A 65,514-nucleotide genomic window follows, 5' to 3' on the forward strand; every position below is an offset into this window, starting at 1 on the left:
TGCTGTCTGTAATTCAAACCCTAATGCCATCTACAACCCTTACCCTAATGCTGTCTGTAACTTTAACCCTAATGCTCTCTGTATCACTTACCCTAATTCTGTCAGGAACCCTAACCCTGATGTTCTCTGTAACCCTAACCCTTATGTTCTCTGTAACCCTAACCCTGATGTTCTCTGTAACACTAACCCTAATGCTGTATGTAAACCTAATCCTAATGCTGTCTTAAACTTTAACCCTAATGCTGTCTTAAACTTTAACCCTAATGGTGTTTGTAACCCTAACCCTAATGTTGTCTATGACCCTAACCCTAATGTTCTCTGTAACCCTTACCCTTCTGATGTCTGTAACCCTTACCCTTCTGCTGTTTGTAACCCTAACCCTTCTGCTGTCTGTGACCCTTACTGTTATGCTGTAACCCTTTCCCTAATGAAGTACATAACCCTAACCATAATGAATCTAAAATCCTAATGATGTCTTTAACACTAACCCTAATGAGGTCTGTTACGCTCACCCTAAAGATGTCTGTCACTTATGTTTTCTATAACCCTAACCCTAATGCTGTCTGTAACCCTAACCCTAATGCTGTCTATAACCCTAACCCTTCTGCTGTCTGTAACCCTAACCATTATGCTGTTTGTAACCCTAATCATAATGTTCTTTGCAACCCTAATCATAATGTTCACTTTAACCCTAACCCTAATGTTCTTTAATGATGTGGGTATACCTATCCCTTATGCTGTCTATAACCCTAAGCAAAATGCTGTCTGTAACCCTTACCCTAATGATGTATGTAACTCTAATGATGTCAATAAACTGTCTGTATCACTAACCCTTATGCTGTCTGTAACCCTAAGGATAATGCTCTCTTGTAACCCTATCCATAATTCTGTAAGTAACCCTAACCCTAATGTTCTCTGTAACACTAACCATTATGTTCTCTGTGACCCTAACCCTTATCTTCCCTGTAACCCTAACCCTAATGCATTATGTAACCCTTACCATAATGCTGTCTATAACCCTTATGCTGTCTGTAAACCTAATAATTATGCTGTTTGTAAACCTAACCCTTATGTTCTTTGTAACCCTAATCATAATGTTCTCTCTAACCCTAACCCTAATGATCTCTGTTACCCTAACCCTAATGTTCTCTGTAATTCTTGCCCTAATAATGTGTGTATACATATCCCTTATGCTGTCTATAGCCCTAACCATAATGCTGTCTGTAACCCTAATGATGTATGTAACTCTAACCATAATGATGTCTATAAACCTAACCATAATGATATGATTAACCCTAACCATAATGATATGATTAACCCTAACCCTAATAATGTTTGTAAACCTAACCCTTATGCTGTTTGTTAACCTAACCCTTAAGCTGTCTGTAATCCTAACCCTTATGAAGTATATAACTCTATCCCTTATTCTGTCTTTAACCCTAACCCTAATGCTGTCTGTAATTCAAACCCTAATGCCTTCTACAACCCTTACCCTAATGCTGTCTGTAACTTTAACCCTAATGCTCTCTGTATCACTAACCCTAATTCTGTCAGGAACCCTAACCCTGATGTTCTCTGTAACCCTAACCCTTATGTTCTCTGTAACCCTAACACTGATGTTCTCTGTAACACTAACCCTAATGCTGTATGTAAACCTAACCCTAATGCTGTCTTAAACTTTAACCCTAATGCTGTCTTAAACTTTAACCCTAATGGTGTTTGTTACCCTAACCCTAATGTTGTCTATGACCCTAACCCTAATGTTCTCTGTAACCCTTACCCTTCTGATGTCTGTAACCCTTACCCTTCTGCTGTCTGTAACCCTTACCCTTCTGCTGTCTGTAACCCTTACCGTTATGCTGTAACCATTCCCCTAATGAAGTACATAACCCTAACCATAATGAATCCAAAATTCTAATGATGTATTTAACACTAACCCTAATGAGGTCTGTTACGCTCATCCTAAAGATGTCTGTCACTTATGTTTTCTATAACCATAACCCTAATGCTGTCTGTAACCCTAACCCTAATGCTGTCTATAACCCTAACCCTTCTGCTGTCTGTAACCCTAACCATTATGCTGTTTGTAACCCTAATCATAATGTTCTTTGCAACCCTAATCATAATGTTCACTTTAACCCTAACCCAAAAGATGTCTGTAACCCTAACCCTAATGTTCTTTAATGATGTGGGTATACCTATCCTTTATGCTGTCTTTAACCCTAAGCAAAATGCTGTCTGTAACCCTTACCCTAATGATGTATGTAACTCTAATGATGTCAATAAACTGTCTGTATCACTAACCCTTATGCTGTCTGTAACCCTAAGGATAATGCTCTCTGTAACCCTATCCATAATTCTGTAAGTAACCCTAACCCTAATGTTCTCTGTAACACTAACCATAATGCTGTCTGTAACCCTTACCCTAATGCTGTCTTTAACTTTAACCCCAACGCTGTCTGTAACCGTAGCCCTAATGTTGTCTGTTACCCTCGCCCTACAGATTTATGTCACCCTAACCCTTATGTTTTCTGTAACCCTAACCATAATGCTCTCTGTAATCCTATCCATAATTCTGTCAGTAACCCTAACCCTGGTGTTCTCTGTAACCCTAACCCTAATGTTCTCTGTAACCCTTACCCTAATGATGTCTGTAACTCTTACCCTAATGCTGTCTATAACCCTAACCATTATGCTGTCTGTAACCCTTCCCCTAATGATGTCTGTAACTTTAACCCTAATGCTCTCTGTATCACTAACCCTAATTCTGTCAGGAACCCTAACCCTGATGTTCTCTGTAACCCTAACCCTTATGTTCTCTGTAACCCTTACCCTGATGTTCTCTGTAACACTAACCCTAATGCTGTATGTAAACCTAACCCTAATGCTGTCTTAAACTTTAACCCTAATGCTGTCTTAAACTTTAACCCTAATGGTGTTTGTAACCCTAACCCTAATGTTGTCTATGACCCTAACCCTAATGTTCTCTGTAACCCTTACCCTTCTGATGTCTGTAACCCTTACCATTCTGCTGTCTGTAACCCTTACCCTTCTGCTGTCTGTAACCCTTACCGTTATGCTGTAACCATTCCCCTAATGAAGTACATAACCCTAACCATAATGAATCCAAAATTCTAATGATGTATTTAACACTAACCCTAATGAGGTCTGTTACGCTCATCCTAAAGATGTCTGTCACTTATGTTTTCTATAACCCTAACCCTAATGCTGTCTGTAACCCTAACCCTAATGCTGTCTATAACCCTAACCCTTCTGCTGTCTGTAACCCTAACCATTATGCTGTTTGTAACCCTAATCATAATGTTCTTTGCAACCCTAATCATAATGTTCACTTTAACCCTAACCCAAAAGATGTCTGTAACCCTAACCCTAATGTTCTTTAATGATGTGGGTATACCTATCCTTTATGCTGTCTATAACCCTAAGCAAAATGCTGTCTGTAACCCTTACCCTTATGATGTATGTAACTCTAATGATGTCAATAAACTGTCTGTATCACTAACCCTTATGCTGTCTGTAACCCTAAGGATAATGCTCTCTGTAACCCTATCCATAATTCTGTAAGTAACCCTAACCCTAATGTTCTCTGTAACACTAACCATAATGCTGTCTGTAACCCTTACCCTAATGCTGTCTTTAACTTTAACCCCAACGCTGTCTGTAACCGTAGCCCTAATGTTGTCTGTTACCCTCGCCCTACAGATTTATGTCACCCTAACCCTTATGTTTTCTGTAACCCTAACCATAATGCTCTCTGCAACCCTATCCATAATTCTGTCAGTAACCTTAACCCTGGTGTTCTCTGTAACCCTAACCCTAATGTTCTCTGTAACCCTTACCCTAATGATGTCTGTAACTCTTACCCTAATGCTGTCTATAACCCTAACCATTATGCTGTCTGTAACCCTTCCCCTAATGAAGTCCATAACCCTAACCACAATGAATCTAAAATCCTAATGATGTCTTTAACTCTAACCCTAATGCTGTCTACAACCCTAACCTTAATGATGCATGTTACCCCCACCCTAATGATATCTGTTACCCTATCCCATATGTTGTCTATAACATTGACCCTAATGCTGTCTGTAACCCTAACCCTAATGATGTATGTAACCCTAACCATAATGCTGTCTGTCTATAAACCTAACCCTAATGCTGTATGTTAACTTATCTCTAATGATGTCTGTTACACTAACCCTAATGATGTATGTAACCCTAAACCTAATGCTGTATGTAACTTTAACCATAATACAGTCTATAACTCTATCCCGTATTCTGTCTATTACCCTAACTCTAATGCTATCTGTAATCCTAACCCTAATGCTGTCTATAATCCTACCACTTATGCTGTCTGTAATTTTAACCCTAATGCTGTCTGTATCACTCACCCTAATGCTGTCTGTAACCCTAACCCTAATGCTCTCTGTAACCCTATCCATAGTTCTGTCAGTAAACCTAAACCCCGATGTTCACTGTAACACTTACCCTTATGCTGTTTGTAACACTTACCCTAATGTTGTCTGTAACCCTAACCCTAATGTTGTCTATTAGCCTTACACTAATGTTCTCTGTAACCCTTACCCTAATGCTGTCTATAACCCTAACCATAATGCTGTCTGTAACCCTTCCCCTAAACCCTTTCCATAATGAATCTAAAATCCTATTGATGTCTTTAACACTAACCATAATGATGTCTTTTACCCTCACCCTAATGATGATTGTAACCCTATCCCTTTTGTTGTCTATTACTCTAACCCTATAACCCTAATGCTGTCTATAACCCTAACCCTTATAATGTATATTACCCTCGCCCTAATGATGTTTGTAACCCTACCCCTTATGCTGTCGATAACACTAACCATAATGCTGTTTGTAACCCTAACCCTAAAGATGTATGTAACCCTAACACAAATGTTGTATGAAACCCTAACCCTAATGTTCTCTGTAACCGTTACCATCATGCTGTCTTTTATTCTTACCCTAATGTTCTCTACAACCCCAACAGAAATGTTCTCTGTAACCCCTAACCCTTATTTTGTATGTTACCCTAACCCTAATGCTCTCTGTAACCTTCACCTTAATTCTGTCATTTTCCCTAACCCTTATGTTCTCTGTAACCCTAACCCTAATGTTCTCTGTAACCCTAACCCTTATTTCCTCGGGGCTCTAACCCTAATGATGTCTGTTAACCTAACCCTTATGTTCTCTGTACTCATAATCATAATGTTATCTGTAACCCTAACCCTAATGATGTCTATACCCCTAACCCTAATGTTATCTGTAAACCTAACACTAATGATGTGCGTATACCTATCCCTTCTGCCGTCTATAAACCTAACCATAATGCTGTCTGTAACCCTTACCCTAATAATGTAAGTAACTCTAACCATAATGATGTATTTAACCCTATCCCTTATTATTATGTAAACTTAACCCTAATGTTCTCTGTAACCCTTACCCTAATGATGTATGTAACCCTTACCCTAATGCTGTTTATAACCCTAACCATAATGCTGTCTGTAACCCTTCCACTAAAGAAGTCCATAACCCTAACCATAATGAATCTAAAATCCTAACCCTAATGATGTCCTTAACCCTAACCCTAATGATGTATGTTACCCTAACCTTAATGATGTATGTTACCCTCACCCTAATTATGTCTGTAACCCTGTCCCTTATGCTGTCTGTAACCCGAACCATAATGCTGTCTGTCTATAAACCTAACCCTAATGCTGTATGTTAACTTATCTCAAATGATGTCTGTTACACTAACCCTAGTAATGTATATAACCCTAAACCTAATGCTGTATGTAACTCTAACCATAATAAAGTCTATAACTCTATCCCGTATTCTGTCTGTAATCCTAACCATAATGCTATCTATAATTCTACCCCTAATGCTGTCAGTAAACCTAAACCCTGATGTTCACTGTAACACTAATATTTATGCTGTCTGTAACCCTAACCCTAATGTTGTCTATTAGCCTAACCCTAATGTTCTCTGTAACCCTTACCCTAATGCTGTCTTTAACTCTAAGCATAATGCTGTCTGTAACCCTTTCCCGAATAAAGTCCTTTACCCTTTCCATAATGAATCTAAAATCCTATTAATGTCTTTAACACTAACCATAATGATGCCTTTTACCCTCACCCTTTTGTTGTCTATTACCCTAACCCTATAACCCTAATGTTGTCATAATGATGTATATTACCCTCACCCTAATGATGTATGTAACCCTACCCCTTATGCTGTCCATAACACTTACCCTAATGCTGTTTGTAACCCTAACCCTAATGATGTATGTAACCCGAACACAAATGTTGTATAAACTCCTAACCCTATTGTTCTCTGTAACCCTAACCCTAATGCTGTCTTTCATCCTAACCCTTATGTTCTCTACAACCCCAACAGAAATGTTCTCTGTAACCCTAACCTTATTTTATATGTAACCCTAACCCTAATACTGTCTGTAAACTTAACTATGATACTGCCTGTTACCCTTATGTTCTCTGTAACCATAACCCTTCTGTTCTCTGTAACCCTTAACATAATGATGCATGTAACTTTAACTCTAATGATGTCTTTGTCACTATCATTAATGCTGTCTGTAACCCTAACCCTAATGATGTCTGTAACCATATCCCAATGTTGTCTATTACCATAACCCTAATGCTGTCTGTAACCCTACCTCTAATGTTTTCTATTACCCTTACCCTAATTTTCTTTGTTATCCTTACACTAATGCTGTCTCTAACCCTAACCCAAATGATGTATGTAACCCTAATCATAATGATGTATATTACCCAAACCATGATGCTGTCTGTGACCCTAACCAAAATGCTGTCTATAACCCTAACCCTATTGCTGTCTGTAACCCTAACCCTAATGCTGTCTATAAAGCTACCTCGAATGTTGTATGTAACCCTATCCCGTATGCTGTCTAAAAACCTAACCGAAATGCTGTCTGTAACCCTAACCCTAATGTTGTATGTAACCATAGCCCTGATGCTATCCGTAACCCTAACCAGAATGATGTGTGTAACCCTAACCCTAATGATGTCTGTAAACCTAACCCAAATGATGTATGTAACCCTAACCATAATGATGTATGTAACCCTAACCCTGATGCTGTCTGTAACCCTAACACTAAGGCTGTCTGTTATCTTAACCAAAATGAAGTCTGTAACCCTCACCCTAATGCTGTCTATAAAGCTAACCTTAATGCTGTCTTTGACCCTAACCCCAATGCTGTCTATAAGGCTAACCCTTATGCTGTCTTTGGCCCTAACCCTTATGTTGACTGTTACCTAAATCCGAATATTGTCTGTAACCTTAACCCTAGTGTTTCTGTTTACCTCACTCTACGGGTGTCTCTAACCCTAAACATAATGCTGTCTGTAACCCTAACCCTAATGATGTATGTAACCCTAGCCCTGATGCTATCCGTAACCCTAACCAGAACGATGTCTGTAAACCTTACCCAAATAATGTATGTAACCCTAACCATAATGATGTATGTAACCCTAACCATAATGATGTATGTAACCCTAACCCTGATGCTGTCTGTTACCCTAACAAAAATGCTGTATATAACCCAAATCCTAATGCTGTCTGTAATCCTAACCAAAATGAAGTCCATAACCCTATTCCTAATGCTATGTGTAACCCTAACTGTATTGCTGTCTGTAACCCTCACCCTAATGCTGTCTATAAAGCTAACCTTAATGCTGTCTTTGACCCTAACCCCAATGCTTTCTATAAGGCTAACCCTTATGCTGTCTTTGGTCCTAACCCTTATGTTGACTGTTACCTTAATCCTAATGTTGTCTGTAACCTCAACCCTAGTGTTTTCTGTTTACCCCACTTTACGGGTGTCTCTAATCCTTAACATAATGCTGTCTGTAACCCTTACCCTAATGAAGTCCATATCTCTAACCCTAATGAATCTTTAACCCTAACCCTAATGATGTCTAAACCCCTAACCCTAATGATGTCTGTTACCCTCACCCTAATGATGTCTATAGCCCTATCCCTTATGCTGTCTATAACCCTAACCCTTATGCTGTCTGTAACCCTAACTTTAATGATGTACGTAATTCTAACCATCATGATATATTTTATCCTAACCATAATAATGCATGTTACTCTAACCCGAATGCTTTCTGTAACCCTATCACTTCCGCTGTCTAAAACCCTAACCTTAATGCTGTCTGTAACTCTAACCCAAATGATGTATGTAACCCTTACCCTAATGCTGTATGTAACCCTAACCCTGATGCTGTCGTAACCCTAACCAAAATGCTGTCTATCACCATATTTCTAATGCTGTCTGTAAACTTAACCATCATGCTGTCTATTATCCTAACCCTAATGCTTTCTGTTACCCTAATCCTAGTGCTGTCTGTAATCCTAACCCGTATGTTCTCTGTAACCTTAAACCTAATGTTCTCTGTAACCCTTAACATAGTGATGCATGTAATCCTTACCCTATTGTTGTCTGTATTCCTAACCCTAATGCTGTGTATAAAGCTAATATCAATGCTACCTGTAACCCTAACCCTAATGCTGTCAATAAACCTAACCCTTATGCTGTCTTTGACCCTAACCGTAATGTTGACTGTTACTTAAATCCTAATGATGTGTGTAACCCTAACCCTAGTGTTCTCTGTAAACCTAACCATAATGCTGTCTGTAACCCTAACCATAATGCTGTCTGTAACCCTTACCATAATGTTGTTTGTAACCCTAACCCTTATGCTGTATGTTACCCTCACCCTAATGCTCTCTGCAACCCTCACCGTAATTCTGTAAGAAAGCCTAACCCTTATGTTCTCTGTACCCCTAACCATAGTGTTCCCTGTAATCCTGACCCTTATGGTTTCAGTAACCCTAACCTTAATGATGTTTGTAAACCTGATCCTAATGGTGTCTATAACGCTTACCCTAATAAAGTCTATACCGTTATCCCTTATTCTGTCTATAACCCTAATCCTAATTATGAATGTAACCTTAACCCTAATGCTGTCTATAACCTTAACCCTAATGCTGTCTGTAACTTTAACCCTAATGCTGTCTGTGTCACTTTCACTAATGCTGTCTGAAATCCTTACCCTATTGCTGTTTGTAACCCTTACCCCAATGTTGTCTATTACCCTAACCCTAATGCTGTCTGTAACCCTAACCCTAATATGCTGTCTGTAACTTTAACCCTAATGCTGTCTGTAACCCTAACACTTCTGTTGTATATTACCCTTATCCTAATGTTCTCTGTAACCGTAACCCTAATGATGTCTGTAATCCTTCCCCTAAAGAAGTCCATAACCCTAACCATAATGAAGCAAAAATCCTAACCCTAATAATGTATTAAACTCTAGCCTTTATGATGTCTGTTATCCTCACCCTAATGATCGATGTCTGTAACCCTAACCCTAATAATGTCGATGACCCTTACCATAATGCTGTCTGCAATCCTAACCCTAATGTATATGTAACCGTAACCCTAATGATGTTTGTAAACCTAACCCTAATGCTGTCTATATCGCTAAACCTAATGAATTCTATAACTCTAACCCTAATTCTGTCTATAATCCTAACTTTAATGCTGTCTGTAACCCTAACCTTAATGCTGTCTAAAACCCTTACCCTAATTAAGTCTATAACTCCTCTATCGGTTATTCTGTCTAAAATACTAACCCTTAATATGTTCTCTGTAACCCTAATTCTTATGTTCTCTGTAACCCTTAACCTAATGATGTAAGTACTCCAAACCCTTTTGTTGTCTGTATTCCTAACCCTAATGCTGTCAATAAACCTAATCCTTATGCTGTCTTTGACCCTTATCGTAATGTTGACTGTTACTTAAACCCTAATGATGTCTGTAACCCTAACCCTAGTGTTCTCTGTAAACCTAAACCTAATGATATCTGTAACTCTAACCATAATGTTGTTTGTAACCCTAACCATAATGTTCTCTTTAACGCTATCCCTTATGTTCTCTGTAACCCTAACCCAAATTATGTATGTAACCATACCCTACTGTTGTCTGTTACCCTAACCATATTGAAGTCTATAACCCTATCCCTTATGCTGTCTTTAACTCTTATCCTTATGCTGTATGTAACCCTAACCATAATGCTGGCTGTAACCCTTACCATAATGATGTTGTAGCACTAACCCTAATGCTGTATGTTACCCTCACCATAATGTTGTCTGTTCCCCTACCATAATTCTGTAAGTTACCCTAAACCTAATGTTCTCTGTAAACCTAACCCTAATGTTAGTGTTTGTTAACATTTAATTTGTTTTGACAAAAGTTATGGGAACTCAAGTTATTGATCTACTCGTATTTTTCTGATATTTTTTCCGACCTATTCACATATTATTAATTTATTTTAATAGAGGTACGCTTTGGTGCGTTGTTAAAAATAGTTTGGTTTGTCTATTTTGTTAATATTTTAATGATTTTGGTGAGTCACAATCTCTCTATACCTTTATTAACAAAAATGTTCTTATGATGGATAGTGTTTAGGCTGACGAGTACTGTTTAATGCATTGTGGGAAATGCCGTTGCGACAACAACAAAGACGCTTTACTGATTTTAAAAGCAATATTTACACAAGAAGAACGATATCTTAATTATTTATCACTGTAAATTGACGTACACAAACATTGCATTCAGATTATCAAAAGAATATTTGAAAAGACCATAGAATTCATTTATAAAGCCCCCATCTATCAAATTATACATAATGGAACAGGTAAAAACTACTGGTAACGATATGGACGATTTTGATGATGCAGAGTTAGAAGAATTGTACAGCTGGATTGACGGTATTCCACTGTCCAGACCAAAAAGAAACATAGCTAGGGACTTTTCTGATGGGGGTAAATATGATATTGAAGTAGTTGAAAGAGAAACACTACAGACAATGAAACTACAAAAATGTACATGTATCAATGTACAATGTGTAATAAAAATAGCAGTTTAATACTTTTGTCACTTCAAGGCCGTAGCGCATGTCCTTTTAAAGTGAGGCATTTCGCCGAGCGTTTTGGGCCCTTTTTTTAGGGGGGATGTATGAAACGGAAGAAGCTTAATTCAGCATTACTATCTATAATAATAAAAAAAAAAATATAACAGAAATGCGGATTTTTTTTTATTAACTATCCTAGTAAGTAACAAAACGAGTTTCAATATTAAAGTTAATCTCTGTTGGTCAACCAAAACTTTACGATTCTCCTGTGATCTGTACTATTAAAAAGCTTCAACACACGGATGAATATACATGTATATTTATCTCCAACAGCAAGTTATAAGCTTCTAAAAGACAAGAATATATTATAAGCATCAATTAGGATACATTTATTATACATAATCATTAACCATAAGAATAGGTACAGAGAAGACTAGACCAACATTGTTTGACGTTCTAATGTCACAAGTGATCACAAGTTATAAATCTGTAAACATGTAAACATTCCGCTGGAAGACATGTCAACCTACCTAGACACATTATTCTACCAATTTTTAAGTCATTGGTCTGACCTACCGTTCGGGGTTCGAACCCACGGCCTACCACAATAGAATCAATGGAACATGCTAGCATACAAAGTGAACCAGACAATGTTAATAATTATAATAAACAAAAAGAAACACGAAAAAAATATTTTCAAATAATACCAAAAATATATTTCATACTTTTATTAAAGATAAATAAAAATCATGAATTGCCTTATACATTAAAGACTTCCATATAAACGGCGCTTCATGGTTTTGTTTAAATCAATTATAAATAATCATTATATTTTTTGGTCAATGAATTATTTTATCGATATGCATTTGCAGCATGTTTGTTGTTCAGTGTGTAAACATTGGTAGATTCAAAAATAAACCAAGAAAGTTATAAGCCAGCATACTTATTGGGGGTGTTTATACTCATGAGTTTCCCTTTTCATCTTTTTTCTCCTTTAAGAACCTGTCTTCAACCAGTTTTGTAACGACATAAATAAGATTTGTTTCAATTTTTGTATTTTGATTTGTAATCGGGACACTTATTTTTTTATTTACCGTCAACGCTATGGTAAAATAATTATATTCAAAATTGCTGCTGCAGATTGGAAACACTGTATGTAGTGTGCCGGTAGATAGTTTGAAACTCGAAACTCGCATATTGATAATGTAAAATACATGAAATTAAAAAAAAATGACACTTCTAAAGTTTGATTGTCATTTCAAAAGTGAGGCATTTGCCTCATTTGCCTCCATTACGCTACGGCCCTGCTGACTTAGTTAAATACCGTACCCAAATGACCTCATATCTGTGTCCATAGCCTTCTGACATCTAGCAACAATTACTTCCCATCGACATTGTGAAGTCAAATTTTTTTTTATTGTGATGTTTAAAAGTTGCCATAACTTGTATGATTTTTTAATAAGTGACTGAAAAATTTGCATACAACTTACAAGTGTAAATAAATCTATAGGAAAGACATTGTATAGTTCATGCAAATCAATGTCTATACCATGAAAGCCTTCCACATTAAAGGATTCATATGCTACATACATTTGTACATTCTTTTTCTGCTTCATTACATACACCTTATCGCTATTTGCCTTATCGGCCGGCTGACCCGGCCACTTAAACTTTTGATGCATACAACAATCACTTTTCCATTGTGGCGTCAGAAATTTTGTTTTATGAAGACAAAATTTTACGGGAACCTGTTTAATATCCAGTAATGGCGGCCAAATAGCGATAAGGTGTATTGACTTGTACATGTACAAATGTACATGTTTAAACAAATTGTATCAAAATTGATGTAAATCGATCCATTGACAAATCAATTTTACATTGTTTATAACATTTCCCAATAAATGCAGTCCTCGAAAATTAGCATAGGATCAATATGTCCTGTTAAAATATATTTGGTCCTGTCGATTTTTGTTCATTTCGTAATACATTGTATTTGTACTTGTACATTGATTCCAAAGAAAAATTTGAAGAATCATCAATTCTGTCCTGTTAAAATGACAAACCCCAATTATTCAAAACTCACAATTATGTAATGTATAACATAACATTATATGATATGGAAGCTTGGTTTTTCACATACATAAAATTGAGAATGGAAATGGGGAATGTGTCAAAGAGACTAAACTCCAAATTGTACACAAGAAACTAAATTAAAAATAATTAAAGACGAACAAAGGCAAGAGGCTCCTGACTAAGGACAGGTGCGAAGATGCGGCAAGGTTAAACATGTTTATGAGATCTAAACCATCCCCCTATACCTCTAGCCAACGTAGAAAAGTAAATGCTGAACAATACGCACATTAAAATTCAGTTAAAAAAAGTCAGAGTCTGATGTCAGAAGATGTACATGTAACCAAAGAAAATAAACAAAATAACAATAAAACATATATAACAACAGACTACTAGCCATGCTAGCAGTTACATTTTTAACTAACATGCCAGCTCCCATGTAGTTTTGAAAAGAAAAGGTGATATACATTTGTACATCATGTACATTAAATGTTAATGTATTTAAGTAAATGAGAGTTGTTAGACCGCTGATGACATATACAATGTAGGAATTCCAGACACTTGAAATCACTATAGTGTACACATAACAGTATATATGTCTCTGCTACAGATAACTTAAACAAGCATATAAACATACACTGCCTGGATTGTTATCCCTAATAATTATGAATTTGTGACATTTTTTTTTTAATACCTTCCTGTAATTCCTCTCTTCAATAATGTTGAGGCAATTTTGTAACCAGCCATCTATGATTTTAATTTTCTTTGAAAAAAGGGACACATACAATGTATATATACATGTATACATGTTTGACATGATTCATCAATTTTGATGAGAAATTTATGAAAAATTTATTCTTAACAGTAGATGTATGACATTGAGTATTTAAAGGGTTTAAGGATCACTTTTAATTATTTAAGTAATTCAGAACAATTTTATGAGCCAAAGTAAATGTACATGTATCTTAAACACAATAATGACATTTATTGTAATAATATATATGGTAATTGGTAATATAAAAGAAATAATTTTTAATTGCTTCTGTATAAATGAATGGTCCATAATTAAAACCAATTTTGTTATATTCAGTTCTGGTAGCAGAGATTGTAAGGCAATATTTTCCACAAATAATTCAAATGCACAACTACTCCCCTGCAAATTCCACACCTCAGAAAAAGGAGAATTGGAACGTGCTAAACAGGTATATCATATTCTGCCGTGAACCCACATCTTCCTCTGGTTTTGTGGCTAGTCAGACTAAACTACAATGCTCGTGTGCTTTATTTAGTTTTTTCACTGAAATTATTTATTTGATTTTGGTTGTTATATATTCAAAATATTAAGACATAGTTCACTTGAAAATCATAAAAAAAAGAACAACTAAGAATAAATTTATTTTTGTCAAATTTTAGAAGTTAGACTGATTATTTAAAATGCTTTATACTGTTTTTACATGTGTAAGTATAATTTATTCAAGTGAACTCTGCTTAAGATTGTTGCAAAAACTATGTTTTAGATCTAAAAATCTATTGATGTTAGTTTACAGATTAAAAAAGGGTTTAAAATGATTATTGCTCATCGGATGTTTGTGCATAACGACACATTTTAAACCTTTTTATGTATCTCTTTTATAGATCATACATGTACACTCAGCAAATCTGACATTCTTTAATTATTTCCTGACCCTGTAACAAAATGATCATAAACTTAAATATGAACAGTCTAACATTGAATATTATTATTTATTATTTTTTACAGTTGATAGTGTACGTAAAGTACATGTAGCTGTAGACTCTCTGTGGTTGAGTGGTCTATGGGTTTACATCTATCATATTGTTCAGTGCTCTATCAGAGATTCTTGAGTTTGTTCAAGTTTTCACATTTTTTTCTCAATTTCGTACAATTTGATAAAAGATCAATACTGCAATTAATAAATCAAGAAATTAATTCAATAATTGACTGTTCATATACCTACATTGTACATACTTGTACAAAATTGTTAATGCACTTGTCTAATACTTATTAATACTGTACTTTATATTTCAGTTTTAAATGTCCTTTATTTTATTTTCTTCTGATAATTTGCACATTTATTTAACCACATATGCACATCAAAGACAGCTGCTTCAGAGAATTAAAAATAAAAATTTATGATATAATGCAGCCATGTTTAAGTAAATTTCTCTTGTTGCACATGTCAAATAACAGTTTTAAGCTGAAGCAACTTTTAGCAATATATAGATGATTTGAATGAACTGCTGGTAATGTGGTAATGGACAGATAACTCTTGTTAACAAAATACCATAGCCAGGGCCCTGAGGTCCTGGCTAATCTTGTCAGTATACCTTGCAACGCGCAGCTAGATTGGGCAGTATCCCAGGCTACAAAATATCATTAACAATGGGGAGACAATTAGATTGTTTTTTTTTAAAAAACCATTTAGCTATGGGGAGATAACTCTTGTGAACTTTCTGATGTTAGGATGCTGAAATGACAATTGACAAAAAAAAAACGCCCAAAAATATTTATATGAAAATACTTTACAGACAGTAGTTATTTATACATATACTCTTATTGTTTAAAATTTTTATTAAATATGTTTATACCAAGGATCCTTGTTAATACTGATGATGTACAAAATGTACCTGCTCATTCAAAAAAGGATAGCTTCAGGCCACTGAAACCCTCCCTTTTAAACTGTCTCAGTCACAAAAAAGATTCTGTCTACAATTAAAATAAATATGGCATGTAAAAATTTTAAATCATAAAATGTATTTCTTTGAATCAGCTGTAATGTGTGCATGTGTCTTCTCAAAGGGAGATAACTTTATCTAAACTGTTCTAACATTTGGTGTGTTCCTCCTCTTCCAGTTTTGGTAGCAGAGTTAGTAAGGCATTGTTGTTCACAAAAAGGTTTGGTTGACCTTCACAACTACACAGGTGCTAACAGCGCAAATAAAAAAGAAGAAAATTGGCGTTTAATGAACAGGTAAAGACAGCACATGATTTTTGTATGGAAAATAAGTCAAAATATATTTATTTTCTATTGTATTGTTCAAACATATTTAATTCAATAAGCAAGTATATTTATAATCAAATTTAAAATAATAAAAATAAAAAATGGAAGCAGTGTTCTCCCCAGATATTTCATGTAGCATTTCAGTAAACAGGGGAAATTGAAATACCAACCTTTTTCTAAAAATTATAGCATCACATCCATAACATCATCTATAAGAAAGCCAATTCAGATAACATTATATTTAAGATTATAGCATCATTTCCATGATGCTAAAAGGCCCTGGGGAGAACACTAGGAAGGGAAATAGAATAAATAAATACTTATACTGGTATATAGTAAAGAAATAATTAATACATGTAACTTTAGGTATTCAAAACTCAAAGTTTGTTAACATTTATAAAATCTTTGACTGAATGGTACTGTGCTGTTATCATTTTGTCGTATAAATCAATCTTTTGACCTATTCATCTATGTAAAATTTTATGTTACCAAAAATATTTGACTTTCATATACACAATCTGTAAAATAAAAATTAAGTAATTGAATTGATTGCATCTGCATTTAGCTGAAAGTCTTTGTGAGTAATATTGGCATCACTCATTTGTCTGTTGTCTATCCTCTTTAGATGAGGTACATAATCAACTATTGTGAAATACATGAGCCAATGTTTTGAGTGATTGCTGTTGAATGGCATTTTAAGCATTCTTTGCTCTGTAGCCAGTTTATAAAGGTAGAGAAAGCTGGAGTATCTCGAGAAAAACTAAAACTGTCAACAAGAAAATATGACAATCAATGAAAAATTAAGAGTTGATCATGAAGGCACTTTTACATGTCGTGTTCAACTAGTATTGGCTTCTCACAACCTCAATTGTTGTCAAAGGTCCTTCCCCCTCTCCTAGGGTGGGGATAACACATGTACTGTAGATTAACCTCTTAGATTAAACATCCACTCAGGCCTTTAAGGCCTTGTTTTGTTTTAAGCTTTTATCTTGAAAATTCTAATGGATACAGTGAAATCAAAATGGCAAAATGATCAGCTAGACAAAAATTTCAAATATGTTGAAATCTTCATCTACATTTGTACTTTAATTATATGAGTGATTTAAAATTTATTTCTCTTCAATAACAAGTTTTATATTTTTTTGCGTTTTTGGGGTATCGTTTTTTTTTAACTTTAGAAGATAGAGAGAAATTCTAAAAACAGCAGACATGCTCCTCAATGAGGTCAACATGGCCAAACAACATCAGTTCACTCCCCATAGTAATGGTCTTTTTATGTCAGTTTTATCCTAGTTATTAGTTTTCTTGTGAAAATTGCAGTAAAAATAAAGAGTAACAAAATATATATTAGCCAGACAAGACCTACAATAAAGTTAAATGACCAAAATGGTCAATTATTAAAAGAAAATATTTTTAAGGTTTTGAAATCTTATAGAACTGCCTGGCCAATGATTTCCTCTCAATATATACATATGTTTTGCAAAATTCGCATGCACCAATAATGGCAATATTTTATTTGATAGATATACTTTTCTGCTACATTACTAGAATTTTGATGTTTAATAGTTGCCGTAGCTCATCTGTTTTACTTTTGTGCTTCAAAAACATTTACTTCATTTTGATACTTGTAGTTACTTGTATTTAGTACATATTTAATTTATAGACTTTTTGATTTTTTTTCAATAATAAAACATTTTTCTATTTCAGCACAGTATTTAATTTTTTAATCTGAAATAATGCTCTTTTTTTTAAATTTTTACCTTGTTACTTATAAGTTTAAAAACTTAACATTGATATTATAAGTTCATGTTCTAATACAAATTCATGAGTTTGATATCTTTACATCTGTATTTATGTACCGGTTTATGAGATACAATCACATTGTCTAATTTCTTTTGTATTTAACCAATACCAGAGAAACTAACACTGGCACTTCAGTATTTTAACAATAAAATTTATGTAGACATGAAATTTGAAAGAATGAAAAACTGAAGAAATTAAATTTCTTAAATGAAAAAATACAATTTATAAATTTACTCTAGATATTTGTTAATTGAAACTTTGATCTAATGTACATTCACTGCTAAATTTATATTAATAGTTTTCAGGTCAAGGTATATTCATATTAACAGCAACTACAAATATCAATTAATTTTGTACTAAAAAAATATGTTCTTGTTCAAAGCTTCTTTACAAAATAATAAGTCAGTCAAGCATATTCATGTATTCTTAAAAAATGTTTTCTGCTGGGCGTGAATTTTTCAAATGACATACAAACAATTTAAAGAACCTTTTGTTTATTAAATAATAAGAAAATCACACTCTATTTACAAAATGTGATCTTGAAATGTATGAATTCTTTTACATTATGGGAAAAACATTTACTTGAATGATTTAGTGTTTAACAAGAATTGTGATTGAAATGTCTAACAGGAGAACACAGAACAAAAGTAAGTAAATTTTAATATAAATATTTTCCAGAAAAGTTTTTACCAAACTGGGTTTTGAACTTGGGGATGATGTTATGCGAGATGTGATAACAGCAAAACCAGGAGTTATAGAAAAAGTCTTAATGATGTTACGCACAAAACTGAATAGAGCAGAATGGGAATTAAAGAAACAAACCCAAACAAAGAGCAAAGGAGGGGGAGGTAGAAAAGAAAGCGATAAACCAGAAGCTGATCAGTACATGGGTAAGAATCAATAAGGATAGTATATATTAAAGTTTTCTGTATCTTTGGTCCACAGTAATTATCATCTTTTTTATCAAGATTTTCTTTTACATCAATATGTACATGTGTCTTAGCAAATAAAATATGTTTAAACTAAACATGTCACTGAAATTTCACTCCTATCACAACATAACCACTCCTGGGGTTCTTATTTCACTCAAGATTGTATGACAAAGAATGATCAGTATAGAGATAATATAGAGATAGAGTATGCATAATAATGTACTGAAGTTTTCATGACATATACTTGTATGAGTATTTTTTGGTTTTTTTTTTTTTAAATTGTGAAATTTATTGCTGGGCTAATTCTTTCAGAATAAATCCTATATATATCTGAAATGTGTGTGACTTGCACATATTTTTCTAGAAAGTTTTTTGTGAAATGAGTTGGTGACCTTCGGTATATTTCAGTTGGATTAAATTATAGGTCACAGGAAATTATTATTCACCTGTTTCAACATAACCAATTTTATAAGTTTTAAAGCTCTGAGTCTTTTATTAGCAATTACAGGTTTAGTGGTGCACTGAGAACAGGGTCTTTAGAACTTTGCCAAAAATCTTACACTTTTTATGACCTTGAAAATGTATGGTAATGTAAAGTTTGTAAAATCTTGTTTTCAATTGTTTTTTAGTGAACATGTTCATACTTGATGATATTCATCTTCTTTCATCAATTCCTATTTTCACTTTCAAAGATGCAGTATTTTGTTAAATTCAATATAATGATCAATATTATGATGACAGTATCACGTTTAAACACAAGATATTGAAATGAAAATGCTATTTTGAGTATGATATATTTTGAATGTGATATATATGAGCAGTATAAAACCATTTGACATACCTGAGCATACCTAAGTATATTTGTTTATGTTTTTCCAGTTGTTAAAGGAAATGACCCATGGGGTTGGGAGTCTGAATTTCTGGATAGAGACTGGACAAGGGGAATTAAAGTTTATGGTAAACACACCTGGCTAGACTAAAGTAGTACTAGTAATAAGATTTGGGTGTTTTTTTCTAATTTAGATGCTAATAACGTATTATACTAAATTTAATTAAGAATAATTGCATGCCTTTATATTTTTAAAAGAATGAATTAACATTTTTATTTTTAAATTTTTGTGTGATAAGATAACTAATTAATTAAATATGATCTGACTATGTTCAATTTTAAATTAACTATATATCTTACTAATTTGCTATGAACCTTACTTTTTGGAAATATGTGATGGAGAAATTACCTTTATTAAAGATAGGTTTTTAATTCTCTCTATATATTTCACAATGTGAACAATGGGAGTTAAATAAATGCTGATTAGTTTTGCTCTTAAAAATTGTTACACTTAATTTACCATTTGTGATTTTGTGATCTTTTGTAAATATATAATTTCATTAACATTAGCAGTTGCACTATATCCCGGTTCTAGGATTAGAGGCTGTATTGCAGTCATATTGTTTGTTGGTCTGTCTGTCTGTCTGTCCATATTTTTTCAGAAATTAATATTTCAATTACAATTTTTTTTATATTTTGAATTTTTAAACATTTCAAATGAAAACAAATATTTTCATCACTTTTTTTTAAAGGAACTACTTAATACAATAAACAAAATGAACTCATATTTGGTAGGTACCGTTACCAACTCAACAGTGATTTGTTGTTACATTTCAGTACTTTTTCCTGTGTATGACTGAGTGAGGGATATAGCACAAAACTGTGTGCCACTTCTTATTTGTTTTATACTGATAGTCTCTATTTTGTTTTATCTGCAATAAATGTTTTGGAAGACAAACACACATTTTGCACAATTTCAGAATTCATGAGTAACATTTCAATTTTATAGTAACCGAGTGCTGTCACAGTTCCAGGTTTTGAATGCTTTTTATACATGTAATGTATGAAACTTTTCTAAATCACTAAATTCTTATGTCATTGTAGGATCACCGAGAGGAAAAGGAATGAAACAAGACACAACTAGAGGGTATGTATATTAATTTAAAAAATCATAAGATTTTTCGTGAAAAATACCTAGTCTAAAAATCGTTTTAAGCCAAACAGACAGACTAATAAAAACACTTGCCTGCTAGAACATTGTCCCAAATAGCTCGATTCATAGTTGGAACCATGATATGCCTTCAAAAGTACATTGATATTGTGTATTGTCTATATACATACATGTACATGTAACCACAATTATCTGGACATAAGCCTAGGATACCCAGAAATTTTATTATATGGGAGAAGCATTTGCGAAATTGAAGACTAATTTCATCCAAATTGCATAAGAACCTTTTATTCATATGAAAAAAGATCGAAAGACCTTCTCCTATAATCACATCAGAGCCACTGCAAGATTCTTTTAAGTTAAAAAATATATATATATATGGAAGTTTTGATTGTAAACACAGAATGTAGAAGGCCTAAAGCTTTGATAGAGAGATATTATGGGTACAACTGATTAATCAAAATACAACAAATTCTAGAAATGGTCATGAAAGGGGGGAAATGCTTAGCTGAGAATATTCAGCATATTCAGTATGTGGCATTGTTTGGTAGAATTAAAAGAGTAGGAGAATATTTGAGAGTGTTCTCTGACTTCAGAGATTTTTTTCCTAAAAGTATACTAGTACTTAGAGCTTACTGCATATTTAGAGTATATACACCAAGTAAGAAAAGGGAAATGTAAGGTACAATCAGATATTCCAAATAATGAAAAGTTTTGCCGTTGATTACAGATACCCCTTTCTTCAGAGAGATCCTCAGCTTGAGTTGATAACTCTGTACAATCTAGACAGGTATAAATAAACACATGCAGGAACGAGGGTCAACACCATGAGATAAATGTTTTGTTTTGCTTTTTACAGTACTCAAAAGGTGATTCAGTTAAATCATGTTGAATCTTGGTGATTACTGGTGATTTTTAGTGATTCACAATCACACCACTTTGATAAATACACCTGTCTGTTAATTTTTTCATCATACAGAGACAGATTGCATACTGAATCAACAAGAATCACCACCATTTCACTCTAAGAATCACCAGCCAAAGTGATTTTTAACTGATTCACCTTTTGTTCACTATATATATAAACGGTTACTTGTTTGGCAAGAGAAGGTGTACTCTTTTGGGTTTTTCTTCATTGCTTGGATCTGGACTGCACTGAAATGAGTCTACACTTGTCTTTTATTTAATTTTCTTTTTTACAGCTACAGGTATAAATTGTGATAATTCAGTATATAGAAGCTTTTATCACTTGTGTTTACACTAACTATAGTCAGGCCTCATATTTTAAACTTTATGTAGAAGTTCTTTTGAATTCTTTCTTTCAGTATAGCCTAGGCATCTTGCAATGGTTAGTCAGTCCACATCTTTTTGGAGGGAATATAGGGACCCATATGTAGCCTATACAATCGGCCTTTAATCTGTATTGAAAAGTTCCTTTATAGTGTGCTTTTAGATTATTTTTGGCACAGTTGTGAGTCTTGTATATATTGGTTAGCCTTTAGATTGAAGAATTTCACTTGAGTGATTTTTCTTTATTATAGTCATTGGTTGAAATATAGTAAAAGTAGCTTTTCTGTATTTTTTCTCTCATCTAAAATATATTTGGTGACATTTTTCACAAAGCTATCGGTTGGTTCAAGTTTCATAATGGCAAACCTATTTCCGTTTTATATCAAATTTTTAATAATATTAAAGAAGATGTAGGGTATAAGACAATGAGACAGTAATCCAACACAAAAAAAAAGACATCTTTATGTCAATATACATGTATGGTCTTCAACAATAGTTTAAAGGCAGAAAAAATGGCATAATCTTGAATTCTCTTATTTGATTATTAAAACACAATACAATATTTTAAGATATTTACAAGACTACAAAAAAGATCGGACTGACGCCAGGTATTTATATATGCTTTTATTTATAAAAATCATTCATGTCCTAAGCCATTATATATATTAATCAATCTATCTGCTAAATTTGTTCTTTGTAGTAGACTATAGTTATCATTTTTCCTCACTTGCAACCCTTTTGTACACAAAGAAATGAATTATTTTGAAACCTTGTATTTGTTATATGCAATATGTATTCACTGACGTTTTAATTTTGCAGAGATTTGCAGGGATGAGAAAATTACATATTTACCATAAACAAGCCTATAAAAAATTTGCCCCAAAACGTGATTTCATTAATTTCCTTGTAACTTTATCAGCACAACCTGTTAATTTGCATGCCTGAATAACTTCCCAGAGTTGAGCATATGAAATCTTGTTTATTAAATTTCTTATTTGGTTTGACTTTTTATCAAGGAATACTAATGGTAAACAGTTATTTTCTTTGTGCTAAACGATTAATATATGTTTAATTTTTTTCAAACAAGAAATTAAAATATTTTGAAAATATGGAAGAAATTAAAATATTTTGAAAATATGAAAAACTGACTCCAATGGAGATTTGGGGGGAAATATTGCAGGTCAAGCACAAGATACTTTTGAGTTATGAATATAAAAACATGAAATTTTCTGAAGAACACATAGAACTCTAGTCAGGTCAAGTCAAAATATTATTGATATACAATGTGCACAACATTAACATAAGCTCTGGAGATGTTTAAATTGACTACATAAAACAATGCAATACATTAAAGACAAACAACATACATACGTTGTACTAAAAAGACAATACACGCATATAAACATAAAATATTATATTCATGTATAATTAAGAGGGAAAAAGCAGAATATCGCAGGAAGCAAAGAAGCATATCAAGTAACATGACATCAAAAGTAAAGCATAAAATAAAAGCAATAAAACTAAAAGAATATATACACTGCATTGGAATGGGGTACCATTCCATGTAGAAATATTTGTTTAGTGATATTTTAGATTTGTCAAGTCTGAAATGCTGTTATCTTTCTCTTCATGTCTCATAATTAGATGCTATAAGCAATGTGTTTATATAGTAATACTTCTACTTCATCATAACAGCTGATGGTGTTTTCCTCTATAGGGTTATGGTATTTTTAAGCTCTAAAATTGACTTCTTTCACTTATTTAATTTATTCATATGTATTCAGCAGTGGAACAGCAGTGAATAATTTTGAAGACTTTTGCATTGTTATTAAAATACAAATGTTTTTGAAAAAATACCAGAGAAGACTAGATATGTAAAACAGAAGGATTTTAATGTTGTAAATGTTAAAGCAGCAAGCCACCAATCAAAAAGTTTTAACATTGTTTTTGGTGTTTTACATATACATTTGTATTTTATATTAGGGAATTGAAATTTTCTTTCCATATTGAAACCATTTACTGCATGTTTTTGTAAATCATGTGCTTTATTTACAAAAGTAATGCAGACATTCAAATACTTTATTTTCAGCAATATGGAGAAAGAAGAATTTTGAATTACATTTTAACTAAAAAAAAAATTATAATTTATTCTTTCACAGGCCAGATTACCCAAGTATCCCAAAACACAAAATTATAAGATCAATAGCTGAAAGTGATGCTGTACCAAGGATTTTATTTGAAGAGAAAGAACAAGAATGTCTAGCTAAAGATGAAACTATAAGGGTAAGCTATTATGAAACTGCATTTTTATGTCAGCAATTAAGTTTTCTATGTTTTAAATCCAGTTGCAGATTTAAGATTTTGATAAGGGGGGCTTTCTTGGTCTTGGTCATGTTAAATGACCATGCAATTACCTTATAAGTAGTTAATTAAGGTGGCTTAGAACACAACCTCACTTCTGAAACAAAACAATGCTGTCTTTCTGCATATTTTTAAAGATTATGCATCTAAATTAAGGAGGCTCGATGGTATAAAAATTTCAGAAAAAAATTAAACATTTGTTTTTCATTACAAATTTTATTTGTTACCTTTTGTAGTTGTTACTTTATCATATGGTACAAAAATCATTCAAATCAATCAATTCGTGTTGGCCCCAGATGACTTTTAAAATGTATACACCATTGAAAAAGTTCCAAATTATCTCCCTTTGGTGGAAAAATGCCATTCTTTGGCTTTAAAATTGAAATATCTTTTTCAACTCATCGGTGACCTATATTTTTTAATATAATTTCCATATAAGCTGTACTTAAACTAAATTATTGTAAAATTTGAGCGATTTCTGTAATAAATTTCTTTTTTTATTTCGATATTAACTTTATTTCTCTTATTACTTCAACAGAAAAAAAAACACTTTTACAAAAATGTATGCTTCTTTCGAAGGCAGATTGTGAGCGCAAATGAACGGTGACCCCATTTTTTTATTTTATTTTTCTATTAACTTTAAGATAAAGTTCATTTATAGAAAAATATAGAGAAATCCTATATAAATGATTTAGACCCGTGAACCCCCTTAGGGTCGCGGGTCTAAATGATTTTTTTTTATTTAATATAGGATTTCGCTATATTTTTCTATAAATGAGCTTTATCTAATACTTAATAGAAAAATGAAATAAAAAAATGGGGTCACCGTTCATTTACGCTCACGATCTGCCTTCAAAAGAAGTATACATTTTTGATAATGTCCTTTATTTCTGTTGATCTAATAGGAGAAATATCGGTAATATCGAAATAAAAAAAGAACTAAATTACAGAAATCGCTTAAATTTTACAATTATTTAGTTTATGTACAGCTTATTTGAAAACAACAATAAAAAATATAGGTCACCGATGATTTAAAAAAGATATTTCAATTTTAATGCCAAAATATGGCATTTTTGCACCAAAGGGAGATAATTTGGAGCTTTTTCAATGATATCTACATTTTAAAAGTCACCAGGGGTCAACACAAGTTGATTTTCTGGAATGATTTTTGTACCATATGATATAGTAACAACTACTAAAGGTAATTAATAAAATTTGTAATGAAAAATAAATGTTTGATTTTTTTTCTAAAAATCTTATACCCGCGATCCTCCTTAAATGTCATTTTTATCATTTTAGGGAAATTTTGGTTCCATACATGTATATATATATAGACATGATAGAAAATATGATCTACTCAAATTAGGGAGAAAATTGGTGATGCTCACATCTTTTTCTAATATAAGATTATAAGCAGTTCAAGAAAGTTAAATGTTTTATTCAAATTTTCCAGATTCTCGAGGCCAAAATTCACAGAATGGAACATTTAATTCATTTAAAAGACGTGAGGATAGATGACTTACAAAACAGACTAGAAACAATGCGTCCAACTGGAGTACGGAGGTAAAAAGATGCTGGTGATAGAAAGTACTGACACCTTCAGGGATGGACTATATATATCATCACTTATACATGTATCTGGTGAAAGAGAATCTAACTCTATATGTATTTATGTCTCCACAGAATAAGATATTCAAGTTTGTACATAATTTGATTACTGTGGATTTATTTATATAAAGCGGATACCAATTTTCATGGATTGAGGTAGACATATTTATTTGTGGATACTGAATTTTGTGGATTTTAGAAAATTATGCATACAATATTATAGAAACTTGTATTGCATTGGAATTTATGGTCCACCTTAATACACTGTGCACACAATCCATGAAAATTGGCAGCCCATGAATAATAATGAATCCACAGTATTGCTTTCCGGGTTACAGTTATAAAGGGATGATTGAAATTTGTAACCAATATTTTTCTAAGTTGCACTCACTTAACTTGCAAAACAAAACAAAAGTGGCTGAGCACTTTAATTAACCTGGACATTTTTATCTATGTAATAACATGTTCACTATGTGTTTGGCTTGCTTTATGGCAGTGTGACAACATGGGTAGATTTTATATTATTATCTGTACAGATTTAGTTATTACAGAGCTAGTTTTTACAGTAATTGGTGTAAAGACGTTTTTTATCTATTTTATGAATTAATGAAACGAAAAATTTATATCATAGATTTTATTGACATTAATTCTTCTTTGAAATGATAATTAATAAATTGTTTCGGTAAAGAGCATTTTTCCTTGTAAAAGCTTGATTTTCTCATGTTTCAAAAGGTTAAATTAAATCATATGAAATAAAATTGAGAATGGAAAGTAAACTTAGAGTGTTGAAATAAACATAAAAATGATTAAAAAAAATATATTTTGCTCTTGATATTTTGTAGGATGTAAAATCTTAAATTGGATTACAACAACTGGGTAAACATGGACATTGTTTGCAATATATATGTTATATTTTTTTTATTCATCAATGTTGACAGTGCACTTGATAAAAAATTATAATGGCATCACAGTTGTTTATTTTTTTTGTTGGTAAAAAGGTAACAGAATGTCATCAGTTTGTTGTTACATCATGTCTATAAATAAACATTCCTTTGACTCATCTAATTCAGAACAGTGTTTTACCTTATGTTTTGTTTTTCACACACTTATTTGTAAAGATATTTTTGTCAGGAAGTTTGTTTTGGAAATACATTGAATATCAGACAAATAATGAACAAATTTTGTCCTTCGCTTGTTTTTAAAAAGTGTTAATTCCACATACATATTTTACAAAGTATGACATAAATATGGGTTTGGTTTACTGAAATATGGAAAGAGAAAGTTAACTTATTGGAAAGTATATTAAAAATCATATTTGCTAAAAAAAACCAAACATTGAATTTACTGTATTTAAAAAAAAACGTGTATCATATATTTTTTGTTTTTACAAAAACCATGTGATGGAATCATTAAATGTCTGTGATATTTTTTGTTTAGTGTTTTATAGTTCTGTATTTTAAATTGCTAAACATCTGGCCTTGCAGTCATAAAACTGTCATTTATAATTATGGTACTTAGACTCAGAAACCAGTACCAATTAAAACACAGGTTTTAGCTTTTCAAGTAAAATGTATGTACTCTGAACACTAAGTAAAGTTTTATGACTGCAAGGCCAGGCTTAAGTAAAGAGTAGGGGTTGATGGGTGTTTGGAGAGTTTTTTTTATTTGCTACCAAAATCGAAAATAACAACTTCTACTAATAAATTCTTCTAAGTAGAGAGTGTGTACTGTTTAACATGAAAATTATGTACCATTAATGTTGAATTTTATTTGCTTATATTTTTAGAAATAAATATTTGAATAGCTTTATCTTTAAGCTGGAAAATGAGGTTTTGATCTATCATACAAAATGTATGATGTTGCAGGATAATATAAAAGGAGTTTTTTTTTAATGTCTTTTTAGGATTATTATTTTGAAAATAATACAGAAAAATATGGAATTCAATCTAGTTATTGATATGGAAACCTATTGATACTGAGATTTGATATTTATATCTAAATCTGTAAAATATTATTTACTGTATATTTCTTAAAATTATGTATATTCCGTCCATTTGTTTATTTCCATTAACAATTAGTTTTTATACATTGTAAATTTTACACCTTTTATTTTGTATTTTCTGTTGCTGTTTCATTGTAAAAGCATTATTTATTTCAAATCTTGAAAAAGAGTCTGTATTCAGGAATAAAGTCTTAAAGAAGAAAGTTGTATTATTTATTTTAAAATATATAAGTATATTGATTACGTTCCTTTTAAACTCACCTTGCCATATATCTTAAAATTATAATAGACAAATAGAAACTTAGCTAGGCAAAAGTGATCAGCAAAGAAAAATCTACAATAAAGACCACATTGAGGAAATGGTCAGACAACTCCTTCTTAAAGTTATTGCCCTTTTAAGACAATTATTGTCGAGCCTTCGACTTTAGTCGAAAAAGCGAGACTAAGCGATCCTACATTCCGTCGTCGTCAGCGGCGTCAACAAATATTCACTCTGTGGTTAAAGTTTTTGAAATTTTAATAACTTTCTTAAACTTTACTGTATTTCTACCAAACTTGGACAGAAGCTTGTTTATGATCATGAGATAGTATCCAGAAGTAAATTTTGTAATTTTACTTTTAAATGGACTTAGTTTTTTCTGCGGGAAAACATTACATTCACTCTGTGGTTAAAGTTTTTAGAATTTTTATAACTTTCTTAAACTATCCTGGGTTTGTACCAAACTTGCACAGAAGCTTATTAATGATTATATGATAGTATCCAGAAGTAAATTTTGTAAAAATAAAATTCCATTTTTCCCGCATTTTACTTGTAAATGGACTCCATTTTTTCTATATTTTACTTTTAAATGGACTTAGATTTTCTTCCAGTTAACAGTACATACAGTCTGCAGTTAAAGTTTTCAAAACATTTATTGGATTCATTAACTATCCTAGATTTTTACCAAACTTGGACAGAAGCTTCTTACAATCATAAGATAGTATCAAGAGGAATACTTTTATTAGTTTTTCCTCATTTTTGTTCAGCCCACGATTTACAGCAAAAGTAGGCGAGACACTGGGTTCCGTGGAACCCTTTAAATACCAATTTTTACATTTATTTTTCCATTTTGCCATAGAGGATAGAAAAAACTAAAATCACAAAAATGTTCAGCAAGTCAAGATGTACTAACAAGTCAACTTTGCCTATATAGTTAAGTAGAATTTCACTCTTTATAGGAGTGATTGGCATTAAGTGAAGATTATTTTGTAGAGCCTGTGACTTCTGTTGCAGAAAGCTTGGCAAAGGAAGGCGGCTTGAGCTAACCATTTAAAAGCTTAATATTTCAGAAGATAGAAAACCTGGATCCTTCATACTTTATATATATATATATGCCTTATGTTATGGAGTTTCCTTCTGTCAACTCATATGCCTGTTGTCCTTGGCCTCATTTTAATGGTTAAGTGACTACTTTGAAAAAAGAATAGAGTTTTATTATTCTTAGTTATGCCCCATTTATGGGCACTATGTTTTCTGGTCTGTGCATCCGTCTGTTTGTTCGTTTGCCTGTTTGTTTGTTTGCCAGTCGGTCCGTTTGTCTGTCCCACTTCAGGTTAAAGTTTTTGGTCGAGGTAGCTTTTTATGAAGTTGAAGTCCAATCAACTTGAAACATAGTACACATGTTCCCTATGATATGATCTTTCTAATTTTAATGCCAAATTAGAGATCCCCCCTCCCATTTTGATGGTTTACTGAACATAGAAAATGAGAGTGAGGATGGGGCATCCGTGTACTGGTGACACATTCTTGTTTTTTCTTATTATGAGTAATAGGATAACTATATTACCTTGCAAGGTCATTATGCCTTTCAGACAGTTTTCACTTGATTCATGGATCAGTGAACAAGGTTTAGTTTTCGTGGTTAAGTCTGTATCTCAGATACTATAAGCACAAGTCTACTATATTTGGTGTATGGAATGATTTTATTAAGGTGTAAATGGCCAACTGCCAGGTGTCATCTGACATTGACCTCATTTTCATGGTTCAGTGGTAATAATTATTTTTTTGTATTTTGGTCAAATTTTTCTAATATGCAATTGGTCTACTATATTTGGTGTAGGGAATGATTCATGTAGGGAAAAAATCCATCTGGCATGTGTCAGCTGACCTTGTCCTCAGAGAGAAATTAATCTGGCTGTATTATCAGCAATACAAGATCAACAAAAATGTTTTTTTTTCAATAATTCTATTCAAATGATACTTTGTTTGAAAGTGTCCTATGTTGAATAAGCACAAGGTGAGAGATACAGGATATATAGAGAGCCCTAGTTATTTTTGGAAAGGATCGTCACGGATGTTTTGCCAGTTGTCTTTTACCACTTTTACCTCACTTTATGGTTCAGTTGCTTTAGTTCTGTGGTACTCCATTTTTCTTTGTTTGACTTTATTTTACTCATGTGATAACGTCAGAAATTCATGCAGTTACCAGATCAGTGCAACATGACGACATCAACTTATGGGTGATACCACCTAAAGATATTGAGCAGCACGAGGGGGTCTAAATAGAAAAGTATGGTAAAAATTATTTAATGAAAACCTATAGGCATTTTATGTATAAATAAATTCTTGAAAATGTGTACATATCAGTTTTTCATTGGACATGTAAATTCAAAGTTGCTTTTATATTCAAATTAGAAAAAATGCTTGTTTTTCGTTTCGGTTCTTTTCACACAATCAGTACATACACAGCAAGGAACAAACACTCAGAGAAAAGGAACATCATTTTTTTTTCTGTTCTACATCACAAAATTTCAGTGAGTACCTCAACATGAAACAAAAAAAAACCATCTGATTTTTGCTTGCCATGATAGGTATTAGGTATCAATAGCCAGGATCAAAAGTGGATCAGGAACTGGTTACCCGTCTGAAGCACCTATGTTTAACCCAGGTTATTGGTCTGGTATTTGCTTCTCATTCTTGAGATTTGCGTGTATGGTCTATCATGGACTGTACTTGTCTTTCCGGTAGAAATGTCTTCTTTGATAGATATGGTTGATGATTGCCCATTTTAGCTCACCTAGCCTCATTGACCAAGTCACATTTTGCTGATAAAGGTAGTAGGTTGTCACTCTTTTTAAAAAATGAGTTATTACCCAACCCCTAAAATAAGGATAATATGTTACCCTTTTTTGTGTGTTTGAGCAAAAACTAAAGAAGATGGAGAGAAACTTAGCCAACTAAATAATCAGCAATACAAGGGTATAGGGTAGACAAAACAAAGATTTTTGTGATGAATCCTATTGTTGTGTACAAATTATAATTTGTATTTTGACTTTGTACAAATTGTAATTTGTACAAAATAAGGCTTAATTTCACTTATATCTTGTACACTGTTTTACATAGAATAAGTTTCAAATTAATTGATAAAAAATAATTTCAGTTTCAATAATGAATCAATATGAAACACACTGATAACTCTATTTACAATACTGTTATTCTTTGAACTAGGTTTCATGTCAATATCTTCTCTAATATCATGTTCATGGGGTTTTCTCATTAATCTAAAGAGATTATTAAAATGGCCGCCTCTTCCGCCAATTTCAGAGTGGGTCCATAGCTTAAAATGTTGTCCGTGACATATACTACTACTATGCCAAATTTCATGCTTTTACCACAATCTGAGCAATTGTGCTAAAAATCTGCACAAATCGACTGTACTATACGTTGTTGTTTTAAGATACATTGTTCACAGTTAGTTGTAAATATGCATATTGCTTCCCGGCTTATAATTTGTGAAACAGTTAAGCTCATTGGTCTTCTGTTTTGTGACCTAAAGTTCTTTATCTTTAAGCGCTCAAATACCCCACGTCCCCAAATTGTCATTGGAGGAATTAAATAAGTGTAAGAAAAAAAAATTGTATAAGAAAGAAAAAATTGAATCATAATGTCCTGTCGATCAATATGCACATCTACATAGTATGTCCTTATTTTCTACAAAGTTTCATGAAATTCTGTTGTGCGGCCATAGTGATGGCAATCTTCTATATGCAATAATGCATAGCATAATTTAATCTGGTTTGCGCTAACCCAGTTTTAATTAGCATGGGGCGCTGTCTTATCGTTCCAGTGTACTAGCACTATAAAGTCCTGCAACTACTGTAGGCTAGCATAAAGCAGTCAAAATTTACATACATCCTTTTTTTATTTATTTCATTTTATTTTGCTACTCCTTTTATTTTTAGTACATACAAAAAATCTCACTAACTATGTTTGCAAAACTCACATACACACATTTTGGCTTATTTCGGTTTATACCAAATATTTGGCATATAAATTCACACACAATTTGGCATACATGTATCAAAATAATCTGCTCTTTACTTGGCTGCTGGTATACCAGGACAACGTTGCTGCCGTCCACTGCTGTTTGTTTAGCCTAGCTTTCCTCCTGTTCCTTCGTCTGGTGGCAATGTGTTTATTGTTATTAATTTTTTATTTTTTAATTTAAAAAAAAAAAAAATTATATTATTTTGTTATATTTATTTTTATATTTTTTCATTTTATTTATTTATTTACTTATTCATAATATTTTTTATTCATTTATTTATTCAAATTTTTGCTCCTTTAAATTTTTATTAAACTTTATTTATCATTCTAAATTATGTCAATTACCACATGGTAAACATTAAGTCCGGACCGACCGTACAAGGGCTGTATAGCCAGTCAAGGTCGTTAAAAACTTCCATTTGTTGTTGTAATTTGATACATCGTCATGAACATGCATGAAATATTTGATCCTGGATGTTAAGCAACCAACAATCAATCAACTCCAGGATTTGGTATACATGCAGAAATTTTTATTTCTTATTATTATTGTACAAGTTATAAGTGAAATTAAGCCTCATTTTGTACAAATTGTAATTTGTACAAGCGCTTTTTGTACAAATTATAATTTGTACAAAGTCAAAATACAAATTACAATTTGAACAATTGTTTTGTACAAAATGATAACTTGTACACAGCATATACAATGATAGAACGTGTCCTTTGTTGAGTATGCATATAGACCAAGGTGACCAACACATGCTCTTTTAGATCCTCTAATTTATATTCTTGTAAGTAAACTGTCAAAGATAAAAATGAAATTTACTTGCTTAACTACTTCTGGGAAAACCCCATCCCCACAACTAATAAAAACATTTAGATAAAACATATTACATTTAACTCACTAACTGAATCAATGCCAATTTTGATATTGTACGCATTAGCTGTAAATAAATAGAGATGTTTGTATATATAACATATGAGACATCAATATAATAAGGATGAACCGAAAGATATGTTGAAATCAAAATATCGTCTTCAACAAAAGGTTGCATAATATGTTAAACCCTTGATTATCTCGGCCACCGAAAAGTTCACAAATTTCACAATATCTGCCAACAGTGCTGCACCCTCCATAGCGAAAAAAACCTTTTAAAAACCCGATAATGATGTATATGTCTTGGGACAGGCACTTGGGAATGCAGTGGTGATAATTGGTTGTGTAAGCCCACAACACTTTCGTATTTATCTCTTTCAAATGATTTGCATGAATTTAATTTTAGCGTTCCGACAAATTTGTGAATGAAGGCAGATTCACAGCCATGGGATGTTTTAATAGTTGATTGATAACTCATTAATCGTTTACAGTTTCCTGTGGACTTACCTGATTGCGCAGTGACAAAATATGTCATGCAAATAAGGAATAAAGTAACTCGTAGAACATTACGGCTTTTTCTACAGAAATTATCATTGGAGGTTATATCTAATGTGAGAAAGTGATTGGAATTAGCATTCAATTTTGTATATTGATCATATTCTTTTATTCAAATTTCTTGAAAAAATGGGTTTGCACTAGCTGTAAAATAATTACGAGTACTCTCAGATCTGTACTTTGCTCAAGTTAATACGCTTTTACTTTATATCGATCTGATAAGTACATCCTTTTTAGCAGATTTTACATAATAGTTTGTCCTATAATATATTGTACTGCAACAACACTGTCCCAGGTTAGGGGAGTGTTGGCGCCTTTAATTTTTTTTTAATACCGCGACAATGTACCTATCCCAAATCAGGTTCCTAGTTAAGTTCAATGGTTGTCGTTGGTTCATGTCTTTCATATTTGTTTTTCATAAATTGCTTTGTTAAAAATTAGGCCGTTAGTTTTCTTAACTTGAAATATTTCATTTTTTTTTTTATATCTGTGCCTTTTATAGCTGACAATACGGATCGGGGTTTTTCATTGTTGTAGGACGGTGGCCATATAGGCCATTAATTCTTACATCCATTCATTTTAACTTGAAGGAATAGTTGTCTCACTGGCAATCATATCAGACACAGCGCCTAATTTTAATATTAATGGACAATAGCTTCTACTTGTATAAGGAGTGAGTTATGATTTCGAGTCACCAGTAGTTTTCAAGTTACACTTTCTACCCGAATTTCCATAAGACTCGCCCGATTCGGACTAAGACCGGGGATAAATTCGTTATCTACGTTCATATCCGTAGATATGGATATTTTAACACCCTTCAGTACCCTATACACCCTTCGGCTACGCCTCATGGTGTACTGGGGTACTTCAGGGGGTTAAAATATCCATATCTACGGATATGAACGTAGGTAACTTAAAGTATGCACCTTTCTGCATTGCAACGAATGACACATGACAAACAGCGACCGAAAACGTCATTTGCCAAGCTGAACTGTTGCGGGAGAATCCGGAATCCGGAATAACAAAATAGGTGTCGCAAATTCGCTCGAAATCATAAACAGATTTGAAAATCGCCCATCGCCTTTTATATTACAAGAGTTACAAAGAGTTGGGATTGTTTCTGGTGGCGTAAAATTTGTCGTCGAAACAGAAAATGATACGAATGTAAAGCCAAGGAGACTGCCTGCAATCATAATTTCTAACGACTCACAAAGAAAAAGCTTCACTGAAAAGTCAAAGTCAAGTACATCAAAAGGTATAGTGGGACGGCAAGATCATTGCATCTATAAAAACAAAATAAGCGAATTTGGGATTTAACTGAACATTGGAATTTTGGAATTAACTGGAAATTGAAATGTGGGAATTGACTGGAGAGAGGAATATGGGAATTAAACGGAGAGAGGAATATGGGAATTAACTGGCTGGTGGAATATGGGAATTAACTGGAGAGCGGAATATGGGAATGAACTGGAAATTAAATTTGGGAATTGACTCTATAAAAAAAAATGTATATGATATATCGTACCAATATGGAAAACGAACTTTAGATAACATTATTTTTCTTCTATTTTAGATATATATGATAATGAGGATAAGGACCTTATGGTCGAAATTCGACGCATGGATGCATTGGCTGATAAAGGTAATTCTAAAATATTCGCAAAATCATTTTAATGTATTCATCATAGTTAATTCAGTGACTTGAAAGATTTATGTCGTCTTTATTAACGTAACTATGTTGTATTGCAGCGGAGTTTTGGAAGCCACATATATTGAAAATCAGATGAAGCATACAAACATATGCTACATGTAATTTCGTTTCTTGTGAAGATTTGTCTCATTGGCAATCATACCACATCTTCTTTTTTATAATTGTTAAATAAATAAAAACACATAACAAAACAACAAACAAACAATACGGAATATACGGAATTGGTACTTTAACTGCTGTTTTGTTCGAATTGGTAATTACGAAGCATTGTCCTCACTTTAAAATGCTTACAGCAGATTTCAGTCATTATGTAGCTAATGGTAATATCTTTGGTTAGCTAGCTTGTTAGCTGAACCGTGAAGTCATTGTTAGGTAAGGCATACTACCTTCCTTTTAAAGTAGCTTAGTCCTACAGAGAGATAGATTTGTTATCGGTTGGGCTAGTCTACTATTAAAGGAGGGTAGTTTACCTAACATAACAATGCCTTCACGGTTCAGCTAACAAGCAAGCTAACCAAAGATATTACAATTAGCTACATACTGACTGAAATCTGCTGTAAAAGATATGGATGAATGGGTATGATTGAGATGGTTATATTCATATTTATATATGATTTATATCAACATTATTGTGTCAACTATAAAAATAGTAAATTACTTTGCTGGGCCCTTTTTGTAATCAAAATATCTTTTCTTATCTTATCGTATGAAGTTATTAATAATTTAATAAATATGTTTTTTTTTTATGTATTCTTCTTTTGTTGTATTTAGGAAAAATGGCAAAAGAATCAGATAAGAGAAGACAGGCAGCCACAGCAAGAAGAGAAGAGCGACACTAAGAAAAGATCCGAAAAACGGAAAACAAACTAAGGAAAGGAGATAAAGTAGAGGGAGTTAACAAAGGAGCTATCCCCCAGTCTGAAAGAGAAAAGAAAAGAAGACCTGTCAGAGAACCAAGACCAATCAAACATGTCGTTTCCGGTTTACCAAATGTATCCGTATAAACTTTACGATGTCAAATAATTTAAAGTTTAACGAAGAAATATTTTTTAATGTGAATACTTATTTAATATAGTATATTCTTTTTTTTTTAACGAATAAACTTATGTTTACTTGCATACTTACATTTTAGTTTATTTTTTAGGAATGGCGTCTGTTTGTTTAATGGTTTGTGCCAACTTGCTATGTGTGTAGCGATGTTTAGTTGTCGGTGTTTATTACTTATAGCGGCCCCAAATAAGCAATACTTGTTCAAGAAATATAAGCTTTTAGATTTCCACATGTATACAATGATTAAATCGAAACTGTTTCCTATAGCACTTCACACATCTTCCTATATCTACTAAACATATCATTTTGGGTATTAGCATGTGAGATAATATGAGGGATGGGGGGAAAGAGAGACTATTTCGTTAACAGCTATCCGATCGCATGGTCACTAAGAGCACCCAAAGTATTTTAATATTAGACAAGTTTTTGAAACGTAGAGCCTTCCTGGTAATGGAAAATAACCATTCGGTCTCAGGCTCTGTAAATAAAAACATGGTATTGTTTAAATCGTCCATATATAATGATAAAAAAAACCTTCTCATAAGGTCAAAAATGGCCACTAACAGTACCGAATCATACGTCATATGACTTTCCCTCAACCTTTCTGGTTATGGTTTCTAGGTCTTCGAAATCATTATGACTACTAGTATGTCCGAGTCAACAGCACACAAGTAAAACATAAGTTATTAGTTATCATTGGTCATTGAAAATTTTGCTTGACGTTGGTGTCAGAACCTTTGTGAATTTTACTTGAACTTTTAGTGTGGGTTTCATACTTAAAAAAGTGTTATAGTATTTAAAAACGTTTTTGTTATAAGTCATACACAGATTTATACATATAAATTAAGCCTTTATCGCTGAGCTTCTGGAATACTCGTTTTATATACATGGAATCAAAATATTCAGCTCCGTGGAATTTTATTGAGTTTTTTTTTTATAATTCAACAAGTGTGGACACAGAGTAGTATGCATCATTGTGTAATCATACGTTTTTTGATTGAGTTAAGTCTGCCAATTGATATTTTATCGTATGTTTTTCTATGTTGTGATGTTATGCTATTGTTTCAGAAAAAGGGAGAAGGTTTGGGCCCATTAAAACGTTTAATCCCGCTGCAAATGTTTGCACCTGTCCTAAGTCAGGAATCTGATGTACAGTAGTTGTCGTTTGTTTTTGTAATATATACGTGTTTCTCGTTTCTCGTTTTGTTTATATAGATTAGACCGTTGGTTTTCCCGTTTGAATGGTTTTACACTAGTTATTTTGGGGCCCTTTATAGCTTGTTGTTCGGTGTGAGCCAAGGCTCCGTGTTGAAGGCCGTACTTTAACCTATAATGGTTTAATTTTTAAATTGTTATTCGGATGGAGAGTTGTCTCATTGGCACTCACACCACATCTTTCTATATCTATCTATAGAATATCTGGATACTTGAAAGTTTTTTCGGAAAAGTTCTATGTCGTGCAGAGTGACAACAACCTTACAAAATACTTAAAATAGCAGATTCTTTTATTCGGTATTGAGTTTTAATGTACATAACTGTCACAGAGGAGACACTACTTTAAATCACTGCCGACCGTTCATAGATTTTATTTAGCTAGACATTGGGATTCAATAAGTAAAAATCTAGTCATTCTATATCAGATGAACGTTTAATCGATTTTTTTTCTAAATTTAAGGAATTTGCAAAGCAAGGATAACCAGATGTTTTTTTAATATGCAAACGACATGGTGCTGACAAGTTCTTTTCAAAGTAAAATGCTTTTAAGTCCGCTTTGAATAATGATGGCTAAACCTGTATAAGTAAAGATCAAAGACATGTTAATTGTGCATATCTTTATTTTTTTCTCTCCATTAATATTTATACTAATGTCATTTTACCTATGACTTATTTTTGACAGAAAAAGGTACAAAAAGTACAATCTTACAGAGTAAACACTGAAAGCTGAAATCTAGGAACTAAAGTAGAAAGAAAAATCTGCTCTCAAAGTCCAGATGATTTTTTTTGCATAATGATATCATAGTAGACACATATAATACACATCTCTCTTGTTCTAAGGGGAAAAATGACTTCGATATTCTGACGTTGAACTTGTATGGTGTTATGCCGTTGTACAGACGAAAAAAAAATGTTTTCAAGTGGACTATATTAATTATTATAAATCATGTACTACTACGAGACTCAAATAAATGTGTATATGAATAGATGAACTATGTCGTCAGAATTTAGTCTTTAAAGAGTAGAAAGACTTGACGAATTTTCTAATACTTGGTATTATTAAAGCGCAAGGAATTATAAGACTGCAGATAAGTTTCACGACTTGTTCTGTTTCTAAAAAATATCGACACAGATATCACGTTTCTCTTTTATTCAGCAGATGTTATTCATTTTCTTTTTATCATCATGGTTGTTGCTTTCGGTGAGTAATTGTAGCCTTTCCAAGCCTTCCAGTTAATATTAATAGTGCTGGCCGAGTCACTCCCTAGGAGATAAAGACCGTTTAAATTGGCAGTGTGACAGCTTCTGTACCACCATCCACCTTTATGCCATTTAGCACAGGATCCTGAATGATCATCATTATCTTGATCCTCAGTACTGAATTTTCTACCATTATGGTGGATCAGAGAGTCACCTTAAAAAGATATTTCAAACAATTGTCAATGAGTACATATTGCAAAACTTATATTCAAGAAAAAATGACAACGTGGCTCGGATATAACTTCTTTAAACTTCGGATATCTCGTTATTTCTAAAAGAGTATTGCATTTGCACATATTGGAGGAATTTTGAAAAAAAGGTGTTTGAATTTCAGTATCATAGTCTTATCCATAATGATATTTATCCGGATAATTATCGACAAATACTTGTGTAAAATTGGTCATTTCAGGCCAGACATTATTTTCTTTTAGAAGTCATAGACAATTTCCTATATTTGATAATCATCACTTATGGACAATAGCACTAAGAAGAAGCAGATTGACAATTCCGAGGACGTAGATTTATATATAGTAGATCTTATGTTGTTGATATACTTCAGGTCAAGTTCTCACCAGCATCTCCCGTATATCTCACACATGTCATCTTAAATTTTGTTTTTTCATCTCGTTTTTTGAAGTTGGTATATTTGGCATATCTGTTTTCATTCTAAAAGTCCTCCATCGTGATGAGCAATTCATAACTTCCTTGGGAAGTTAGATTATGGAGTTGTTCATTACATAAATAAATATTGAATCATATTTAGATTTTACACAGGTTAAATTTTAAAATCTCAGTCTGTTTCTTAAATTAGTTCCAACATAACTTTTGATTTTTGAACCCTGTACAGTATACCACCATTCCCCATGTGATTTTTTTTTCAAATACTTTGAACGACAAAATTTCTTCCTCTGTGACGTTTACATTTCCTGACATCGAACACGCAAAGCGATAAAAAATGTTCCAATCATTTTCAGGACCAGACTAAATTAACAATAAATACAATTATTACATTGGTTGCACTGAATTACATTGATTTCCCAGTTAGATAAAAACCGATAATTTCACATGTGAAATTAAGGTTATTTCACTCTCTGACGTCATACAACAATAGGCGTTGTCAAGACGTCGATAACGTCGAAACAAAACATGCGTAGGAAAAACATAAAGTTCCTTACATTTTGTACATTAATTTCATAAAAAAATGCAATTTGACAATGTAATAAAAAGTATAACTAATCGCCGTATTTGAATATAAAAAATAAGATAACTCACCAAAAAAAAATTTAAAAGGTAGAGCAACTTTAGGACAACTTTAGACCGGTGTAAACTCCCTACAAATCGTTTATGAATAAAACGGAAATTTAATTGGCAATAGATAAATCGTTCGAAAAATGGCAATTAAAAAGTAAAATCCGACGATTGTTTTACGATAGTTACACGTTTTTTGTTCATTTGTATTTCTGTTTATGTTTGTGTTTGTGCTTTTAACCCTCTTGCTGCCGACCGTTTTTCAAGGTTGCATTTCATATGCCGGAAAATACGACAGCTCAACATCTGTGACGTAACATGCCAAACAACGACGTCATTCGATATATGACGTCACGACAAAATGACCACTACATTTGGGACCAATTGGAGAAAAACATGACCCTGTTTATTCTTCTGTATTTTAATTGAAAGAGATACAGCATTGATAAGAAGTTTGCATAAATTTATCCATGGACACATGTGTCCCTCCGGCACTGCCTTTATATATCTGGGTAGGTAAAAATTATATTGACCTCAAAATATATACAGAAGACTCCTCCAGAATCATGAAAATAAAAATTGCTATGTTACAAGAAAAAAAAAGTAGGTCCTATTTTGGCCTCAAATTTCAGGTTCATCTGACAAAAGACTTTGACCACTTTTCAATTTAATTTGAATCAATTAGTTGATTTGAAAGATTTGAACTGATTCAGTCATTAAAAAAGATCCGATTCAAGCTCAAATATAAAAAAAATCATCCAAATATGCCGAAAATGTCACTTTTCGGATGGTTTTTTTTTGTAAAAAATGAAAGTGGCCGCATCCGTGTTCACCCTAAACCTTTATATATGTTATGTATTATTATAAAATACAACTTCCATTTCAATATTAAGATGAACACGAATGCGACCACTTTCGTTTTACACGAAAACAGTCTAAAATTTAATTAAAATGCTAGAATTAGGAAGAATTCAGTAATTTAGCCAGACTTTAAGGTGCCAGTACCAGATATATGTTCACTGTATAGTCAAAAATAGCCCATATTTATGTAACAGAAGCACTCTACTGTTCAATAAATCACTAAAAGTTTACATTTTATCAATTTTGTAAAACTGCTATATTTTGAGGCCAAAATGGGCTCTTACTTTTGGAGTAAAGGGAATTTAAGAGCTGCGCGATTAGTGTATGATAAGCCTGTTGCCCTACATATTATAATATGGCAATGAACATAGTATTAGGGTCCGTGTAACACTTATCAATTCAAAGTTTTAAAAAGTTTTGATATTTTAGATTTTTGAAATTTTTATCAAAGTCTTAAAATATCAAAATTTCAAATTGTGTACAAGATTTGAAATTTTGAAATTTTAACCAAATTATTAAAATATTAAAATGCTAAATATCGTCTATAAATTTGATAGTTTAGGAATTTGATCAAACTTTTAAAATACTAAACCTAACGTGCAATTTTGATTATTTCACTTTTTGAAAGTTTGATTATTTTAATTTTTTATTAAAATATCAAAAATAGAAAAGGGGCGAAAAGAGGGGTTCCTGTAAAAAGCGAAACGAAACAATATGAATTGAAAACATACTGATATTTAAACGTTTATGTATGAAATAAAACCCCAGACAGACAGATGTAAGCGGTGAAAAATTCGATGACAAAATAAATATTTCTCAAAAGAAGAGAATTCATTTCAAAACCAGACGTACGGCGCTGATATTGGCCATTTTACTTGCTGGTTTTTCTAGCACCCATATTTTAGGAGAAACAGGAGTAACAGTAAATACTGAACAACTCGCAGTAGGTCAAATAGTATGCTTCGGTTGAGCATGTACATTAATTTGTATATATATTTTCTACTGAACTCTTAGCAATACAAATGCTCAATACACGGTTCAAATTTTTCTGTTTTGCTTTACGACTTCTTACTTTCTGCAAACATGTTGTCTAAGGAATATATCATTCCATATACATTATGAACGATCATCTTTAACGTTTTAATCTATTCTTTGTAAGTTGTTGGCCATAATTATTCAGCTTTTATCGTTCCCTAAAAAGGTCGATCCAGAAAAGCACTTTGGTCGTAACTTTCATTTTTATCGGTTGTATGACGATCATATAGTTATATTGACTTGTATCAATGATTTTAGTTAATATTTTTTTTGGTACGGTAGGAATACTGAATGCATGGTGTCCCAATTAGGGTTGTGCTACTCTACCATGTGGGAGGTTTTTGATATATACACATATATATTTACAGTGATTGTATGCTTCTATTAATAGATTAGCATCCTGCAATTATACTGAAGAGATGAGTAGATGATCATTTCTGTACACTAAAAATAAATACTTCGTGTATTGTATCAGAGATCCTTGTTTAATTCCTACGAGCAGGTAACACCTCCCGAAACGTTATTTTTATAAGCTAGAGTTAGAGGAGGGGATAAGGTCTCTGCACAATGCTAGGCGGTGTTGTCGTAGAAGTTAGAAATAAAATACAGGTTCCAGCCCCGGCGCCGGGGAGGAAGTTACGAATCAAATCTACTCTATCATCGTTAGGTTGATTTTCTAGGCACTTTATACAACTCGTCTAAACATCAAACCAACAATGTTAGATCTGTAAATTTGCTTTCGCAAATTTTTGGTTCTTCCCTATATATATCTTATTTACGCAGAAATTAAGAGTACTTAGATCCAATATAAGTAGATTGGAGCCAAAATACTGTTACAAGGTATGTACATAAACTCATCATAGATGGATACCTGGATATAAATTTTGCCGGTTTTTGTGCAAGACGCGCGTTTCGTCTACAAAAGACTTATCGGTGACACACGAATCAAATAAGTTAAAAAGGCAGTTGAAATTATCTATATCATATATATAAACGTATACCATAAACATTATTTTCAGCATTCATTGTTATGTAATAGTGGCCCCTGTACTACATAAAGCGCTTATCTACCATTTGTACGTGTCGGCATTTTAAAAATTGAAAATTCTTTTCAAAAGTTTATATCAGCGATAAATGGTAATCTTTTGGAGAATCCAATATATATAGATAGTCACCTTTTCTTTACTTTGATACTTCCACGAGGGTCTTCGATAATTGTACATTAAAATATTCTGATTCCCAATTCGATGAAATAAAATATTCTGTGCATGCAGAGGACAAAAGAAAAAATCTGAATCCAAATTTTCTCCATACTTTATAGTGTTAAATTTGGATTCAGATAAATTGATTAATAGCGATGAACAACCTGTTAGCGCTTCGACAAAACAAACAATCCACACTTTTAAAGTTAAATGGTTGCTCCATTATCTAGACAAAGTGTTGGCTGGTTATCATATAATATACGTAGCTCGATTATGGGTCCTAAATCAACCACTTTTTTAATAGTAAACTAAAGGAAAGGGTTTTTTTTTTGTATTAAGGAATATTATTGTTCCGTACTTGCATTTTGTTATTTGAGTATTTTTAAGTTATCGTACGACAGTTGACTTTAAGCAAACTAAAAGAACACAGGCAGGTACATCCAGTCAGAATGGTGCGTGTAAAAAGAAGCCACACTCTCATCTGCATGATGGATTTTTCCATTTTTGGCAATACACCGATGTTGCTCTCGAAAAACCAGTACAATGTAAAACGCTAAATTTTAAGTAAAGAATTCACCTACGGAATGCTGAAACTGAAATTTGAAAAATAAGAACAGAAACAATTGAAGGGGTGTTTGGTCAAAGTGAAGTTAAAACATATCAAAATCCATCTATAAGGGCTACTTTGTCATAGGAAGTTGAAACCTACGTTTTTTCGTAATTTGTATGTGAACCACCCATTTTGAATTATCAATTTTTTGTTGCCAGTGGCAAATACTACATGAATGTTCCGGAACAAATTAGCAATAAATGCAACAGGGAGAGAGTTTGCATAATGAAGACACATAAAACCTTTCAATTAGTTTAATTGAGGTCTTGAGCTGGCGTATGGCAGTAACTGTTATCCTTATATATAGTAGTCCTTTACTAAATTATTATCATTGTCATTCTGATTAGTTTCTATGGTTTCCCATTCTGACATTTCCTTTTCAAGTGCGTTTTACTGATGGTATTACTGTGTGTTTTTCATTCTTTATTGGCTAGAGTTATAGGGGAGGGTTGTGATCTCACGAAACATGTTTAATATCGCTGCATTTGTGCGCCTGTCCCAATTCAGGAGCCTCTGTCCTTTTAAGTCTTGTATGATTTTAAGTTCATTGTTATATTTCGGAGCTTAGTGTGACGTCTAAAATCGCTAAACCAGTTCACTGTTTTGTCTAGTGGCCAGCTGAAGCACGCCTAGCACAACGCTATGCATTAAGTATTCCTTCCGTATCATTTCTTGGAACTATCATTAAAGGCAATATAGTATCGTCATGCAATCGATAAAAAAGAAAAGTTTAAAGTTGCATGCGACCGAAGTGCTTTTTCTGGATCTACCTTCAAGACGAATAATACTATTTGGTTTACTGCGAGTTGTTGAGTTTTCACTGATTCTTCTAAATGTTGTGCACTGGGAACACCAAATAGCTCTAAATTATTTATCTCAAACGCTACCCTTATATAAGAGATTTTAATCAACTTATTTGATTCCTGTTTAGATAGGTTTAATTATTTATTTTTTTGATAAATGCACAACCTTAAAATTTCAGGATACTGTTATCCCATGTCATGTCTTATATGTTTCATAAAAAAAAGAACATGGCTTCTTCTTTTCATTATTTATTTTGTAATTAAAATTATTTGATATATCTCGTACTATTTATTTATAACTAAGACTGATTATTATCAGAGCCGTGTTTACATCAATGTTTACAGGTACCCTTCATGTCGCCCCTTTTCTATTTTTGATATTTTTATAAATTGATAAGTGTTACACGGACCTATTAGCAGTCTATGGAAGGTGCGATACGATAAAACTTTTCTTATATCAATGAGCGATATTGTCTAATATCAATTGTAAATATGCAGACATTCCATGCGGAAAATGTTGTTTTCGGCAACGAAAAATTAAGAAAGTACTAACTTTAAAACTTATTGTTCAAATATAAACAACAATTGAGTCTAAATATACATTCAGAAGTTAGTTAGATGCTAAAGTTTATGTCCGTGTAAAATTTGAAGTGCTGTGTTTTTCTTATATACATAAATAAACAATGCGATATTTTTAAAATATCAATGCGATATTTTTAAAATATCAATGCGATATTTTTAAAATATCAATGCGATACTTTTAAAATATCATAGCGGTGTTTTTGTAATATCGATATTATTAATTATTAATATTAATATTTGACTGCTGTATCCATATTTTGAGAAGTTTACCTATTATATAGATATAGGAAGATGTGGAGTGAGTGCCAATGAGACAACTCTCCATCCAAATAATAATTTAAAAAGTAAACAATTATAGGTTAAAGTACGGCCTTCAACACGGAGCCTTGGCTTACACCGAACAACAAGCTATAAAGGACCCCAAAATTACTAGTGTAAAAAATTTTAAACGGGAAAACCAACGGTCTAATCTATATAAACAAAACGAGAAACGGGAAACACGTATATATTACATAAACAAACGACAACTACTGTACATCAGATTCCTGACTTAGGACAGGTGCAAACATTTGCAGCGGGATTAAACGTTTTAATGGATCCAAACCTTCTCCCTTTTTCTGAAACAATAGCATAACATCACAACATAGAAAAACACACGATAAAATATCAATTGGCAGACTTAACTCAATCAAAAAACGTATGATTACACAATGAACGAATAAATTTGATCTGCGATATCTGAATTATGTCTGTTTTGTTCATGCATCGTTGTAAATATGACAGAATTTGATGATACTGTCATACACGTGACAGGATTAGCGCAATATAACCAGGTTCAATCCCCCATTTTTAAAATTTGAAAATGCCAGTACCGATTGGGTTTAATAAACAATATTGTAATCAAAGAGCTAAGTATCAAAATCATTGTTCACATATATATAACATTTAACAAATTTTTGACAAAGATGAATCATACTGTCCTCGTTCAGATTGATTCGACAAAATTTGACCTGTGCATTTTTGAATCTCCTTTTTTATGCAAATTAGACTGTTGGTTTTCCTGTTTGAGTGGTTTAACACTAGTAATTTTTGGTTCCTATATAGCGTGGTGTTCCCTGAGAGTCAAGGCTCCATGTTAAAGGCCCTACTTTGATCTATAATGGTTTACTTAAAACAAACTATTACTTTGATGGAAAGTTCTCTCATTCGAACTCATGCACCATCTTCTTAATATATCTATAAATCTTATATCAGATAAACCTCTTATAAATAACTGCTTTCCTGTCCTTCAAAATGTCATTTGGGTGCTGAATCTTTTGTTTAAAACTGCAATATGATCAAACACACTTCTAAAGCTTTAAAGGTAACGACAGTTATGATAGTACAAGAACGATTACGTCAATAAAAATACCTAATACTAGTAAACAGCACTGAACGATCTAAATGTATAAATATAGAAAAATATTATACACATTTCTAACGTCAACAGACATTTACATCTTATTCATTTGTTTTCTAAACATTTTTTTTTTAAGTATCATTGAAGAAATGAATTTATAACAAGCGATACGGATTGTTATTTGTACGATCGATTTCCGTAATTTCGAAATTTTGTCATTCAATAATTCCGTAATTTCGAAATTCCGTCATTCTGAAATTCCGTAATTTCGTATTCCGTCATTCCGTAACAAACCATTATACGGATTTTTTTTTTAAATGCCTTCATATATTGGGCTGATTTTTGTTATGTGAGTTAACCATGATGAGTTACAGATCAAGTTTAAGTTTTATTCTGCTTGGCTAGTTTTTGCCGAAATTACTGGCTATGGACTTTGATAAATTGTTGAAAATCTCAGTTTTACAGACTTTTTCTTAATGCTCTCAGATATTGGACTGATTTTTTTTGTATGTGAACTAACTATGATGATTTGCAGATGAAATTTAAAATTCTTTTGCTCCGCTAATTTTGGCAAAAATTAAGGGTTAACAACTTCGAAAATTGTTGAAAATCACAGTTATACTGACTCTTTTTCTACACGCCTCTAGATTTTGAGCTGATTTTTAACATGTGAGACTACTATAATGTTTGTGTCCACATTTTTTTTTATTGAAATTGCAGATTTTTCAATATTTCAAGACGGGACAATGTAATTCGTGTTGCTTTGACATATCTAGTTTTTGTCTGTTTCGATATTACCCATGTGGAAAGCCTATAGCAGTGTGACCTCAAGAGCAGATCCAGCCATTTTCAAAAGGGAGTTCCAAACCTAGGATAAGGGGGTGGGGTCCAACCATATGTCCCAATTCAAATGCATTGATCGGCCACTGGACCTATATTAGAATCTAATAGGTTGGTAATCTATTTACAACCGCATTTAAATTCCACCATTGCATCATCACTTCAAACAGAATTAGTCGGTTTAACCATGTGATTGAAAACAATAGACTGAAAAGGTGGTTAACACTTTCAAATATCAAAAGGGTCAAGCAACATTATTAAAATGATAAGATCGTGTAAGCGTTAATTTTGTTACAGATACGAAATTTAAGTGATATTGATCCTCAAACATTAAGCCGGTCATGAGCTAAGTTTGTGAATTATGTTTGCGGTTCTTTTGACATGCATTGTGCCGTGCCATCGTATTAATTTTATATTAGAAAACTATAGCAGTTATATTAGAAAAGTATCGCATTCATAAATTTTTGAGATTAAAAAAATATCGCTATGATAAAAGACAAACATCGCATTGATATCTTAAAATATAGCAGTATCTTTGACTTATAGGCGATTTTGGCTTATCCAACAATTGAATTCATCTCAATTGCATTCCACATAATTTGCTACATGACATTAATTGAATTTGTACATCTACAAATGATAAATCGTGCATTTATGTCTCATTTATTCAACAATTCAATTTTCTCGTTTAAATACACCTTGCTTGGTATAACTTAAAATTATTCATGGAAATTATACAGCAGATTTATGTCTTGTTAAATGTCAGCCTGTTTTAAGAAAAGAATCATTACTTTCTACCGAGAAATCTTCGTTCCTTCATAAAAATGTAAACATTTGTCTGAGATTTCCCACAATGCAACTCGTTGATATAAGACAATATCGCTCATTGATATAAGAAAAGTTTTTATCGTATCGCACCTTCCATAGACTGATTAGGGTATGTTTTAATTTACGGTAAAAAACTTGGAGTAAACAAACCGATGTTAAGTTACATCAATATTTTGCCAAATAAAAGTAAACAGTTTAATGATTTAAATGTCGCAAAACTCAATGTGTTAATCATGTTAGTAGGACATTTATTTATAGATCTTTATACGTGACCTGTGATATTGATTTGGAAAGTTCACCATCTAGATATAGAGTTCATAATATTTCACCATTATAGCATCAACAATCTTGGTATAGTAAAAAAACTTGAAAAACTAGACACACGATTTGTATATAAATAATTTTAAAAGCCAGTTTATTTAAGCTAATATATCATTGCTATTAATAAATACAAAAAAGTTGCAATGTATTTTAAATACCTTGCAGAGTTTGCAAAAATACCTGATTAACGAAAAACTGTCAAATTCAGCTGTTCACTCAAGGCTCTAATTGAAACCAGGAACATATATATATCAACGTTAGATATACTGTTCCCAGTTGAAACTGACTATATTTTCTGGAAACGTTTGTATGACCAAGTAAAATCAATACACTCTAAAAATAGTACGTTTGTACATAATTGTGAAAGTAAATCAGAAGGTCTTTTAGTTGACAAGTAGGATTTTAGGATAATTCAAACATTACAAAAAGGTAAAAAAATTCAAAAAGGAAAGTCCTTTAACAATTGGAAAAGGACAGACATCGATTAAATAGGATGTATTATAACATCTTAATAAGGTAACTATGTTGTTATTATGAAGGATCATTATGCCTAACAAACAACTGTACAAGAGTGAAAGTAAATATAGACGTAGATTCGCGAATGAAATATGTTCAGGTGTCCTATAGCCATTATTCCCCCATGCAAGTTTTAAAGGAGGACTGGATCGTTCCGTTTCCATCCCGAAAAAAAGGCACGATCCCACTTTTACCCTTTCAGTCCCAGTGATAGGGAAATACCAGGATAATGCCTTTGCACCGTCCTATTAGCACGAGAAGCTCATTCTCTCATTGTAATAATAATTTATAACGACGGCGACGTCAGTTAGAATTTTTTATCAATTTGAAAACAAAGGAACTTTATTTTATTAAATTAGCAGTACCAAACTTTCATCCGTTTAATATACATTTGATATCGGCTTATATATATAATATCGGCTTATATACAACTCGTCTAAACATGGTTATAATATATTTTAAGAAATAACTCCGTATATATATAACATAAGGCTGAGGTAGTTCGAATACTTTCTATACACTCAATTCGAAATCTGTATATTGAACAGAAAATATTATTTCACTTTCCAAATTAAAGGGTATATAAACAGCATATAAATAAAGAACAACCAGTGATGGTGCGTGCTACTGATGATGCTCCAGCACAAATACTTCGTTGTTGAGTTGTGAATCTGAAAAAGCCTTACACCGTATAGCTGACTTATATAATCCTTGAAAAATCATTGTATTGTAAATCCTGCGAAAAATGTAACCAAAATTTTCATCTTGGCTGTCATGTGAAAAGTGTTCGGTAAACAGGAATTTGTTGAGTAATGATTCTGAAAACGTATCACACGATAAAGCCGACTTTAATGAACCTTTCAGAAATCCTTGTAATGTTGTTCATGAAAAAGATGCAACGGAAATATCCATGTACTACATAATTCAAAAGAACTAACAATATAATCATCACTGTTTGTTTCCACTATAATAGTAAAATTTGCTTGTGTTTACATCGAAGATTTATCATATTTATCTAACTTTTCAAAGTTCTAACATGTGCTAGACTGATTATGCTAAAAGAGTTCCTCCCTCAAATTTTCATAATGTGAGCATTCGATTGAAAAATGACGCTCATCCTCAACCTTATCAGCTGTACAATACGATCTGTTTAATATCTGGCATTTTCAATTCTTAATATAATGGGTGAGCATCGATACTTAATTAACACACGAACTTCCTTTCTTAAAATCAATGATTTTCCCCTTGAAAACTATCTTTAAATGAAAAATAAGCCAGTGTAAAGTTTGCCACAAAACACATAACGTAGTAAGTGTTTACAATTAGATAATATGAGAAAAACACAAGCAGGACAAGAATGTCATACATTGTCTTAGATTTCTTACTAGTTGTTATTGGCTTTTATACTACACTCGTTCTTTTTGAACAGTAAAAATACGTTGACTGTATATTTCTATGTCATAAACAGTCACCGACCAAATATCACTTTTCCTCAAGAATATTTTTGAAAAAAAAAGAAGTTGCCGAAATGTTCATGTCCGTCATATTTGTTTTTCGTTTTGTTGTAAGGCACTGGCTACGGTTACATGGAAATGTAACAATAATAAAAATATTAAGAGACTAATTGCAGAAATGCATTGTTGGTTAAGGAACCGATTAATTACGAATGTAACAATATTTATTGAGGCTACGGTTACATGGCGTTATTGTTACATGAAATTAAAAAACAGCAATGTATGATGGGGCTAGTAATATGTACTAATGATAATAAAAGTTAGACGCTTATTTTATATACAATATTATATACAATAAAAACATACAATTTCTTGATTTTTTTATTTACAATGACAGTTTCTACATATCCAGTCATTGAAGTGGTTTTTGGAGCATGTTCAAGTCAGACAAATTTTTGATGAAACAACTCAAAGCAATATTCGTATATAGGTATATTGGTTAAAAAAGGGGAAAAAACCAATACTTTGGTTTGGGTGAGCTCCATCTGATTTTGAAATGAAATTACGTCCCCCATGGACGAGATTGAGCCCGGAATGGAAACATCATCGTAACATGTACATACAGAAGTTCATAGTATTGTTAAAGTTCACAGTTAGGAAACTTTGCTTTTGATGTATATATGAAGTTGTAGGTTTGTGTCTTCATATTGTTTCAGTTTCGTTTCAAACGCATCCCAAGTTTTAATGTTTTCACCCAATACAAAATTGGAAATAGGAATCTCTTCGTCCATTGTTCAAAGTATAATGACAGTTATAAAAGTAGCTGTGCACTTAGATACTTAGAAGGGCACACTTTTCTCAGCCGGAGTTCTCGACAACAAACCATCATGAACTATATTTTTCGCCTTTGGCACTACTTATCTGTGGTAAGAAAATCAAAACCATTAATACGTAAAACTATTTTAACACCATTTGCTGAATAATGATATTTATTATTTATCATTATAACAAGTATTATTTAGTACAAATGAAGGAATTAACAACAAAACTATAGAAGATTTAAGTTTAATAAATCTAACGTACATTGCTGTTTTCCATGTAACAATAACGCAATGTTACTGTAGCCTCAATAATTATTGTTACATTCGTAATTAATCCGAGAATTAATCAGTTCCTTACCCAACTTTGCATTCCGGCAATTAGTCTCCAATGTAACAATAATATTTTTTATTATTGTTACATTTCCATGTAACCGTAGCCAGTGCCTTGTTGTAAATCATCAGTCCTGCACTTCCTTCAACCATTATAAAAGAGGCATATTTTTCTAGATTTTGAAATAAGCTCGGGATATAAAATTGGTATCACTACAAATGAATTGAGTGTCATCTCTCAGACTATGTCTGATCGATCGCTATTACAAGTGCTGTGTACTGTCTCCGATTTTAGTGGATTCACATTCCCGAACATGATACCGTATTCATAATTAGATTTGCTTATCTTTTCTGAGCACATAAAATATCGTCCTAGTTGTCATCTTATTTTTAAGGATCTGGGTATGTATTTGTCTCTCTGTTTTTCTAAATTTGACTAACGCTACATTAGTCCCTTATTTCTGCGACAAATTAATCTAAATAAAACTCAAATGAGTGATACAAGGGGTAGAAAGTGTTGCGATCAAAGAGGGCGTGTAGTGTTATCTATGGAACGCCGTAGCTGCCTTATGTGTACTTGTTTTTAGATACGCTTATACTTTTCAATATATGCACATAGTTTTTCTATCTATGCACATACTTTCTCTCTATATGCACATAGTTTACTTTATATGCACATAGTTTACTTTATATGCACATAGTTTTTCTATATATGCACATAGTTTTTCTATATATGCACATAGTTTTTCTATATATGCACATAGTTTTACTATATATGCACATACTTTTTCTCTATACGCACATACTTGTTCTCTATATGCACATAGTTTACTTTATATGCACATAGTTTTTCTCTAAATGCGCATCTGTTACTTATTCGTTTTTAATGCGCGGAGTATACGGTTGCACTTTGAATTAAATCGTTTTTCAATTGTGTTCATGTCTCTGGTGGAAACAATGTGTTCTTACAGATGAAATGACCCTATAAGCGCGACTGCAATCGTTCCAGTGCTCGGTTAATACCCTGTTACTTATTCACTTATAATACGTTTGTTGTACGTTGCACCTTTTAAAAAAAAAAATCAATTGTGCCCATGTTTCTTGGTGTAACAATGTGTTCTTAGAAATGAAATGACTCTATTAGCGCGCATGTACCCGTTCCAGCGCTCGGTAATTAACCTGTTACCTATTCGTTACCTATTCACTGATAATGCGTTTGTTGTACGTTGCATCTTTTAGAAAAGGATTTTCAATTGTGTCCGTGTCTTTGATGGTAACAATGTGTTTTAAAAAATGAAATTACCCTATTAGCACGCATGTACCCGTTCCAGCGCTCGGTTAATACCCTGTTACCTATTCACTTTTAATACGTTTGTTGTACGTTGCACATTTTAGAAAAGGATTTTCAATTGTGTTAATGTCTCTGTTGGTAACAATGTGTTCTTAAAGATGAAATGACCCTATTATTGCGCACGCACCCGTTCCAGACCTCGGTTAATACCTGTTACTTATTCACTTATAATACGTTTGTTGTACGTTGCACCTTTTAAAATAGGTTTTTGAATTGTGTCCGTGTCTCTTGTGGTAACAATGTGTTCTTAGAGATGAAATGACCCTATTAGCGCACATGCACCTGTTCCAGCACTCGGTTAATACCCTGTTACCTTTTCATTACCTTTTCTTTACCTATTCACATAATGCACCTTGTTTCTGCTTTTGCACATATTTTCCTTGGAGAACCCTGACAAATATGGTTGAAAATCAAATATGATGAATAAAAGATAAAAATTTGCTCTTCTTAATGAACATTTATCATTGTCATAGAAAATTGTAGATTAAAGCAATGTCCCTATTTTTTGGTTGCAGCTTTGTGACAAGTACAGCTTTCTCTTAAATGTCAAATTTACTATTCTAATAAATTCAAACTCTGAATGTTTACACTGCCATTACACATGGAATATTTAAACAAAATCATCCAAAACGTACAAACAAAAATAAGTCTGAACATACTACACTACACATAAAAAGTATTGCAAACGTATTATAAGTGAATAAGTAACGAATAGGTAACAGGGTATTAACCGAGCGCTGGAACGGGTACATACGCAGTAATAGGGTTATTTCATCTCTAAGAACACATTGTTACCACCTGAGACATGGACATAATTGAAAATCCTTTTCTAAAAGGTGCAACGTACAACAAACGTATTATAAGCGAATAAGTATCAGATAGGTAACAGGGTATTAGCCGAGCGCTGGAAACGGGTACATACGCGCTAATAGGATTATTTCCTCTTTAAGAACACATTGTTTATACCATCAGAAACATGAACACAATCGAAAATCCTTTCCTAACAGGTGCAACGTATTAAAAAATGTATTATACGAGAATAATTAACGAATAGGTAACAGGGTATTAGCCAAGCGCTGGAACGGGTACATGCGCGCTAATAGGGTCATTTCATCTTTAAAAACACATTGTTACACCAAGAGAAATGGGCACAATTGAATTTTTTTTTAAAAGGTGCAACGTACAACAAACGTATTATAAGTGAATAAGTAACAGGGTATTAACCGAGCACTGGAACGGTTGCAATCGCACTTATAGGGTCATTTCATCTGTAAGAACACATTGTTACCACCAGAGACATGAACACAATTGAAAAACGATTTAATTCAAAGTGCAACCGTATACTCCGCGCATTAAAAACGAATAAGTAACAGATGTGCATATAGAGAAAAAGTATGTGCATATATAGTAAAACTATGTGCATATATAGAAAAACTATGGCATATATAGAAAAATTATGTGCGTATAAAGTAAACTATGTGCATATAAAGTAAACTATGTGCATATAGAGAAAAAGTATGTGCATATATAGAAAAAGTATGTGCATATATAGAAAAACTATGTGCATATATTGAAAAGTATAAGCGTATCTAAAAACAAGTACACATAAGGCAGCTACGGCGTTCCATAGTTATCCAACTTCGATATATTTCTTTATGTAGTTAATAGTGATGAAACCTCACTTCCCTGATACGCGAAATGGGGAACCGACGATCTAGTGAAAGAAGGTAAATCGGTGCTTAGAAAAAATAAATAAAGTAAAAATATAACAGTGATTTAATTTTTTTTTGTGGGTTGTTATCCTATGTATATTTCTTGTTAAAACTATGTACATGTTATGCATTTTTTAGAATATTTGTGAAAGAGCAGATATAGTAGAAATCTGCCCTTTGAAGCCGTCGACTGTGGTACAAAGAATTGCTGATGTAGGAAGTAGGTGCCATTGTACTATTGTATGTGGATAAAATGAAAACTTGTATAAATCTTTATTTGTTTGAATTTGTTTAAAGTGGTTTGTATGTTTATATCTTGTTCTGCTGTCTGATTTAACAAGAAGATCTTTAGGGTAAATTGCTATGTGTTGGTGTATGATCTTATAGAATACCACTAGTCTTGTTTGTATACGTCTCAGTTCTAATGTAGGCCACTGTAGGTGACCAAGCATGTTTGAGACAGAGCTGGTATTGTGACATTTATTACATGTGTAGCGAGCAGCTCTGCGTTGGACCATCTCAATTTGGTTGATTTGACTTTTGGTGTGAGGGTCCCAGACGCAAGAACTGTACTCAAGCTTAGGTATAACTAATGACATGTATGCCCTTTCTTTGATTTTTTGTGATGAAACTTTAAGGTTACGTTTGAGAAAATTCAGTTGTCTGTTTGCATTAGCTGTTACATTATTGATGTGTTTATTCCATTTTAGATCAGATTGGATGGTTATGCCTAAATATTTTGTAGCTGTTTCAGTTTGGAGGATGTGATCATGCAGGATGTAGCCGTGGTTGACTGGTTTCTTTTTTTGTGTAATTCTTAGTATGGAGCATTTGTCTGGATGGAATGACATTAACCATGCAGTCTTTTTCCCATTGTGCCGCTGAATTTAAATCCTGTTGTAGTTTGGCAGCATCATCTGTGGTTTTGATGTTTCTATAGATGATGCTGTCATCGGCAAATAATCTTAAGGTGCTGTGTTGTAAATATTCTGGGAAATCATTTATGTAAATAAGGAATAAAATTGGGCCAAGGACAGTGCCTTGTGGCACCCCAGATGTTACCCCAATTTTTTCTGATTGTTCTCCATCTAGCATGACTGTTTGTGTACGGTTGTGTAAAAAGTCACCAATCCATTCCAAGGTACTATTGTCTATGCCGTAGTATTTTAATTTGTAAAGCAATCTTTTGTGGGGGACTTTGTCAAAAGCTTTGGCAAAGTCCATCACAACGACATCAGTTTGTATGTTAATATTGTTGTCTCTTGCAAGGTCCTGAATGAAAGATAATAGTTGTGTCTCACAAGAGCGTTTTGATCGGAAGCCATGTTGTAAATCATATAAAATATTGGTTTTTTCAAGATGTTCCATTACTTGACTAGCTATGATATGCTCCATTATAAAAATATGTGAAACTCCAATGTACTAAGACGTATATCCCGCATGGAAAGAATAATTGGGATCAAAACGGACAACCACAAGTATTACAGAGACGGAATTGGTCTTTTTTTGAGAAAATTACCCATACACATAAGAAAAGTGCATTGTCGGAATAATGGGTTGTCGGAATAGTGGGCTGTCGGAGTAATGGGCTGTCGAAATAGTGGGTTGTCTGAGTAATGGGCTGTCGGAATAATGGTTGTCGGACTAATGGGATGTCACCAAACATCAACCCAACAATGTTAGACCTGTACACTTGCTTTTGCAACTGAACTGAAAGTAATTTTAGATTAAACGGTGTCCTATAGGTTGTCCAGATTTAGAATTGCAGAGGCGGATTTAGGGGGAGGGGACCGGGCCCCCCTTTTGGGAAAAAAATTGGTTGCTTATATAGTGAATCACTGAAGCGTGACTGGAGCGGGCCCCCACTTATGAAAATTTCTGGATCCGCCACTGGATTGTGATAATTCATGGGGTCATCTAGTGGTAAACAAAGGGTACCAGAATTTGGAGTTAGACTGACCACCCTTTGAATGACTCAATGCAATAATATTTTATTCGGAATTCTATTTTAAGTTACATTATTACAATTCTGAAGTTAAACTTGAAAGTTACATGTATGTGAATATAACTAGTCAGCGTTAGTTCCGTCATCTTTTTTCAACACTTACCAATATTAATTGACTGTTAATAATTTTATATAAGAATTCAAATCATTGTTTATATCTAATTTCGACAATCCATTTACTTTTCTTTCAGGTATATCTTTTGGGAACAAGTTTCGAGTTTACTTCACTTGAGATTCAAATTTGCCATAAAAACCAATACCAGATAAATAAGAATTATAAATAATGAGTGAATTACAAGAAGAACAATTAACTGAGCAACAAACACAAGATGTTCTATGTATCTCATCATCAAGTGACACTGAAGATGATCAAGACTTTTCAACGGAAGAAGAAACCGAAACTAACGATTTTCAAAATAAAGAATCGATTTTTGCTAAACAAAACCTTACAATAAGAATAAAGAAAACAAAGTTACATGTTATCAGAGAACAGCTTACAAGAGAATCACCTGTATTTGAAAGAATGCTTCAGAGTGAGTTTCAAGAAAAAGATGCCGAAGAAATCACACTTCCTGGAAAACGAGTCGAGGATTTCGTTTACTTTCTGCGATGCACACTGGCTGGCACTGATGATGATTTTACAGGTAGTCAGAAGTTTGGTTGCTGCCAATTACAGATTTGATTATGTTATTACACATTTTTGACACGAGTTGCTTCCCCTTTTCAATTATAGACTGTTTCTAAACCGGACATGATGTATTATATTCAAAGCCAAAGGGATGTTAAATCGGATCCCTCGTGTAGAGAAAGTGCCATACAAAAATAAGAAGTTGTGGTTTGATTGCGAATGAGACAACTATTCACCAAATTTGAAATTAAGGTGTGTGTCATGAAGGTACATGATTTGGCGAATTGCTGTCACTATAAAAAATGTCATTTTTCCAGAGGCAGTATAGAGTTTGTTTCTAGTCATGACATATATTTGGCATTCGACGAAAAACAAACAATAAATTATATTGAACATGATTGTGTACTCATTTTTAAGCTTACATGAGTCGACTATATACAACTTAATTGTAAATAACCTTACCAAAACATTTTCACATTAAGACTTTACTAATTTTTCAATCCTCTGTTCAAGTTCACAAGTTCAGTGAATTATGAAAAAATGCAGGATCAAAACCGTAACCCATGTTTGTTTGTGAATTATTTCGATTCTAATAGGACAAATAAGTTCATTCAAATACTGAAGCCAGGGTGAGTATGCCGTGTGTGTAGCTGTTATTTTTTACTCCTTGTTAGAAAAAGCTCAAATATTCTCATAAATCTTTAGCTTGCATTGATTATTTCGTTAATGACCTCTAGAAAAAATGTGTTTAATTCTCAAACCCAATATTTGCAATTTTTAATTTACGTGTTTTCTCGAAAGCTACCGTCAAATCCAAAATTGACATTTCGTAACGAAGGAGCTGCCATGTTGACTCGCTGAAAGGCGATCGACATTGCTTGAAAGATCGTCAATGTCGGACTCTTCGGATGACGAATTTATATCTTCTTCTTGATTATTTTCCACAAGTAACGGCTCAAACTGATACGGTCGAATATCTAAACTTTGAGAATTGTCTTGTAAACTGCTGTCAACACCGTCCATTGTTTAATTACGCGAAATGCGATGTACTTCGTCCATATTGAGACATTTTCTCAGCTTGTATCCAGTGACGTCACCACGATCACGTGACCGGTATCTCATTAAAAATCAAAGATGACGACAAGCGCTGGATTCTTTGACCATAAAAAGTTATTTTAATGAGGTTTTGACAAGAAAAATTAATTATAATATACTTTTTTACCAATTTGAATTGATTAATTAAAAAAAAAAAAAAAAAAAAAAATTGTGTCACGTCTCCTTTAATATGCGAATAATGCAATAGAATAGAAAATAAAACAAAAGAAAACCTACCTCAGAATTCCATTTTGATACAATATTATACGAATTCGATGGTTACAAAATAGTTTATACTTTTGTGACATAAAATCGTAATATAAATATCAAGCTTATTTTCATCCCTCAATGAACCCCCTGATTGTGGCGAAAGTTTTTCATGATGAAATTGACATTGCACAAAATATAGCTGTGTTACTATATTTAGGAAATAAACACAACTAGTTGCAGTATATTAATTCTTTTTATCCTGCAATTGGGTGTCCTACTATACAGATACAGCCCTACAGATATCGCTATGCAGTATCTGTATACTATATAGATATCGCTTTAAAGCTCCGCCCGCTGGCGGACTGAGTATTGTTTGAACCTGTGTGACCTCAGAATGACTGTGTATTCTAATTGCATTCCAATGACGATGACAATTGTCGTTTTCAAATCTTGAATGTGTATGATTGTGTTACAAAATCAACCATGTCAATTTCAGCATGCAGGTTTAGTGAATGTCAAGTCTTAAGCGTAGGACAACTCGTACACTTCTGTTACAAATTTGACAATGTTTTGTTATTTGTTTTTACTTAGACAATATACGTATAGTGTCTTGAAATATGAAATTTATTTGTATGAGGCTTAGAAACGGGAAAATGCGAGGTTCTACCGAGCATTTTCCCGTTTCGTGCCGAATACAAATAAATTTCATATTTCAAGACACTATACGTATATTGTTTTTATACTGAAATCGAAAAAAAAAATGAAAAATGAAAAAAACATGTAACAAAAATTGTTAAAAAAGTGTTTGGAATTTCCCTCTTGAGGTACCATTTTGGGGTATTTCCCTATGAGCATAGTCCAGGTGGTAAGACATTGGCTTATTAAGCGTCGGAATTAGAAAGGGAAAATGAACTTAATTAATAACATTTGATAAACATGATATATAAATAACCAATTTGAAGACATAAAAGTTTAAATTGAAAAAAGTTTGACCATTGTTACTTTACGTTGTCATGGTCGTGACGTGATGTTGTTGATGAAATACAATTAGGAGGCGGGGCTTATATGTCAGTTGGGGTCATTGACGTATAAAGCTAACGTTTATACGTATAGCTTTATCTGTACAGTAAACTAGCTGATTGCAGTATAATGTTGAAATTAGTGGTTAACTTGTTATGTTATAAAAGATAATTATTCACCTTGAGCGATGTATTATTGTTGACCATTCGAGATTCTTTTTTGCGAACCCGTCTTCAGCGTAATGTGTGATTTTGATATTACTACGCGGGCCTCAATTAAGGGATAATCCCGATTACAAATCGAAAATAAATGCTAAATATGTTAGTTTTTGTTTCTTTCAAAACACAAACGAAATACAGAATGAATTGCAGGATAAAGACAATAACCGTTTAGTGTCTTTAAATATCAGCTGTATTTGTACTCGGCTCGAAACAGGTGTAGTAGCTCGCTTAAAGCTCGCATACACATTGTTTCCTATCCTCGTACAAATACAGCTGATATTTAAAGACACTAAACAGTTATTGTCTATTTATTATGCATCCGAATAAAAACAAAAGTTCTTGTGTCTTTTGTTTTATAACAATTTATAATACAATAAAATCGACAAAGCGTTTGCAAATAGGTTCAAATACATGTGGATTTACGTGGGAGGTATATTGTAACACCATTATTATGTATATTTCTGAGTCTGCGCTAAGTATAGATATATTGAGAATTTTCACACTGTTGTTTACAAAGCGAAAGAAGCACGTCATATTAATAGAATTGCAAATTATGTTTATCCGGTAAGTAGTCTAATTCGGTAGGTCACATTCGTGAAAAAGGTAAGGGGATTGTAGTTACGCTACATTGAAGACCTGTTGGTGACCTATGCTGTTGTTTTTTATATGGTCGGGTTGTTGTCTCTTTGACACATTCCCCATTTCCATTCTCAATTTTACAACATAACGAACATATCCGATATAATGAAACGGTTATTCCATAATGGTCAACCAACTCGTGATGGCGTCCGTAAAATTTACGAAGGGATGATTTTGACATCACCATTTGGAACTCTTTGTTTAATAGCTTCCTTGTAAGTAGCAATCCTCTATCAAGAAAGTCATGATAAGAAATACAAGCCCGGAAATATCGTTTCAATTGGGAGATATATACTCCGTATGCAGGCGCTGCTGGAATGTTGCTACATAGAAATGGAAAATTTACAATTGGGAAGCTGAAATTATCTCCTTTGTCAGAAAGTCTGCTGCAGTGCTTTTTGCTTTTGTTTAAAAAAAGTGTACAATTTTATTTTATTTTTATTTTGCAGATGTGACTGTTCATAAGGTACTTCCTCTTGCGCATGAATATCAGACTAAAAGAACACTTGATAAAGCAGATTTATTTTTGAAGGAAAAATGTGAAACAGAATCTGATCATTTATCTTCTCAGCAGATAATCGAAAATATCATAGAAGCAGAACTGTACAATCTACCACAATATTTGGATGCATGTATAAACGTTGCATCCAGAAAGTACTACCGGAAATTAGTTCAGAATGATCGATTTGAAAATATTTCCATAGAGACAAGGTATAATATCTCTTTGAAACGTTGGGAGGATATCGATACAATGTTTGAAAAAACCGGCTTTTTTAAACAGGTAATACAATATGGATACTATTATGAGTCCCCAAAAAAGACTCGTACTCGTGCACCTTCACTTTCATTTGAAAATGTAGGTGAACAGATGAAGTCGTTCATGCACAACAATTAGATGTCACTTTTTTGCTGGAAAGCGAAAAATAATTCATACATTTGTTCTGCATCTTACATGTCTAATGTACATTGATATGATTGAGCAGGTTTTAGTACTTTTCTATGTAAAAATATTCAATAAGGTGAAATACTGTTTCTTTTATTTGTTTGTGTGATTTTTGTTTGTTTGAATTTTTACATCGTTAATTTATTATATGTTGTTCTTGTTCATTGTTTATTGTGTCATTATTATTGTGTTAGTCAGCTTATCGATATAAATAAAAGTAGGATTGAAACTCACCAGCCCCTGTCATACTTTCATTTGCTTTTAAGGACTTATGGGTTTGAATGTTGTACAGATGGTTGTCTATTGTTGATGCTTTTTTTATTTGTATTTGGGATACTGTATTACTTACGTTAACACTTAATCGCTTATTTTTTTCATTAGATTTGTGTAGAAACTATTATATATACCTAGTAAGCTCATAAAACATATAAATATCATAATTAGTCATGAACTTCTTTTGTCAGATTTGGAATCTAAATCTTGCTTAACTAAACGTTTAACTTAATGAAATTGATCACTGCACTGGATCACTAGCATGTTGTCATTTAGTCTTAATAAAATATAAGACTAATTAATGTATATATGTATATATATTACTAAAGAAAATGGGCACGAAACATTCATAGACAAATATCTTACTTTTCTTACACATGCAAAAATATCCAGAGCAAAAATTTCAAAATTTTTCGTTTTTCTTTTTTTCCGGGTTCTATTGATGAAAGGAATTCAAATGGAGAACACATTTGGATTATTGTGGTTATGCATAATGTAACGAAACTGGGGTTGTTTGTTTGGCATACTGCTTCCTGAAACCAAATGCGTCTCGCAAATATCATTTACGTGATATGAATTTCTATATACGTATAATTTATTGTTAAAAGGAAAAATAGTGATTTGGCAAAAATGTAAGTAAGGTAGAGATTAGAGGAAGGCAGGACCTGTTTTGGGGCGTCGGGATCGGGTGTTTTTAAGCTCGGGATTTGGGGATTGATCTTTACGGGATCCGGGAATATATTTTTCGATTTCGGGATATGAATTTCTTTAAATTCTGCATCTCGGGATTTCATGGTTTTAAGCCAGGGATTTCGGGATCAGGACCCCAACGATCGACAACCCCTAATATTAGCCTTAGTCGGTATTAGTCATTTATACATGATTCAAATCCTGCCATTGGCATATTAATAAGGCTCTAAAACAAACCGCTGATGGATTGTCATAGAAGCATATTTTTAGACTAATAATGGTCTATATATAAGCAGTTACATTTATTTCATGTTTGAAACGGTGAAAATTTTTAATTTTATTTGACTTTTACCAAAAGAAGCATTGTTGCAAAGGAGAAGAATAATTGTAGTCGTAGGCCAGAAACACAAATATAATTAAATTTAACGGAAAGGAAACAAATATCGGACTTTGAAAAAAGGGAGATACCTTTTATGTAAACGACAACCCCTCAAATTAGCCTTAGTCGTATAAGTCATTTTTGACTGTCCCTTTGGTATCTTTCGTCCCTCTTTTATACATGATTCAAATCCTACCATTGGCATATTAATAAGGCTCTCAAAAAAAAGCACTGATACTTAGTAGATTGTCATAGAAGCATATTTTTTAGACTAATAATGGTCTATATACATATATAAGCAGTTTCATTTATTTCATGTTTGAAACGGTGCAAATTTTTTAAAGCATTGTAGCAAAGGAGAAGAATAATTATGGTCGTAGGCCAGAAACACGAATTTAATTGAATTGAACAGAAAGGAAACAATATCGGACTTTGGAAAAAGGAAGATACCTTTTATGTCATTCTCAATGCATATATAATATCTTTTACAAAAAATCATCCAACAACAGTTCACAAGCTGCATATGCCCGCGATATCGCGGGTGTGTTCTAGTTATGTTTAAAAATATGAAGGGTGTCATTGGTAAATATTGGTTTATGTTTACGGTTTCTGGTCACAATCTGTTGACCAAAGTTTGTATGAAGGTACTTTGGAGAAACGTTCGTTGATGGAGTTGGTTGCAGGTCTGTTGAAATTAAATTAGTTAAAATTGCCATATAGTTGGAATCAATTCTATATAAACAAGGATTGATGTTGTTTTCGTGCATTGCATTAGATGAAAAAAGCGATAGTCAGTTCACTTGTTAGCGTTTTATTCAACAGTAATTACTTAGTATAGAATATACCAGAGACATACATATTTCTCTGAGAATCATTTTCTCTTAACATGACAAACAAAGGAAACTGAAGGTTATACTCAACTTTTATATAAAAAGCGAACATTTTTTTAACCGAAAAAAAGTTTATGTTCTAACCGACCGTGATCTCGTATCTACGTCTACGCCGGAGCGATGGAAAAATATCATACATAGACCAGAAAACAAAATCTGTACTTTATGTCATGAATTTCATGTTTTATTTGTATTTCAGCAGGTTCCCCGTATTATTATATAATTTTTATAGTTTTTCGTGATGGGTGTTACCTTGATTTTCTATCCCTTTTCTGTTTCTGTTTTTATTTTATTTTCTGTTTTTCTTTTATCTATTTGTTCCTCAACCTTTTGTGAATGAGGCTTGTTTTGTGGACTTTCTTTTTTGTGAATGAGTCTTGTTTTGTGGACTTTCTTTATATGTTTCCATTCTAACCATTATGTGGAATGTCTCTCTTTAACTTTTATCCTTTGGTTGCACCTTTAAGTGTCAAATTCTTTTTAATTTGTGGTTGATTTCTGTTATATGCGACATGTTTTGATTGTTGTACTGAGTTTCTTCTGTTAAAGTTGTGAAAATACAGCTTCACGTACAATTTAAAAAAAAACGTCTCAAACAAGACAGCCATGTGGCGACCATGGTTGCCCCCGTTACAACATTAAAAAAACCTTAATTAAACAAGTCTTTATATCATCATTCCACCAAATAAATTTAGCATTAAGTTTTTATGAGTTAATTTTTGACAAGAAGCCGATTGGACCGACCCTGATAGCCATATATTTCATCAGATTGAACCCCAAGTAAAACATCAAATGGTCTAAAGAAATCAGTTGGTATGATTGTAATAAAGTTTTCTTCTCTAAAACCACGGGCAAAATGAGGTCAACCATGATAGATATATTCTGTATGCTATCACTTTAGTTCTGATAAAAGGCTAGGTTTTGCCTCTTTGGAAAATGTAAAATCAATGTACGAGATTTAGGCTCCTTGTATTCTGTAGTTGTTTGCATGTTTTTTTTTAAATTCTCTCTCGATAAGCAGAACATTAACATACTAAACATACTAAAAATTAAGATTAATGGCAAATTCTAAAAATATATCATAATTTATTCTGTAAAAATAGGAAATAAAAAATTATAAAAAATCATTTATACAAATATGTGTGGTATACGATGCTCTGTCTTTATCCACGGAATTCTCGCTTAATTAGTTCAAAATCTGGTAACCTTGCATAGCATCCATTTCTTTCACTGAACTCCTGAAAAAAGTAAAGACAAGGCTTTTTTAGCAGTTGACATTAATGTCTGGTTTACATCCCGGTCAAACAACTCTTTAGAACCTAGCCGTGAATATACCTGTCATGGTTTCCACTGGACATTTAGGAAGCGCAACAAAAAAATAATTCTAGAAGTTGTGAATTTCATTCAATCTGTTATAGATGCTTACAAACGTAACACTGTCAAATAATCTGAAACAGCTTGACTGGGGTATATTTTTTATCATCAAATTTTGACTCAGATAGCAGCAGTCAACATTTTTCTAAAAGCTCTTGTAACAAACTACATAGAAATTACTT

At 32.7% G+C, this 65,514-nt stretch overlaps 2 protein-coding genes across 12 annotated transcripts; both read left to right on the forward strand.

Moving 5' to 3' along the window:
* The first annotated feature begins 10,550 nt into the window (after positions 1 to 10,550).
* On the forward strand, positions 10,551 to 27,414 carry LOC134715274 (sperm flagellar protein 1-like). 10 transcript variants are annotated; one of them, XM_063577356.1, is made up of 9 exons: positions 10,551 to 10,906; positions 14,156 to 14,267; positions 18,567 to 18,778; positions 19,700 to 19,777; positions 20,754 to 20,796; positions 21,551 to 21,610; positions 24,270 to 24,393; positions 25,925 to 26,034; positions 26,922 to 27,414. In XM_063577356.1, the coding sequence occupies exons 1-9, from the start codon at positions 10,771 to 10,773 to the stop codon at positions 26,926 to 26,928; spliced, it is 882 nt and encodes a 293-aa protein (XP_063433426.1). In that variant the 5' UTR covers positions 10,551 to 10,770; the 3' UTR covers positions 26,929 to 27,414. The 10 variants fall into 10 exon arrangements, with proteins under 10 accessions (XP_063433426.1, XP_063433425.1, XP_063433427.1 ...); XM_063577355.1 differs by lacking the exon at positions 14,156 to 14,267 and adding an exon at positions 15,938 to 16,055; XM_063577357.1 differs by lacking the exons at positions 14,156 to 14,267; positions 21,551 to 21,610 and adding exons at positions 15,938 to 16,055; positions 22,680 to 22,718.
* Positions 27,415 to 49,098: 21,684 nt separating this feature from the next.
* Positions 49,099 to 62,053, forward strand: LOC134715276 (uncharacterized). 2 transcript variants are annotated; one of them, XM_063577367.1, is made up of 3 exons: positions 49,099 to 49,210; positions 57,162 to 57,614; positions 61,233 to 62,053. In XM_063577367.1, the coding sequence occupies exons 2-3, from the start codon at positions 57,254 to 57,256 to the stop codon at positions 61,676 to 61,678; spliced, it is 807 nt and encodes a 268-aa protein (XP_063433437.1). In that variant the 5' UTR covers positions 49,099 to 49,210; positions 57,162 to 57,253; the 3' UTR covers positions 61,679 to 62,053. The 2 variants fall into 2 exon arrangements, with proteins under 2 accessions (XP_063433437.1, XP_063433436.1); XM_063577366.1 differs by having other exon boundaries at positions 49,130 to 49,297.
* The last annotated feature ends 3,461 nt before the right edge of the window (positions 62,054 to 65,514 follow it).

Source organism: Mytilus trossulus, chromosome 4, assembly GCF_036588685.1.
Source record: "Mytilus trossulus isolate FHL-02 chromosome 4, PNRI_Mtr1.1.1.hap1, whole genome shotgun sequence".
Lineage (NCBI taxonomy): Eukaryota > Metazoa > Mollusca > Bivalvia > Mytilida > Mytilidae > Mytilus > Mytilus trossulus.

What these genes read in the sequence shown, in the direction of transcription:
- LOC134715274 (XM_063577355.1), top strand. Translation starts at nt 10,771, where the DNA reads ATGGAACAGGTAAAAACTACTGGTAACGATATGGACGATTTTGATGAT. An exon ending in AATTGGCGTTTAATGAACAG is followed by an intron (nt 16,056 to 18,566) that starts GTAAAGACAGCA and finishes AATATTTTCCAG; the next exon opens with AAAAGTTTTTACCAAACTGG. An exon ending in AGAAGCTGATCAGTACATGG is followed by an intron (nt 18,779 to 19,699) that starts GTAAGAATCAAT and finishes ATGTTTTTCCAG; the next exon opens with TTGTTAAAGGAAATGACCCA.
- LOC134715276 (XM_063577367.1), top strand. Translation starts at nt 57,254, where the DNA reads ATGAGTGAATTACAAGAAGAACAATTAACTGAGCAACAAACACAAGAT. An exon ending in CACTGATGATGATTTTACAG is followed by an intron (nt 57,615 to 61,232) that starts GTAGTCAGAAGT and finishes TTTATTTTGCAG; the next exon opens with ATGTGACTGTTCATAAGGTA.